This window comes from Zeus faber, assembly GCF_960531495.2.
Source record: "Zeus faber genome assembly, chromosome: 2".
NCBI classification, from domain to species: domain Eukaryota; kingdom Metazoa; phylum Chordata; class Actinopteri; order Zeiformes; family Zeidae; genus Zeus; species Zeus faber.
In genome coordinates this window covers 10,939,806-11,011,894 of record NC_137189.1, presented here as the reverse complement: position 1 = coordinate 11,011,894, position 72,089 = coordinate 10,939,806, and the positions used below count along the sequence as shown (strand labels likewise).

Below are 72,089 nucleotides of genomic sequence, written 5' to 3'. Positions count from 1 at the left end.
ACTCCACTTAGAGACTAACTCTGTCCTAGATGCAATAGCAAACAAATACACTGAATGCACAGCATACAGAGTATCAATGATCTGATCATAGGCCTGCTCCTCCTTTTCTGAAGGACTTGAGTGGGCAATACGTCTTATTTAGGTTGGGAGGAGCTGCTTCCCCTCCACATCCACGCTCCGATCCTTTTTATTTCCATTTACCATCCCTCCTTATGTGTCGTCACCATCACCACCCACCATCCCTCCTTTAACCTCCCTTGACCTCTTCGTCCTTGGCTGCCAACCAGGACGTCGTCCCCGTTCCGATAGGCAGATGACTGCCCAACCGAATGAGAAAACATCACCATATTAATGCACCCTACCTTAAGAACACCCCCATAACACCATGTTTGAAGGAGGTTCCACAAGCTACATGATTTCATGTTATTTTGCTTCTCCATTTTGGATATTCTATGGTAGCAATGCATAGCAACAACTCTGACAGTAAATTATTCCTCTCCAGCTATAATCCGTAAACCAAGTTGGGGACCTAGTTTAATCTTCACACCACTAAATAGGCTTCATGCACTGACTCCCCCCAAGAATAAAATAGACGTACTTCCTCCCCTTGTTATGCATTTCACTTTCACAAATAAATACATTTTTGTCTGTAACGCTCTTTAACTTCATGCACCCTGGTGTTTATTGGTGAGACGAGCAGGATATTAAATTTGCTGCCGAGGTTTGCCAACCTGAAAATGCAATTCTGCCAGCATGACAGTGAAAGTAATCTGTTTCTCCATGCCTGTGTTGTGATCAAAAGGACTGCTCTGCCCCCTTGACAGCGACACGTGGAAATACACACCGAGCGGCACACAGGAAGGTACAACACACATACATGCAAAAAACAAAGAGAAATGCGTCGATAATCCACTCAGAAAGCAAGATACATGTGTGTGAGGTGGCGTGAACATGCAGTGTACCATACCTGCATGTGTTCATGTGTCTCACACACACACGCACACACACACAGAATCACACAAAATACACAGACTTACATTCACACAGAAAATCTTGAATAGATTCCCTCATGAAACTCATGTGGAGAAAATGTGTGTGTGTGTGTGTGTGTGTGTGTGTGTGTGTGTGTGTGTGTGTGTGTGTGTGTGTGTGTGTGTGACGCGTTGTCTCGAACACACACACACACACACACACACACACACACACACACGAACACACACAAACACACACACACACACACAGACACACGCACACACACACACACACATATACACACACGTGAACTCACAAGCACACACACACACATGCACAAACACAAACACACCAATGCACAGAGCATCACAGCAGAAGCCGACGGAACAGTGAAGGATACGAAATCCCTGAGGTATTTCATTCCTGTTATTCAACGCGGCCCCTTTTAACTGTTTCAAATAGGCCGAGGAAACACTCCACCACTGTCAGAACAAAATGTAACTTTGGAATTTTTTTATTTATATTTTGTGTTCGTACGTTTGTTTGTTGTTTGATGTACTTGAGTGGAATGTTTAGATAGATAGATAGATAGATAGATAGATAGATAGATAGATAGATAGATAGAGACAAAAACCAATAGAAAAATAAACCGACAATTAAACAGTACACAGAATGGCAATAAACCTCAAATATGAACAGTAAACATGCTCCACTGTATCAACACATCTCTTTATGTGTTGGTTCTATCGGGACCACTACAGGAAACTCGACTTTTTAAATAGTGGACATGAATATGAATATTATTTATTTTCTTGCACCAAATCTATTCCCATCCTTTATTTAATTTTTATCTTTGAGATGATACGACACTTCCCCTGTTGAATAGTGGGGCTGGGTTTATTCTCACGTCTGCTGAATCAGGCCAGTCCTCACCAGGGAGTCTGTCAGCCCTTTTTTTTCTCCTTCTTCCTCCTGCTCCTCCTTCTCCTCATGCTTTACTTTATCCTTCTGGACCGCTGCCACTCCCTCCCCTCTTGGCAGGGATGCCAAAGCTCCCTGTCAGCCTTTCCAACTTATCAAGAACGATGAAGCCGTTCCCTCGTCACCTCGCTGCCCTTCTATATTGCTGCTTTGTGACAAATTGATAAACGTTTGGGTTGTGCTACAACCCTGGTTTTACGAATGAAGAACAAGAGATTTTACTATGCCTTAATCTGTCTCCAGACAGCTCCACTGGATAAAACTAAAAGCCCTTTTTTAACCAACCAACTCTCAAGTTTGCCCAACTTAGCACCCATCATAAGGCCCGCTCCCCAGTACATATACAGTAATGGGTCACCGCCTGTCACACTTCCTCTGACATATTATTCAGCTCATGAGAGAGCTGGTCAGTGAGGCCACCTTTCTTTTGTTGTTCATTCGTAGAGCCAGGGTTGTAGCACAACCCAAATGTATACCCACCACCCTTACTGACCGCAAGGTCAGAACCAATGTGTCCTATTCAAGCCCCCAAAGGTCCAGACATAGAACCCAGGGTCCAGGTTGTCCATTCCAAGAAACAGCTGACAGATGTGATCTCAAACCACAATCCCAGCATATAAGATCCCATTCATTCTGCATACAGCTGAGCTTGTATCACCAAACCGTAGCCACACTCAACCACATAGCGTAACACCTGGCAGCATTCAAAATAGCCTGCGCCAGTGCTGACGCCGTCATGTTGAGACTGTATCTGAACCTGGAGAACCTGCTGATCTGGTGAAAGTATGTGGGGTAGCCCAGGAAGCAGCACCACAACCCTCGTAACAACACTCATGAGGTAGCCACACCCCTAGTAGAATGTGCTTTAAGACCTTCTGGATGTTCCTACCCCACAGAGGAGTATTTGATTGCTTACACTATCCAGCGAGAGAGACAATCTTCAGACAGGGCTTTCCCAATTGTCTGAGATCCTGGAAAAAATGAAGAAAGATCAATCGTGGCCGATTTGAATCCCACTTTTATGTTCTTGGACTGAAAAGCCGGTTTCGACTTAACCCTCTGATTGTCCGTGGAGAACACTAAGCAGGACTGGCAGACTGACAGTGTGGCCAGATTTCCCACAGGTTTTGCTGAGACAAGTGCCAGAAGCAGTGCTTCAACAACAAAAATTGTACTCCCGCATCCTGGAGAGGTTCGAGAGGTTCTCTTTCAGAGTCAGTGACCGCACACGTAGGACTAACCGTCCAGTGCCTTCCATACATCTGGATGCCAGAATGTGACTGCCCTGCTTGCCATCCACTCTATTATCACATATACCTATATGACAATATATTGACCAGGTACATCTTGAGTGTGGAAGGAAAGAGTTCCCCCGCTACCTGAATCAGGAGGTCCGACAAAGAGGGAACACCCAAGGTGTACCCACGATGAGGGAGCCCAGGTCCGCGAATCTGGTCTGTGTCGTCCACCAAGGGACAACCAGAACCAGTTCCACCCTGTCCTCCCTCACCTTGTCCAGGACCTGCTGTAACAGGGGAGGGGAAGGGAATGCATACAAACAAGCCTGAGGTCAGTGGTGAGCCAGGGCATCATGGCCCAATGGGGGTCATTGTTCCGAATGGAGCACCATAGAGGACAATGCGCCGTGTCTGGTAAAACAAACAGATCTTTTGCCTGCCCTGAATGCCAGATGCTGGTAGGGAACAGAGGTGGGAATGGACCCACAGTAAAATCCTTGACGCCACCTGATGCATGGCTAGGGAGCTGACGATTGACATAAGCAATCGTTGCGGTGTTTTCGGAATGTATCAAGACATGGTGTCCCTTCCCCCGCAGTGTGAGGTGTAACAGGACCAACCGGACTGCCTCCAACTCCAACAAATTGATGTGCCGGGTTTCGTAGGCCCCCCAGCAACCGCTGACCATCTGGCCTTCGCAAACAGTGCCCCAGCCGTACAGGTTGGCATCATTTTTTATCATTGCATTGTCACCCAACCCAGTCGCACCCCTTTCACGAGGTTGCTGGGGGTCAGCCAAAACCCCAGGCCGTCTTGACACTCCCGCGTAATGGTCATTACCCAGTAGAGGTCCCTGGATGGACTCACTCGCTGTTTAATAAATCAGAGCTGCAGGGGTCTCATCCTGAACGGACCCAATGGGACTGCAACTGAGGCAGCTGCTATCAAGCCCAGCAGGACCATAATCTGACGTGCCCTGGCGACCTTGTGCAGGGACAGCGTGCAAGCTGCAGTGACCATAGCCTCATGGCCGTGCACGTTTCCACTGTGATTCCAGATCGAGACCCAAGTACACTCTGCACTGGACTGGAACCAGAGTGCTCTATTTTCCAATTCACCAGAAAACACAGGCTGCGAGATGGTCGAGCAGCGCCCCCGTGTGGAAGTGTGCCAATTCCCTCAACCCCACTATTATCAGGAGGTCATCCAGATATAGAACCTATATTCCCTGGTGCACAGAGGGGCAATAGCTGCCTCAGCACAAATAGTGAATATTTTGGGGGCCAGAGAGAGACCTAACAGTAGAACACAAATGTTGTACGCCCTGTTCTGAAAAGCAAACCTCAGATGCTTCCTGTGCCTTTCCACACTTGGTATGTTAAAGTAAGCATCTTCCAAAACCAGCAACGTTAACCACCATCTCCCTGTCAGATAGATTTAAACAGGTGACAGTGTGTAAACATTCAAAGCGGGAGCTTACTCAATGATTTGTTTAAAATTCTCAGAACCAGAATTTGTCTCAGAGGAGAGCTGTCTTTACTATCATTCTTTTTTGGAAGGAGGAAATATCTGCTGGAAAAAACGTAGTTTCTCTCCCTGTCCACTACTGAGCGAATGACGCCCTTCTCCAGCCAGGACAGAGTTTCCTGTTACAGGATGACTGACACTGAGTCCAAGACTTCTGTCTGTGTGACTCACACGCTGGTGGATGAAGGGCGATCTGCAGCGCATAGCCCTTTCGAATCGCTTCTACACGGATATAAGCTGCGCGTCTCCATACGCTCGTACAAGCAGAGAGGCGTGCTCTGGTTTTTAGTAGCGATGGCACGATCAATAAACATGCTGGGGAAACACACTGGAGGGAGGGAGGGGAAATAAAGACTGTGTGTGTATTTTGTGTACATTTGTCGTACAGCTTTTGCTCACATGGGAATTGGCGCAGCGGAAGTCTTTTTCATGCTAAAACTAGTGGTCGAGCCGACAGTCCAGCAGCACAAATCCTCTCTCCATGGTGGCTCAGGTCCTCCGCACCTTCCTGCCCCTCACTGCCAAAGCCTGCGGCTGATGAGGACAGCAGAGGGGATTCCAGCCCTTCATCCTGTCAGCAGGAGGGTAGTTGGGATCCGCTCTCGGCCCGCGATGTTCTTGGGGGCTGTGTGCATCCCGACTGCTCTTGCAATGAGCCAGGGTTCTGCCGGGGCTTATGGCACGGGAACCGGGTCCGTCGGGGCATGAAGTTACTCAAAGTTCCTTCTGCTGCCACTCAAACTTGTGGGTCATAGTGCCCACAGTGGGCCTAAATTGGCCAATAACCTTCATCGGGGGGTTTAGGAACGTGTTCTTGTCCTACTCAGACATGTGAGACAGGTTCAGCCATAGTTGGCGCTGCGTCACTCCTGATCCACCTGGCACGGATGCAGAGAGAAATCCAGAGAGGCGGGGAGCATGGCCTCAAAACAAGGCCCGAGTAGGGGTGAGCCGATTCCACCTCTTCGCCCTCCCTCAAGATGCTTGTACGACATTCCCCCAGTACGGGGACAACTAGGGAGGGAACCGAAGATGTGGGCTCGATGGCCGATGACTGTAAGGGCAGACTTGAGCATTGCACCCCGCACATGTCTTCAGGTCCGCAGCCGACTATTTTTTTTTCTCTATTATAGAGGGCTTGCTTCCAACAGCGGAGAGTTGAATAAGCAATGAGAAGGTATGACATGCTGTGACCCAGTATATATACAGGGGGCCTTATGATGGGTGCCCTAGTTGCCCAATCACAGCCTGTCAGGGCCGAGGTGAGACTTGGTTGGTTAGAAAAGGGCTTTCAGCTTTATTCAGTGGAGCAGTCTGGAGACATCTTAAGGCATAGTAAGAACTCAAGTTCGAAATGAAGTAAAACCAGATCCTGGAGTAAATTCCCCTCCTCCAGCATTGGCTTCAAAGGAATCCTTTGGGCTGTCATCTCTTTAGCTTCAGAACGGCGTCTCCATCTAGTAAAAATAATAATAAATAATAAAGTATTTTTGAAATTCTCTCTCTCTCTCTCTCTCTCTATCTCTCTCTCCATCGCCACTAGGGCAGGCCCTTTGCCGCATAGTGGAGCTACAGGAGGAGATCCGTGTAGCCCAGAAGCAGCATCAAGATCAGACCGTTTACATGCTGCAGCAGGAGATCCACGGCCTATGGCTCCAGAACCAGGAACTCCACCAGCAGCTGACGGCACTACAGGTGCAGGACAGGGAGCCGCACAGACTGAGCCAGGAGTGTCTGAGCCTCCGGCCCAAACAAAACCAGCGGGTGCTTGTGAATCGTCTTAACCAGGAGACAGTTGGAATGAGAAGCAGCCTTAGTGGGGCATTTATTTTCACATTTGTCTTTTCAGACAAATGTTCAAATAATAACTGTAGGCTGCAGACTGGAGTGGGAGCCCAGCCTCACTGTCAGGAGAGAGATGTAAACACAGCAGCTTTTAAACTTTCTCCTAATCACCTCAATCTCCTGCAGCTGCATCCCCTTCCAGTTTCCAGTGCTGCCTCTCCCCACCTGCAGATGGCACCAAAACCACTCCCCACCTCCACAGTAGCACAACTCAAAGTGCTTTTCATTAATGGAAGGCTATCAAATAGCAACAATAAAAGCAAAGCAAACAAGCAAAATGCATTAGCAAAGTAAAATAATAAAAATAACCTAAAAACAGGGTAAAAACAAGTTTATAAAAGAAAACCTAGAAAATGAGGAGGAGCTTGCGGAGCTAGTTCTGTCAAACAACTCGACAGCACCACGCACTTCCACGCCCTTGTGTGCCAGCCTATTTAAGCTGTGCTCCCTCCACCCCTCCTGCATCCATCTTTTGGGCTCTACTAGTATATCCAGTGGGGGGATTTGCCCTCATCACTCCCATGGTTTCCAGGGGGATATTACACTCCTTTTCAGATTTGGGTCACCAATGCAGATCCAATGACCTTTTTTGTCCAAAAGGTTTTGGACTTACATTTACCAAAACTATTTTTAAATCCTCCCCCATTTCACATTCATCCATCGCGGTACATTCAAAGGGATATTTGTGATTGTGACGGCAGAGCGGCCCATGCACTCAGAATTCGAAGGGGTGGGTTACGGTAGGTTAGAAGTGAGTCTAAAAGCATCATGCACTTGTGAAGGGATTGTGAATTAGGGTGTGTTCAGAAGAAAACTGATATTCATGGATGGAGGAGTGGCGCTACAGAGGGTCACTTTGAGGCCCAAGCTGAAGCGGAATATCTTTCATGTTTTCATCATAAAAATAATAACTAGAAGAGTAACTTGGATGGCAAAGCTGGATAGTTCCCCCCCCGGTTGTCAGAGGATGGCGAGGAAAAGAGCGCGCAAGAGAGAGAGAGAGAGAGAGAGAGAGAGAGAAAGAGAGATAGAGAGAGAGAGAGAGAGAGAGAGAATAAGACAAAGGAAACATGTAAGACTGACAACAAGAAAAAGGGGAGACGATGAGATTGAGAGAAGGTCAGACAGGTGGGAGTGGAGAGATATGAGACATGAGACGGGATGTGAGTGGGAGAGAAAGATGGAGAAAAAGATTGGCCCAAGTGAGGTATGGAGAGATTTAAATATTCACACAGATGAAAAGCATTGAACTTGGACCAAAATTGTACACACAGTGCCAGGCATGGTATGCAATTTGACTGATGCTGCTCAGGTGTCGGTCTTGCGGTTTTACAGCCTAACGGGTCTCGAGATTCACTCCCCACCGTCTTGGACTTGACTCTGGCTTATGTTGGTAAGTTTCAGTCTCGTCCCCCCAAATCCTTGGTTTTAACCTCGGACTTCCCCTTGGGTGCTCTTAACGTAAGCTCTGCAGACAGCAATGTTACACAATGGAATTAAATGCCCATTTACTCTAAAGATACAGGGGTGATTCCATGATGAGGGTGGCATTTAGCTCTTGTAACTCTTAAAGCTTTAACTTTATTCTTATAAATCATTTGAATCAACACTGAATCTAAGAAAACATGCATTTAACCATTCAGAAAAAAATCTGTTTATCCATCTCCAGCAATAATATCCCATTTCTTTAAAAGGTTTCTTTGCTGAAGGTGGCTTAAAATAGTTACAGGGTTTAAGTAACAGGGTTGTTTTTTTCTTTTGCATAGAATTAGCAAATATACAATATGTAGCTACTAGCCTTCATGCTAATAAGGACAATAAGGACTTTCTAATGATTTGCCGAAAATGTATTTTATGAAAATAAATAATTGACTTCCATGCTGTAATTTCTTAATGTAATGTCAGTGGACCACAAATGGAACCACAATCTTGGAATCACCCACAGATATGAAAATAGTTTTTTAAGGCCCAATTCTCTTCTTTTTTTTTATATCTAACCTGCAAAATCCCCTGCTCAAACTAACCTATGTTAAACAGAGTGTTAAATTCAGACTCCTTAATTTCATCTGTTGGTCCTGTAGTCACCTTCCCAGCGAGGGAGGTTTTGCATTTAATCAAAAAGTGTCACATTAACTCAGACAAATTCCAGCAATCTCGTTTTCTAATAAAGCTGTCATATTTGCATCCGGTGACTTACACTCACCATCGTTTTAAATGAATTGCCGTCGCGACCCTTTTGATTTATGAATGCATAATAACACAGGAGCCACATCTGCATGTGTGAGCACGAATGTGTGTGTGCACGTGTGTCTAACCCAGTGCAAAGCTTAAATCGAAAATGTTACCCCTGCTAAAATGAGAGAAAACATTTACTGTGATTACTGAATTTGTTTTGGAGGATCATATTGTTATGAAGCATCACAGGCAGCCTGTATAACGGCCACTCTTCACATTTATCATGTGGATGCATTCATATCAAACCGCCAAGTTACCGCCTAGTTTCATATTGTTCGTTTTTTCATGTCCGGTCCCTCGTGTAAATCAACCAAATGTCAACATCTACTTTCGTCAATTTGTGGTTTTCTTTTTGTTGAAATACAAATTGCTCAAGTTTTGTTACCGATTCTAGACATGTAATTTCCAAAGGATTGTGGGTAAGCGGAAATTGCAAATTGAAGCATTTATTTGTGATGATTGCTTTGATTAAACCGTTAATGTCCAACACTGTGCCACCAGGGGCCAAAATGATGCAGGTTTTATTCCAATCAGAGACTACATGAGCACATCCAGCAATTAGATTCCTCCCCTCGGGGTAAGGGCACTGGCATGAATCTATTTATCAGGTGCAATGTTAGTGGAGTGGTTCAGCAGGTTTTGTTTTTTGGAAGACTGGTGCGATGATTGGCGGCAGTGTAAAGAAAATTAGATTGCGATGTGCGGATTGATGTACATTTGTCATAGGCGCGTACAAAATGATAGGAAAGGCAGATGAATGAACAGATACTAGCGCAGTGCCCGTTCAACGGACGTAGGTGATTCAGACGCAGAGCCCTGAAGCCCCGCCCCACAGCACAGAGCGGAGCGTGTCGCTTCGACTTCGCTTGTTTATTCAAAGTTTATTAATATCACACGTGTCAGTGTCCAAATTGCACCAAATTCTACGCCGCGGGTCCTCGGGTCCCCAGCTATACACCCGCCAAGTGTGAAGTAGATCGGATGAATGGCTGTCGAGATAACCAAAGGAAGATAAAATAAACATAAATAAAATAAATAAACATGATGTTGAGCCATATTGAAGGCTGATCGGAGAAATAAAATGGCTGATCTAAGAATCTCTCTGAAAAAAGGCAACTTCTTGTAGAATTCTACCACTGAAAATGGATTTGTTCAGGACCATTTAATAGATTGGCTTGAGACATACAGTAGAGGAGACGTGTCCTTATTCACGCGAGAAGCATGTTCGTGTCAATCGTTCAAATAAACCCTTCAAATCCTAGTATTACCCTAGTACAGTGGTACCTTGACCTACGACCGCATCTACTTACGACTCATCCAAGATACGAGTAGCGATAGTTGCGAAAATTTGTATCGACTTTCGACCGACTGCTCCAAGATACGACCGTGGAAATCTGCAGTTGGCGCGTTGGCGGCCAGTCAGCAGTCAGTCAGCAGTCAGTCAGCAGTCAGTCAGCAGTCAGTCAGTCAGCAGTCAGTCAGCAGTCAGTCAGCAGTCAGTCAGCAGTCAGTCAGTCAGTCAGCAGTCAGCAGTCAGTCAGCAGTCAGTCAGTCAGCAGCCAGTCAGCAGCCAGTCAGCAGTCAGTCAGCAGTCAGTCAGCGGGCGACCTACATCGTGTGTGCACGTAGTTTGTGGCTTATCGATATTTTTTTTCATATTTACTGTGTTTGTGCTGTGTATTTTGTTTATTTTCACCCTTCATGATTTCATAATTCATATGGGAAAAATTGCTTCGACATACGACTGTTTTAACATACGACCGTTCTTATAGAACGAATGACAGTCGTAAGTCGAGGTGCCACTGTATCACTCGCCCCCCGTCAAATTATTATATAGGAGTGCCACCTAGTGAGCACAATCTGCGGCTGCACAATTGGTGAACATTGCAGGGGTATGAATCGCACGGCGTACAATAAACAAACGTAACCGAGAAGCTATTCATTTGTTGAGTAAAAGATAATAAGAAATAATAAGACATAACAAGATAATAATTCTCGCCCACCGATCGGTCTAGGTCGCGGGTGACGTCACGTAAAGGTTGAAAAGAAAGGCGCAACAGCCACTTTCACTTTCTTTTCGCCGAACTCGGTGGTGAGTGTCCGTGTCCAGATGTACGGTTTACAAAATGTACAACTAGTTATTTGATTCCATGGGGCCTGTTAGACGTTATGCTAGTGGGATGTGTGACGTTGTGAGTGTGTCATGGTGCATTTTCCGTAGAAAACCGCGCAAATGAGCGGACGGTACAGCCCGGTCCGTCCGGCCGGGACGGGGCAGCCGAGCCTACGCAGTCGTTTTTCGGCCTCTGATACCTTGTGTTTTATTCTATCGCCACGTGACTTTTATCATCCGTTATTTGTAATGTTCTCGTCTTTTATTCGACGTAAAGTATGTTATAACTCGTGAAAACACTCCGCAAACAATAAATGGTATTCACATAAATAAAAGAAGTGCGTTAAAGGCGATTTTGGTTATCGTCACATCGCAGTCTAGTTAAATGTTGCCTTGAAGGTCACAGTAAAATAATGCCGTTTTCGGAATGCCACGCCTCGCTGAATATGTTCTAGTGAATAAGTTCGAATATTTCTAGTGCTTTAAATACGTTACGGAAGCACCAATGCTTCACCCCAAATATCGTCCGATCATTGATATTGCGATGTTTGTCATAAAATATCGTGACATACAGTGCGATCTTCAGTTTCACAAAAATATCTGCCCTTCGGCCGTATTAAAGAGGGTGGGGTTACGAAAGCAAACTTCATCGATCCACTTATTTCCGTCTTTCCCCCCCCGCAGGCTAGATTTAACCATGATGCCGCTGCTTGAAGAAATAAGTCGAATCTATCCATCAGCGTCCGCTAAGCTTGAAGGTAAGGAGGCCGGGAAGAGGAGGAAACTCGTGGACCAATTCGAAAGACATTTTGTTTTCGGAGCATTCCGTAAAACACACTTCTACGAGCCTGTGTCGATTTCAATAAATCAGAGTAGCTTTCGTTGTGACGGTTGTTTTTACAGTGTCTTCTTGACTATTCACTTTCTGGCATTTTAACAAGGATCTTGTCTTATTTTTAGTGGAACCGCCTTATTCTGCACGTTTAAGAGGGGTTGCGGGCCTTCTCTCATTGTTATTATTTCCGCACTGTACCGTTTTGACAGAGGCAGGATTTCACACTGACAGTCAGATCCGCTCTTTGACCAGAGCAGATCTAAATGAACTGATTCCTGGTGTCAAAAACCTCAAACAGAGAAAGGCCATTGATGAGATAATACACAGGCAGGTTAGTTCACAGTGTGATGTCAGTGTATGACAGTGTATGTCTGATCTGTGATGGAGGCAAGTGATGAATATTTACTCTTTGCATACCGACAGTGGTATTTTTCTTTGTATTATTATTAATGTTTTTGCATAATCCTTGTGTATTCTAGAAGCCAATTGGTATTCTGCTGAGGGATCTGATGTATTTCCTCCCTGAGGAATCTGTAAGAGGTATAAAATCTTAAAATCTGTTCCGTCACTTTTGTCACTGCGTTTTCCTCTGTGTGGTCTTGGAACACTGTTTTACTATGGTACCATGGTACTATGGTACATTTGTATTGCTATTCAAATTCTTACAATTTGTCCCTGTGTTTCTAGCCGCGCTAACTAACAACGGGGTCTTAATTGATTACCTGCTCACTTTGAAGAACTTGATGACCCAAAATGAGAAAATCCTTGAATTCTTCTCCAGCCATATTTCCCTGCTGGAGGGCTACATTGAAGACAATAAGGTTCAGAAAGGTATTGTCATTAATTGCACTATTTGAATTAGATTTTAAAAAATTAATTTTTAAATACGTGCTGGGATCAGCTGCAACGGCCAATGGCCATAAATCAAGAGCAAATACCCCAGTATAGTTCTTGGAGTTCATTTTTAGTCGTTGTTATCGGATTGAATATTTTACAGGGTTTGGGCTGCAAATAGGAGATGGGACATTATTTGGAATGTAAAGGATGGTGGAGGTTTTAATTTGAATTGCTCTTCAACACAAAAAAACACCATATTGAAAGTCTAGTTCATGAGTTACACAGTCAGCAGGTTTCCGGGATAAGAACTATTTCTTGTTTGTATGTTCTTCTTTTTCATGTTCAGGTTTAATATCAAAGGGTACCTCGTGATATCAAACTCTTTCAACCCATACATTTTCAATATGATCTTGTTACATTTAAAACACTTATCAAATAATTGATATTCATAAATGTTATGGTCCATGGTTTTGTTCAGCTGCCCAATCACCTGGATGTGCAGCTGGTGGGCCCGACAACACCCGAAAGGATGGCAACACCGTTGAAACACAAGGTGAATATCATTTGTTACGATGGCTAAAAGACTATATGTGCCTATTTTACGTTCCATGGTTTTATTCGGCTGCCCAATCACTTGAAAGTGCTAGAACCACGGGACCAAGGGCGGGCGGAAGCAGCTGGTGGGCCCGTCAACACCAAAAATGATGGCAACACTGTTGAAACACAAGGTAAATACAGTATGTTTCTATTTGATCTCATAGTGCTCAAAGCGCACTACCTGTTTTTTAACTTGCATTGAAAATAATCTTTTCTTCAAAGGAAAATGTCATTGTACAACTTTAAAATACAGTACAGTATGGCTATATACATACATACAGACATGCATACATACATACATACATACATACATACATACATACATACACACGCACAACAGCATTTCAATAGGATCTTGATAAATTTGCGGCACATGGCTAAAAGACTATATGTGCCTATTTAATGTTCCATGGTTTTGTTCAGCTGCCCAATCACTTGAAAGTGCAGCTGGTGGGGCCGACAACACCCAAGATGATGGCAACACCGTTGAAACACAAGGTAAATACAGTATGTTTCTATTTGATCTCATAGTGCTCAAAGCGCACTACCTGTTTTTTAACTTGCATTGAAAATAATCTTTTCTTCAAAGGAAAATGTCATTGTACAACTTTAAAATACAGTACAGTATGGCTATATACATACATACAGACATGCATACATACATACATACATACATACATACATACATACATACACACGCACAACAGCATTTCAATAGGATCTTGATAAATTTGCGGCACATGGCTAAAAGACTATATGTGCCTATTTAATGTTCCATGGTTTTGTTCAGCTGCCCAATCACTTGAAAGTGCAGCTGGTGGGGCCGACAACACCCAAGATGATGGCAACACCGTTGAAACACAAGGTAAATACAGTATGTTTCTATTTGATCTCATAGTGCTCAAAGCGCACTACCTGTTATTTACTTGCATTGAAAAGAATGTTTTCTTCAAAGGAAAATGTCATTGTACAAGTTAAAAATACAGTACAGTATGGCTATATATATATATATATATATATATATATATATATATATATATATATATATATATACCGTAGGAGCCACGTGCCGGTGTGTGTGTGTGTGTGTGTGTGTATGTATGTGTATATATATATATATATATATATATATATACACACACACACACAGAGTAGGAGCCACTTGGAGAGGACAGCTGGAGCATGACAAAGCGCAGGCAGATCAGTGATTGGGGCGTGGCTGACCCATGCAAGAACCGTGACAGGTTGGACCAGACTGCATTTATGGAAAAGCAGTTGCAATGCTATATCTCTCCACAGGGGGGGAGTAGTGGTTCAATACATTGCTGTTTGTGTATATACACTGCGTTCCAAATTATTATGCAAATTGGATTTAAGTGTCATAAACATTTAATTTTTTGTTTTTCAATTGAACTCATGGATGGTATTGTGTCTCAGGGCTCTTTGGATCACTGAAATCAATCTCAGACCCCTGTGATAATTAGTTTGCCAGGTGAGCCCAATTCAAGGAAAACTACTTAAGAAGGACGTTCCACATTATTAAGCAGGCCACAGGTTTCAAGCAATATGGGAAAGAAAAAGGATCTCTGTGCTGCCGAAAAGCGTCAAATAGTGCAATGCCTTGGACAAGGTATGGAAACATTAGATATTTCACGAAAACTTAAGCGTGATCATCGTGCTGTGAAGAGATTTGTGGCTGATTCAGAGCACCGACAGGTTCGTACAGATAAAGGCATAATGACGAAGGCTTCTGCCAGACAAATTCATGGGATTAAGAGAGCAGCTGCTAAAATGCCTTTATGAAGCAGCAAACAGGTATTTGAAGCTTCTGGTGCCTCTGGAGTCCCGTGAACCTCAAGGTGTAGGATCCTCCAGAGACTTGCAGTTGTGCATAAACCTACTATTGGGCCACCCTTAACCAATGCTCACAAGCAGAAAGGGTTGCAGTGGGCCCAGAAATACATGAAGACTCATTTTCAAACAGTCTTGTTTACTGATGAGTGCCGTGCAACCCTGGATGGTTCAGATGGATGGAGTAGTGGATGGTTGGTGGATGGCCACCATGTCCCAACAAGGCTGCCATGTCAGCAAGGAGGTTGCAGAGTCATGGGGAGAGAGCTGGTAGGTGTGAAAATGACCTATAGAGTTTCTGACTGACCACTTTCTTCCGTGGTACAACAAGAAGAACCGTGCCTCCCGTAGTAAAATCATCTTCATGCCTGACAATGCACCATCTCATGCTGCAAAGAATACCTCTGTGTCATTGGCTGCTATGGGCATAAAAGGAGAGAAAGTCATGGTGTGGCCCCCATCCTCCCCTGACCTCAACCCTATTGAGAACCTTTGGTGCATCCTCAAGCAAAAGATCTATGAGGGTGGGAGGCAGTTTGCATCAAAACATCAGCTCTGGGAGCCATTTTGACTTCCTGCAAAGAGATTCAAGCAAAAATTCACAAGTTCAATGGATGCAAGAACTGTGAAGGTGTTATCAAAGAAGGGTCCTATGTTAACATGTAACTTGGCCTGTTAAGATGTTGTGGATTAAAATAGCTTTTGATTTCAGTAAATACGACCTCCTAATGATGCAAATTCAACAAATGACTATTTTCAGTTCTTTACAACCGATACAATGTTTTGAAACTCTGTTGTGCATAATAATTTGGAACAGTGCATTTAGAGTTTTTTATTTTTGAAAAAAAATTCGAATTATAGCCTAACGGCTGATGACTTGACAAATGACTATACTGTCATTTGCATCGACTATTTAGGAAAATCAGAGAAAAATATAATTTGGAAGTGTGTGTGTGTGTGTGTGTGTGTGTGTGTGTGTGTGTGTGTGTGTGTGTGTGTGAGATATATATATATATATATATATATATATATATATATATATATATATATATATATATATATATATATATATATATATATATATATATATGACACACAGGCACACACACACACTAGCATTTCAATAGAATCTTGATAAATTTGCGGGCCGACAACACCCAAAAGGATGGCAACACCGTTGAAACACTAGGTGAATATAGTTTGTTACTATGGCTAAAAGACTATATGTGCCTATTTTATGTTCCATGGTTTTGTTCAGCTGCCCAATCACTTGAAAGTGCAGCTGGTGGGGCCGACAACACCCAAAATGATGGCAACACTGTTGAAACACAAGGTAAATACAGTATGTTTCTATTTGATCTCATAGTGCTCAAAGCGCACTACCTGTTTTTTAACTTGCATTGAAAAGAATGTTTTTGTACAAGTTAAAAATACAGTACGGCTATATATATATATATATATATATATATATATATATATATATATTGATCCAAACTGATAAAAAAAAAATGATATTCACTTTTTCTTTTTTTTTTTTTGGATTATTTTGATAAATTGTACATTTCTTCATTTGTTTTGTGCTTTGGTTTGAGATGTGTTGATCTCATTGATCCAGCCTGAAGTGTGATTACTAATTTTGCTGCTTTTGTTTTTAGGAGATGAGAGCTTTGTCATTTACGAAGCAGAGAACTTTGGTACATTTCAAATTTCAATATATATATAAATACGATGTGGTGTGATTTAAAAATTCCATTACAAATGACCAGATGAGGAATTAGGGTGATGTGATAGTGTTTTAGAAGTCCTTTTAAATATTCTCAATGGCTTAATCCCCCAGCGTCCTTGAAAGTCGGCAGTGACTCGGAACAGAGCAGAGCAAAGTTCTCCTCTGCTTCCTCACAGAAGAAAAGTAAGATGGTGGGACATGGTGTGGGGACTGAGCTAGCTCCTGATCTAAACAAATCCCAGTCTAATTCTGATTCTAATGATATGAAAAGACTCCAGATTGGAAAACAGTTTGAATGACCATCATACCAAGCCCACTCCTCTTCTGAATATACATATATATGTTGTTTTTTTTGCATGCCGACAGTAAGCTTCCAGACTGTATTGAGCAGTAAAACCTTTGACTCTGATACCGTCCTGCTTGACCGCGTGAGGAAACTGGGCGTGATCAAGCTTGTGGAGACGTCCGGCGACGACGTCCAGCTCATGTTTGTATTCTGCCCCATCAGCTCACGGGTTATGTCGGATGTGGACGCCGCGCTGAATAAGATTCCAGGTGATGTTAGATTTCTTCTTTACGTCAGTCGTCATTTAATTTTTTCATTCTCTTATTAATTAATAAAAAATTTAAAAAAAAGTATATACTTATTTATTAATTATAATTAGCATGAATACATTTTTTTTCCCCCTTGCTCAGTTCCCTCTTCTATCTTCTCTCTTTCAGCCTCGTCCAGTTCTAAACCCATCATTTTGATTTTGATGCACCACACACAGAACCCCAGCCACCGGGTCTACTGCAAATTATTGCGTGAAACAAGGCCCTGGAACATTGTGTTGCAAACCAATGTTCTCTTCCATGAAACCTTGATTAATGGATTACAAAAATGTTCAATGAACGACGATGCAGTCACTGAAATTAACAATGCCTTAGTCCAGATTGGCATGGGCAGTGATCGTTAGCTGTTTAACGGAACGTAGTTGATCTGTGGTCCGCATAGTTCGGCTCGCATGTGAACTGCAAAAGTTAACCATCATGGTGAAATACAATTTTGCTGCCGCTGTTACTATTTAGTTATTCCATAAATCTTGATGCAGAGTGGCGTGAAGGCAGATGCCTGCTGTCTGTTTCTTTGAAGTGCAGTGATTGCTGTGTTGTTGCTACTTTACAGCGTATCGTGAAGCAAATGTCGCCGCTATGCATCTGCTCGTCTGCCATATTAGAGCTGTCAAGATCCGCTAGTAAACATCAGATGAACAATAACGCACACTTATCTACAAAATTGTTTGTAACGGGCTTAATTCTAAAACGATTTTCATGAAATTCATTTTGTTATATATATATATATACACAGTATATTGCAATATTACAATATTTTCTTATTTACTCGGACACAAGTGACTGGCTGATCGATAAAGGAGCTGGGTTCTCTATAAAGTAAACCAATTTATGGTCCCAGAACAACCTGGACTGAACATACCTTGGCAAAAAGAACAAGTGCATACACACAATATGTAAATGTATGTACACAATCTTGACAATTTGTCCTTCTCTTTAAAAAGTACATGAATAAAAAACAAGAGTTCTAATTTCAAATTGGTTTATGCCTCGTATCTTTTTTCTTTTTTTTTACATGGAAATGTATTGCAGTAAAAGTATACTTTTTTGGGGCTAAATGTAGCTACAATAAGTAAAAGAAAATTTCGACAGAAATATAATAACTCAAGTAAAGAACAGATCTATATTCTCAAAAAATACTTACGTACAGTTACAAAGTATTTGTACTTTGTAACTTTACACTACTAGTTTCTCCAGGAGGGATTGTAGTACAGGGAGTAGAACAGATGTTAGACAGGTGAAGCTGCATGGTCTTGGTGACAGTAGTATTCATAGGGGTACAAATGAAACTGCCCGTGACAATGGCAGGGCTGGCTGTTCTTCGAGTGGTTATAATACTCGTAGTGGATCGAAAAAAAACTCATACTTGTGGAGTGGTAAGTGTGGCGGACAAAGGGGCATGGTCAAGCACCGGCTGCGAACCACAGCACGGTTCCCTTTTCCCGCGGCCACCAAGCTGCCTCGAATTCCAGAGAGAGAGAGAGAGAGAGAGAGATTGAACTAAACAATAAATCTCAAGCCATGTTGGCGCACCACGGCCAAAAAGACTCCATCTCCCTCCCTGACCCCATATCTGTGGGAAGAAACTCCCACGGTAAGTAAACGTAAAATGAATCAATTTTTACTCATAAGTACGTTTAACGAACACAGGTAAAAAATTGTGTCCAATTTAGAATGAAAACCTGGAAAATCTGTTTTCATTCTTTTTGTGTCAACAATCAGGAACATTTTCCACATTCATGAACAAAATTGGAGGTGATGGACTTCAAAATCATCAATTACTGCTACCATTTGCTGTGGTCTAAGTTAATGTATCTTATAGGAACTATTTCCAAGGTAAAACACACAATAAAATGTAACCATATAAACCCATTAAAACCTGTGATGCTGTTAAGAGCATTACTTCTGTATAGTTTAGTGCTTGTCTGTGTATGCAAATGTAATGACAACCTAGAAATAAATGTAATTAGTCGTTAAATCCGCTATTTTTTTTTGCTTCTTGAATTTAAAACCTTCTGCAGCATTCCTATAGTTAGGAACAGTCATGATTTTACATAGTTACAAATAAATAGTGTAATCCAGGACATGAAAGAATAAACACTGTTCTATCGCTTTGATGAAAGTGTCTACTAAATGACAGTGTAAAGTAACAGTATTTGCTATCACCATCATTACAAAAACCTTTCTAAACTATTGTTTACTGACAAATGAATTAATTAACACAAACTGTCCAACCTGAGCTGTCCCTCTAATGTACTCGTTCTTAATCCTGTCCATCCTTGTCACTCCCAATGAAAATCTCAACATCCTCAACTCTGCCACCTCCAGCTCAGCCACCTGCCTTTTTCTTGGTGTCACCACCTTTAAACCATACAACATAGCTGGTCTCACTACCGTCCTGTAGACCTTCCCCTTCACTCTTGCTGGAACACTTCTGTCACAGATCACCCCGGACACTCTTCTCCACCCACTCCACCCTGCCTGTACTCTCTTCACCTCTCTCGTGCACTCTCCGCTGCTGTGGATTGGTTGACCTCATCTGCCTTCTCCACCTCCACTCCTTGCATTCTCAGCTTTTTGCCGCCCTCCCTCCCATTCAGGCACATGTATTCTGTCTTACTCCTGCTGACTTTCATTCCTCTTCTCTATAATGCATGCCTCCACTTCTCCAGGCTCTCCTCCACCTGCTCCCTACTCTCGCTACAGATCACAATGTCATCCGCAAACATCATAATCCAAGAAGACTCCCGCCTGATATCATCTGTTAACCTGTCCATCACCATTGCAAACAAGAAAGGGCTCAGAGCTGATCCTTGATGCAATCCCACCTCCACGTTGAATGCCTTCATCACGGCTTCTGCACACCTTACTACTGTCTGACTGCCCTCATACATATCCTGTACAACTCTTAGGTACTTCTCTGCCACCCCCGACTTCCTCATGCAATACCACACTTCCTCTCTCGGCACCCTATCATATGCTTTCTCTAAATCCAAAAAGACGCAGTGCAACTGCCTCTGGCCTTCCCTGTACTTTTCCATCAGCATTCTTAAAGCAAACATTGCATCTGTAGTACTCTTTCCTGGCATGAAACCATACTGCTGCTCGCTGATCCCCACCTCTCCTCTTAACCTAGCCTCCACTACCCTTTCCCATAGCTTCATGCTGTGGCTGATCAACTTTATTCCCCAGTAGTTACCACAGCTCTGTACGTCTCCCTTATTCTTGAAGATGGGTACCAGTACATTTCTTCTTCCTCTCCCTTTCCAGGAGGGTGTTAAACAGCCTTTTTAGGAATGCCACTGCCATCTCACCTAAACATTTCCATGCTTCCCCAGGTATGTCACCTGGGCCAACTGCCTTTCCACTCTTCATCATCTTTAATGCTGTTCTCACCTCATCCTTGCTAATTTGCTGCACTTCTTGACCCACCATGCCCACATCATCCACTCTTCTCTCCCTCTAATTCATTCATCAACTCCTCAAAGTGCTCCTTTCACCTTCTCAACATACTCTCTTCACTAGTCAGCACATTCCCATTATTATCCTTTGTCACCCTAACCTGCTGTACATCCTTCCCAGCTTGGTCCCTTTGTCTTGCCAATCGGTACAAGTCCTTTTCTCCTTCCTTACTGTCCAACCTCTTATACGACTTGTCATATGATTTTTCCTTTGCCTTTGCGACTTCTCCATTTACCTTGTGCCGCATCATCTTGTACTCCTGTCTACTTTCTTCATCTCTCTGACTATCCCATGTCTTCTTCGCCAACCTCTTCTGCTCTATGCTCTCCTGTACTTCCTCATTCCACCACCAAGAGTCCTTTTCTTCCTTCCTCTTCCCGCATGATACACCGAGTACCTTCTTGGCCGTCTCCCTCACCACTTCTGCATTTGTTTCCCAGTCATCTGGTAACCGTTCATTCCTACCTATTGCCTGCCTTACCTCGTCCCTAAATTGCATGCAACATTACTTTTTCAACTTCCACCATTTTAGCTTTGGCTCTTCTTTCACTCTCTTCCTCTTTTTGGACTCTAGAGTCATCCTACAGACCACCATCTGATGCTGCCCAGCAACACACTCCCCTACCATCCCTTTGCAGTCACTAATTTCTTTCAGATTGCACCTCCTGCATGAGATATAATCCAGCTGTGTGCACCTACCTCCACGCTTGTATGTCACACTGTGTTCTTCCCTGTTCTTGAAATACGTATTCACAACAGCCAATTCCATCCTTTTGACGAAATCCACCACCATCTGTCCTTCCACATTCCTCTCCTTGACACCATACCTACCCATCACCTCCTCATCATCTATGTCTCTGATCCCTTCGCCAACATGCCCATTGAGATCTGCTCCACCGACCACTCTCTCTCCTTTGGGGACGCTCTCCACCACTACATCCAACGCATTAAAGAATTCTTCTTTCTCTTCCATCTCACACCCAACTTGGGGAGCATATGCACTGACCACATTCATTATCACCCCATCAATTTCCAGCTTCATGCTCATTACTCTGTCCGACACTCTCGTCACCTCCAAAACACTCTTGACATATTCTTCCTTCAAGACTATCCCGACCCCATTTCTCCTGCCATCCACTCCATGGTAGAGCAGTTTGTATCCGGCTCCGATACTCCTGGCCTTACTCCCCTTCCGCCTGGTCTGTTGTACACAGAGTACATCTACCTTCCTTCTCTCCATCATGTCAGCCAGCTCTCTCTCTTCACCCTTCATAGTGTCAACGTTCAAAGTTCCTACTCTCAACTCCACTCTCCTACCCTTCTTCCTCTCCTGCTGTCTCCGGACACGCCTTCCCCCTCTTCTTCTTCTTCGGCCGACAGTAGCACAATTTCCATTGGCACCCTGTTGGCTAACGGCACCAGTGGCGGTCGTTGTTAACCCGGGCCTCGACCGATCCGGTATGGAAATCAGATTTGTTGTCCGCATGTTTGACTTGGCATGGTTTTTACGCCGGATGCCCTTCCTGACGCAGCCCTCTCTGTTCATCCGGGCTTGGGACCGGCACTGATGATACACTGGCTTGTGCACCCCCAGTGGCTCTTCTTCTTCCTCGGCTGACAGTTGCACGGTTTCCACTGGCACCCTGTTGGCAGACGGCACCAGTGGCGGCTGTTGTTAACCTGGGCTCGACCCATCTGGTATGGAAATCTGATTTGTCAAACAATCTGACAGTAAAGTAAATTATATTATTATTATTATTATTATTATTATTATTATTATTTATTTATTTATTTATTTAACGAATAAATACACTGGAAATAAATGTCCTTTTACAAAGAAAAAGAGTTTTTAGAAAGTAATAATCATAGAATAGATTCGATTTGTTTACACACAAAAGGAGATCTGGGAGTGTTAGGTTCACACCATCGTTCCTTGTGTTGTAGAGTTCCACATCCTTGCACACAGTATATTCGTATTATCATTTCATAGTAATAGTATTGTAGTAGTATTATGTTATGTGTCCTTATACAGCCGATCTATGTTCAGAACGCTGCATTCGAACGCACTTGGAAATTGCTTTTTCTGCCACGGTCGCGAGGCGGGAGCCGAGACTGCATGGTTGAAATCGAAGTTAAGACCTTTTTCACTTAATAACAATTTAAAAAAATAAACAACCTACAGAAAAGGGAAGCATTTCGGCAAACTCTGCCCCGAAATTCCGACTCGGACGTCCGAATTAAATGGCCATTGCTTGCTACTCCACACAAAATAAAGGAGCTCTGGGTTTTCCGAGTGCGGATTTGGCGGGAATGCAGCACATCGGCTCTGGACCGGATGTTTACATTACACCGCGGGAGCTACCGGAAGTGCAGTCGGCGCACGCTCAGCGCGGAGGAGCGTGGTAGGGAAAGCGGCTGTCGCGGGCTCCGATCACCCCCCGTGACAGCGACGCGGTTCGAGTCCCAACAAACACACGTTTCTGTTCAGCGTCGCCTCCGGTTCGGTCGCGCCGGCGAACGCTGCAGCGGGGCCGGAGCTAGTTCGCCGGCCCGCCACGACGTGTCCCCGGGGACGTTTGTTCAACGTTCGGGTCGCCACCGAATAACCGTGAACTGTGAAAGTGCTTCTGTTTTGTTTGGGTTTTTTTACGCTCCGTTTGCGTCGACTTCTTCGGCGTTAAAACTGCAACAGCGGTGGGTCATGTTCCTTGGCCGCGTCCCGACTCGGACGTTTTTCACAAAAGTGGGTTTAGTGCGCCGAGCGGTGGCCGTCAAAACGAGGACAATCCCCAGAGTGCATGACCCGTGTGTCGTCCGCAGCCTAAGTCCAGTGGATGTGCCCGTATGCCGGATCAAAGCCAAGGTAACGTTTATTTTTATTGTTTCTATTTATTCATAATTATCTTATACAGCGGTACCTCGATTTACGACCAATCCAAGATACGAGTAGCGATAGTCGCGAAAATGTGTATCGACTTGCGACCGACTGCTCCAAGATACGACCGTGGAAATTTGCAGTTGGCGCGTCGGCGGCCAGTCAGCAGTCAGCAGTCAGTCAGTCAGCAGTCAGTCAGCAGTCAGTCAGCAGTCAGTCAGCAGCCAGTCAGCAGTCAGTCAGCAGTCAGTCAGCAGTCAGTCAGCAGTCAGTCAGTCAGCAGTCAGTCAGTCAGCAGTCAGTCAGCAGTCAGTCAGTCAGCGGGGCGACCTACATCGTGTGTGCACGTAGTTCGTCGCTCATCCATATTTTTTTCATATCTACTGTGTTTGTGCTGTGTATTTTGTTTATTTTCACCCTTCGTGATTTCATAATTTACATGGGAAAAAATGCTTCCACATACGACTGTTTAAACATACGACCGTTCTTATAGAACGAATTGCAGTCGTAAGTCGAGGTGCCACTGTATATATCATATGACCAGTGGTGGGGAGAGACTTTACACTTGTACACCACTACACACTTTTTTTCAGGATCTGTCTTTATTTTCGTAAGCCCCCGTGAAACCACCTGTACTACGTTTTGGAAGGGAAATGAACATGTGAGAAGGGAGTAGCGCTCTACGCGGAGGGGACTGTATAACCAATTCAGACGTCTGTCCGCGGACCTTGGTCGCTCCCGCGGACTACCGGTTACTGCCACTAGGGGGCGCTGAAGATAGTGGTCCGAACCAGTGAGTGGGTAATGCTTTTTGGTCGGTCCTTGTGGTCCGGACCAGTTGCTCAGCGTCAAATGCTTTTTAGGCAAACTCCGGAGGGCATAGTACGGTAATAGTAAATTAAACAGAAAGAATAATAGAAATGAGAACAGGAATAAGATAAAAAAAAAAAAAAACAATATGAGAACTTTAAAAGTAAAAATTAATAAATACAAATCTATATACAGCATACAGCATATGTATTTACAGTATGTACATAATTATGTACATTGTGCAATGTTGTGCAATATCAATACAATTATATATATATATATATATATATTGTGGTGAGCTTGCGCCATGAAACAAATTAATTCGGTCAAGACAGAGAGTTCTTTTATAAGCCACAGACTGCGTCCCATACACCACATGACTAGGAGGGACCGCTTCCATTTATTTTAACAGACAACAGTAACACATAGAACCCCTCAGGCCATAACCGGCTCCATCAGTCAACGTCACGGGCCTGTCCTAGTCATCAACAACAGTTAACGCCAACAATTGGAAACACATAATAAAACACAATGGAGATACATAACATCTCCGGACCCATAATCCTTTGCATCAACATAACCAAAAGGCCTGGGCCCACCCCCTTAGGTCCCTACATAGCCCCCACCTGAGCGGTCAGTTACCCTCGACGACCCCATCACCTCATACAAAGTCTGCGAAATGTGTACGGTGTGCTGGTCAGGAAGTGGGGTGCTGTGCTCGCCCTCAACCCTAGCAGAAGGAGGGACAATGTTACCCCACTGGGAATGGTAGCCCTTCACCTCAGGACCGGATGCCGACACCTCTGCCCACACTGGGAGCTGTCCTTCCTCCAGCCAACCCCGCACTTGCACCAACACGGTGTCCACTCCCTGATGTTGCTGCAGCTACTGGTTTGACACCGGCAGCCAGCCCTCATCACTCCTGGTCTGGATGGTCACGGCATCACACTGTTCCGCGCCTCCTGACGCCAACAGTAACGGCACTCCATCGCCGCAGGGGGGCGCCGGGAGGGGGTGTTGGCAATACCATGCTGACGTTCCAGATGGTACTGCAGAGGCAGGGCTGAATGGCCCTCAGGGTTAAGAAAGTTCAGGAGCCAGGTGAGAGAGGCATGGTCGGTGCGTAGGAGGAACCGATTGCTGTGCAGGTAAGGTTGGAAGTGCCACAATGCCTGGACTACTGCCAGCCGCACCCGCTGGGTGACGCAAAGGTTCCTTTCGGCCCAGCTCAGTGCCCGGATGTAGTAGGCCGTTGCCTGCTCCTCACCCCCTTTTCCTTAGGACAAGACAGCTCCCGCCCTCACGTTACTGGCATCAGTGTCCACAATGAAGGGCTTCTGGGCATCAGGATAGGCCAGCACAGGGGCCTCGATCAGGGCGCTCCAGAGTCGGGTGAACGCCGCATTGCAGGTGTCATCCCAGCAGAAGGGCCCTTGTTGTTCAGGCGGGCTGGCAAAGTCCCTCATGAACTGGCGGTCGTAGGAGGCCAGGCCTAGGAAGTTTCGCAGCTTGCTGACAGTAGTCGTCGTTGGCCAATCCCGCAACCGCTATTGCCAGATTGGTGGCTACCCCCTGCGCGTCGACAACATGCCCCGGGATGGCTCTTTTTTAAGCCTCAACCCCCTGTCGAATAACAGCGAAAACCTCCCGCAGGTTAGCCCAGGCCCTCTCGAAACTGTTGGCATGTACCAGTAGGTCGTCTAGGTATACCACATAGCGATCGCAGGGAATGGCTGCCAGCGCCGTTTCCATCAACCTCTCGAACGTGGCTGGCGCATTAGAGTCCAAATGGCATGACGTAGAACTGCCACAGCCCTTGCCCGATGCTGAACGCTGTCTTTGGCTGGGCCTTCGCCGCCACCTCCACCAGATGGAACCTGCAATGTAATCCAGGGCATCGTCGATGCAGGGTAGGGGTTCTTGGTAGTTACAGCATTCAGACGCCTATAGTCCATGCAGAACCTCTAGTTGTCATCCTTCTTTCTCACCAGAACACCTGACGCTGCCCACGGGCTATGTGAAGGCTCGATCACTCCCGCAGCAGCCATCTCCCGGATCTTCCTCCACTACCAGACGCTTGGCCAGGACTGCAGGCGTATGGGTGGGGAGGAGCCAGTGTCAATGGCATGCTGGACCAACCCCATCTGCATGCAGTCCTAATCCTTGGCAGCGTAGAGGTCGACATTGTCATTGAGGAGCTCCTTTAGCTTCCGACGCTGTTGGTGATTGTGCCTCACGTCTACGTTTCCACAGCTCCTGGACTACCATCTAGGTCTCAGTAGATGGACGCGAAGTAGGGAGTGTACGGGACCCCCCGGCTGTTGGCGGCGACATAGAGGGCCCCTTGGTTGCTGGCGGTGCTGTGGAGGGCCCATTGGTGGCTGGCAGAGGTATAGAGGACCCTCTGGTGGCTGGTGCAGCTCGGGCAGCAGCTGTCCACTGGTGGTCTCGCCGAGCCCTTCTCGGGCCTGGGTGAAGCGCTACGGTCTCCGAGCCGATGGTGAGAGCAGCCCGGGCGCCAGGACGGGCACCAGGACAGGTCAGCAGGTCCAAACCGATGATGCATCCTGGATGTGGGCTAACCAGAACTCATGCACCATTTCCTGGTCTCCAATGTGAGTCCACACTGGTTTTGTGCCCTTCATATTGGCTTTTTCCTTCTTCACCGTCATCATCTGGACAGAAGTAGGGGTCCAAGCTGAAGAGGGTACCCCCTTGGTGCCCTGCAGGATTCCTGGAAGGACGAGGGTGATGTTGGACCCAGTGTCCACAAGGGCTTGGCAAATCTGGCCATCAAGTTCACAGTCCACGTAGAGGCCCCCGTTGTGGCCAAGGCGGCCCACCAGGGTACATCCACCTTGGAGGGGAGTCAGGTGGTGGTCGTCGTCGGGACTGGGGGTGGCACCCAGCAAACAAGCTCTCTGTCGTCGTCCTCCAGGTCGTTGCCGTCGCAGTCTGCTGCTCTGATGTGTGGTCGGGACGAGGGTGCTCTTGGTGGGGTGGCTCGGCCGCCAAAAATCGCCTCAGCCCACTCTGCCTCCTGTAGTGCCTCATCTAGCGAGCGGGGTGCAGTGAGGCGCACTTGCTGGCGTAAACACTCCGGTGATGGCGCCCGCAGGAATGCGTGCCAGGCGAGGTCCTCCTGGTCTGCTGAGCTGAACTGTGATTACTATGTTGAGCGTGGAACCGCACATCTGCTGTAATGGTACCTAGGCTCTCTCCTTCCTGCCGATAGCGGCTGGCCAGCTGCTGCTTGCTTTTGTCCGCAAACAGGTACTGCCCGAAACGTCTCTCCACCGCTATAATGAGGGCTTGGGAGTTGCACTGCTCTTTTGGTGTGAGGTCTAGCAGAACCTGCAGTGCCTGTCCCTCCAGGGCCAGGTGGACGGTGGCCTCTTCGTCTCCTATCGGCTGTACCATTCTGCAAGCCGTAGCTGGGCAAGACAGGGCTCCAACAGCGCCTCCCCCACTGTACCTTGGCAGCTTAGCAGGGGTTCAAGGTGCAGCCATGGTCGACGGAACCCAAGGCGTAGGTGTAGCTGGTAGATTTTCATAGGCAGCTGACAGCGTTTCTAGTTTCCCCCCTGGCCACCAGGTGGCGACCGATCTCTGGTTGGTTTAAAACTTGCGCCAGAAACTCCCTTTTTCTCAGTTGCGATGCACTGGCGCCATTGGTTTGGGCGGGGCAACCTGTCAGTTCGTCCATCTTCCGTATAGCCTCTGCCGTTTCGCGGAGCTCTTGATTAATTTGGTACGTATCCCACATCTGACACCAGATGTGGCGAGCCTGCGCCGTGAAGCAAATTAATTTGGTCAAGACAGAGCATTCTTTTATAAGCCACTGCCTGCGTCCCATACACCGTACGACCAGCAGGGGCAGCTTCCATTTATTTTCACAGACAACAATAACACACAGAACCCCTGAGGTCATAACCAGTTAAGTCAGTCAACATCAGGTCCTGTCCTTGTCAACAACAACAGTCAACGCAGTTTGGGTCAACCCCCAACACAAACAACACAGCCTAGCACCAACAGAATATCCCCAACAGAATGTAAAATATAAAACACAATGGAGACACATAACATCTCTGGACCCACAATCCTTTGCATCAACATAACCAAAAGGCCTGGGCCCACCCCCTATATAGATCTCTTGCTCTACACAAACAATCACATAATCAAAATTTGGTAGTCTGCGGCGCAATCTGGCAGCTGAAGACATCTGGTAACAAGGGCCATGGATGGACCACACGACACACCACTGAGCAACTTGTCTGGACCACGGACCGACCACAAAGACAACTCAGTAATTGGTCCGGACCACTAGCTTCAGCGCTCCCTAGTGGTAGTAACCAGTGGTCCGCTGTAGCGTCCATGGTCTGTGGACAGACCACTGAATTCAGTGAAATGACTACAAGCCCTGCTGGTTTTGTGGCGTATATCGGCTATATCAGGGCACTGGATTTGTATAGTTATTTACTTTTTATACTTAGAGCCCATTTCCAATAAAGTACTTTTATACTTTTACTTAAGTAGAAATGCCTCTGTGGTACTTTAACTGGATACATTTTGTCAGTAATTGTATTTTTACTGAAGTGAAAAGTCTGAGTATTCCATCCACCACTGTCAAGGATGCCTACGCTATTCTTCCTTTAACAGTGGATGGAGTGTGAAATCCAGTGTGTCAGTATTTCCTGTGACATGGAGAAGACGATTCATCTCTCAGATGATGACTGTGTTGGAAGTGTTAAAGAGAGTGAAATAGAAGATGGGCTGCTAATCATGACCACAGGCGTGGTGGATGCACCAAGCAACGAACCAAACCATGGTTCAGTTGAGACACTTCCAGGTGAGTGGCTTAGATACTGTGGCTCTGCAGTTTAAGTCTTGAAATGTCTAAAATTCAGTTTTACAAATAATTGCCATTGAAAGTCAGTAAGTACTTTTAAATTTGAATTTATGAGGACTTCTTTTGAACATAAACATTTTGTCCGATTCTAACGCTAGACTTACCCAACTCATGTAATACCTACCTACCTGTGATACTTACCTGTAGAGAGAAATCAAAGAATTAGAATTTAATGGTTAGATTTATAACAGTATATCATGTTACCTTACTGTCAGACCTAAAGGAAACTGTTATAGCAACAGTTCATTGAATAATTTAGTTAACATACACTGTTTTTAAGTAATACTTACCTCTGCCCTGTACCAAATATATATAACATTAGTACCTTTACACGTACATAGAATACTTTATTGAATAAGAGGTGATTTGTCTGAAAAAAGTCTTAAATTGGTGTCTTTAAATTCTATTAAATTGAACTCTGACACGCTGCTATGTTATATTTTATTTTTATATTGAATATGCCTCGATCTGTAGATAAAGTATCATGTCACCATTTAATGTAAAAAACCTTTGAGATTGCTTGTAATCTGATAAATAAAAAAAATATTACCACTAATCTGTTAGGTGTGCATTAAAGAAAATAAATCACAAAAGTGTGTCCAGGTTAAGAGAAAGTTTCAAGTTTACTTTTTAAATTAATGTGGTTGTATTATTATTGGCTGAATGTCCCAATAAAATCTGTCTCTGACAGGGGTAATAGAATCAGTCGTATATCTTGACTACATGCCATATTGGGTATTTATACTTAAGAAGCCACGGTTGTGCTTTGTTTTTAAAATGATTTGTGACACACCGACCAATGTTCTCAGAGGATAGTCACACGTTTTGAGTTTTCACAATATATTAACTTGGGTTAGTTGGTACTGTATGAAGTCAAATGTTGGTTATGATTTGTTCAGCTGCAGCACTGAAGCATAATGTTTTTCAGCGAAATGCAATTGGGTTGTGATTAGGGGAATTAGCATATTTATGATTTTTTTGTTTTGTCTCTGGACTTTAAACCCATCAATGTACTATATTTAGTGAGCACTGTTCGCACAAGCCCACAACTGAAAGTATATATACTATTATGTTGAGGGTGTGTTATTCTGGGGAACAGTTTGTTTTTCTCAAACAAGTTTTGGAAACCGTTTCTGCATCTATTTGTTTTATGCCCAATTTCTGTTCATTTACCTCTGTTATGTTACCTGCATTTGTGGGAGTGTGATGAGTTCTCTGGGTGTTCCGGCGCTATGTGTCTGTTTGCAGCTCAAAATGAAGGAAGACCATCTCAGACGAAGACAACGAGGAAGATGAGGCAAGAGAGGAGAAAGCTGATGAAGAAAAAGCTACCTTCGGCCGAAAACACAACAAACGTGATGTCAGAGCTTCCGTTTGCCTTGGCAAGCTCTTCTGCGTGGAAGGAATTGGGATGTATGTTAATGACTTTTCTCTTTAGACCCTCAGGGTTAAGTTTTCCTGCTGATTCGCTTGTAAGAGGGTTAGCTTGCTCGCACTCTCTTCGTGACAGTACTGGGTTATTAGTCTTAAATCCCCTGTTTAACAACTGTACCCAGTAAAATCCAGAGTCAGGGTTGTGGTAGTGCCAAACAGTAGTAGCTAGTGTACACCGATATGCAAGTGGAATTGATATAACTAATACATAAGTCAAGCCCCCCAGATATTCGCGATTAACGCATCGCAGAATATCTCCGTTCAATGAATTTGAACAAATTGGACAAAATTCAAAAGGGCAAGGTCACCCTTAAAGTGGATTCTATTTGAGGGTATGTTTTCTAATTGACACCTGTCACTGCCCATTGTCTCCAGTTTCTAACCCAGAGTCCCCCCAGAGGAAGAGGAAGAGGGGGGATAACGAAGGGCTAGTGGACAGCGAGGAGGATGCAGAGAAGAAGAAAAAGCCAAAAGAGAAGCAACGGCCCAACTACTTTGTCTCCATTCCCATCACTAATGCAGAGGTCAGGATCTATTGATTATTTTCCTTTTGACGCAGTACACTTGGACGTCCTTCACAGCCTTTACACTTCACCTTGCCAAACAGTATAATCTTCGGGTTCGTTTGGGGATGCTTTGTCTGTTTGCGTCATTGAATGCTGCAATAAATCCTTTGAGCCGACTAAAACCTTTCAACACTTGCATTCTTTTCGGGAGGTAGAATACTTGTGTGCGTGCAGTAGCTGTGGTGATTGAAAGCAAATTTTTCCAATTCCAGATCAGCTCAGCTGTGGTTGAGGTCCAAGAGGCGGTGCTTCAGCAGGAGCCTCGCTTGGCTAAAGCCATGATCCCCGCCCCAACTCTGCACATCACACTTTTAGTCACTCACCTCGCCAGTCAAGAGCAAGTAGACCTGTGAGTGGATGCACATGCCAACATATACACACATGGCAAACTATTTGCTCTACAGCGAATATATATACGCCCTCAAATAGGTACAGTATAACGGTTGTAGTATAAATCTAGTCATTGGAAAACATTAAGAATAAACCAGGATACAGTGAAAACACATATACAGGTACATCTCATAAAATTAGAATATCATGAAAAAGTAAAATATTTTTTGTCACTTATTTCAGAAAGTGAAACCCATATATTATATATATTAATTACACATAGAGTGAAATATTTCAAGCCTTTATTTCTTGAAATTTTAATGGTTGTGGCTATAGATAATGAAAACCCAAAATTCAGTGTCTCTAGAAAATTAGAATATTAGAGATCAATAAAAAAAGGATATTTTAAACAGAAATGTCAGGCTTCTGAAAAGTATGTTCATTTCCATGCACTCAATACATGGTTGGGCCTCCTTTTGCATGAATTACTGCATCAATGCAGCGTGGCATGGAGGCGATCAGCCTGTGGCACTGCTCAGGTGTAATGGAAGCCCAGGTTGCTTTGATAGCAGCCTTCAGGTCATCTGCATTGTTGGGTCTGGTGTCTCTCATCTTCCGGTTGACAATACCCCATAGGTTCTCTATGGGGTTCAGATCAGGTGAGTTTGCTGGCCAATCAAGCACAGTAACACCATGGTCATTGAACCAGCTTTTGGTACCTTTGGCAGTGTGGGCAGGTGCCAAGTTCTGCTGGAAAATGAAATCAGCATCTCCATAAAGCTTGTCAGCAGAAGGAAGCGTGAAGTGCTCTAAAATTTCTTGGTAGGTGGCTGTGTTGACTGTGGACTTCAGAAAACACAGTGGACCAACACCAGCAGATGACACGGCAGCCAAAATCATCACCGACTGTGGAAACTTCACACTGGACTTCAAGCAATGTGGATTCTGTGCCTCTCCACTTTTCCTCCAGACTCTGGGACCTTGATTTTTCAAATGACATGAGGGCTTGGAAGTTGCACTGCTCTTTTGGTGCAGTCGAGCAGAACCTGCTAGTGGTCCAAAGTCCTCTTTTCATCTGAAAAGAGGACTTTGGACCACTGAGCAACAGTCCAGTTCTTTTTCTCCACAGCCCAGGTAAGACGCTTCTGACGTTGTCTCTGGTTCAGGAGTGGCTTGACACGGGGAATGCGACATTTGTAGCCCATGTCTAGGATTCGTCTGTGCGTAGTGGCTCTTGATGCTTGTGAACCTCCCCAAAATTCTTGAATGGATTTTGCTTGACAATTCTCTCAAGGCTGCGGTTATCCCTTTTGTTGGTGCACTTTTTCCTTCCACTCAACTTTCTATGAATATGCTTGGATACAGCACTCTGTGAACAACCATATTCCTTAGCAATGACCTTTTGTGGCTTACCCTCCTTGTGGAGCGTGTCAGTGACTGTCTTCTGGACATCTGTCAAGTCAGCAGTCTTCCCCATGATTGTGTAGCCTACTGACCCAGACTGAGAGACCATTTCAAGGCTCAGGAAACCTTTGCAGGTGTTTTGAGTCCATTAGCTGATTCGTGTGTGACACCATGACTTTCCAATATTGTACTCTTTCACAATATTCTAATTTTCTGAGAGACTGAATTTTGGGTTTTCATTATCTATAGCCACAATCATCAACATTTCAAGAAATAAAGGCTTAGATATTTCACTCTACGTCTAATGAATCTATATAATATATGGGTTTCGCTGTCTGAAATGCATTTTAAATACATACAATTCCCTCAAAAATGCAATTTTCTCATTTAATTATAAAAGCTATCTTTCATGTTGTGTCCTGTATTACATAAGCCACTGGAGGGCCATTATCTTTGTACACACTGATTTGGGCGAGGGGTCGGTCTCCTGGCAGGCGCCCCAGAAGCGGAGGGAGGTTTGGTGTCTTGATCAAGGATACGTACATCCATGTCTGGGATCGTGCCAAGGACCTTTCAGCCTGAGGATAAGACCGCCAGGCTATTTTTTCCTGACTTAGGGTGTTGAGTAAAACAAAAACTCCTCCCTTCCAGTGTACTATCTTCAGTTAAGCTTCTCCTGAAATAAACCATACAATGATTAGTTGTATCCCGCTCAGTAAGCTCACCATCATTATTCTTTCCTCATTCTATTGTCCACTCTGGAATAAGACCTTCTCCCTTTTACATGGTTTATCGGGTATTTACTGGCTCCATACAACCTAGAATAATATCAATAACTCATTAATGGCATGTTGTTATCTCTTCCTCTCAGTGCTTCCAGGAAAGACGCTAGGTCTCCAAAAAGGAGCACGATCTTGAGAATCCTTTGAGGCATTGTTTATATTGATCGTATATTAAAAATTACTTTCGTTATATATTTATTATTATGTTGATATGATATATTTCGTTTCTTCATTAACATTCATAAAGGATGTCAAATTTGTCCTTTCTTTCCTCCTAATTAGTATTTATAAAAGTATTTTAGTGAAATTGAGGGAAAGTAGTTTCCAATCTGGCAAGTTCAGTCGTCAACTTGGACAAGTTTATGTAGAAAATGTTAAGTCAATTAAATTTTTTCCAATGCAAGATCAATGATTCTGTGATTTTATTTTTTCGAGTAACTAAAATATTGCACTGTTGGAGCAACAAAGCACATAGTGTGATGATGATGATGATCCATAGGCTGCATCAAAGACTAGATTATGCCATTAGTCATCACTGGATTCTCTCTCATAGAGGGAGAGGGAGGGAGGGAGGCAAAGAGAGAGAATTAAGCTGTGTGTGTGTGTGTGTGTGTGTGTGTGTGTGTGTGTGTGTGTGTGTGTGTGTGTGTGTGTGTGTGTGTGTGTGTGTGTGTGTGTGTGTGTGTGTGTGCCTGCCTGTGTGCCTGTTTATTGATATCCATGCATATTTCCTTTTAGTGCAGCGGCTGCGCTGACCAGGGCTGAGCCCTCATTGGCCAAGCTCCTTGGTGGGCAGGGCCTGACGCTGTCCTTCTCCGGGATCAGTCACTTTAGGAAGGAGGTCGTGTTTGTCGGGCTCACCCCAGGACGACATCAAGAAACACTGGAGAGTCTGGCAGGTCAGTGGTGCAGCTTGTCACTTCTTTCCTTCTTGCCTTTTTTCCTTTGCATCTTGGTTTAAAATTGCATTTTAGGCATGTGTGTGAGTGTGTGCGTCCGTGCATGTCTAGATCAGAGATTAATACAGTATCCTTCCAAAGTTCTTATACGGAGCTAGCCTACAAATGGGTTAACCTAAGTACAGTGCATCAACCTTTCAGGTGACATCACTTATTTCATATACTTGACAAGTATATCACAAATACACACACACACACACACACACACACACACACACACACACACACACACACACACACACACACACGGAGGTGAGGTTGCAGGGTCACCAGCAGAGCAGCACTGCTGCTTGAACCCTGCTCTTCCTGAGGACTTGGTATCTATCAAAATTCTCCAATACGGGTACAGATACCTCGACTTCAGAACTGTGTTCTCAAAAGCCATCTTTTTTTAAATAATTATTGGAAATACTAAGTTAATAGTCTTATGCTTCTTCAAACCAAAATAAGATTTCAGCCTAGCTTTAAAAATAAAAGGAAATTTCATGATGAATTGTTATGCTGTTATCATGCAATTGTCAAGTTGTATTTCTGGGTCATTGAGGCTGAGGCTACTCAGTTATTCAAATTTGGCACTGAATGTCACAGAATTATTTATTTATTTTCCACATTGAAATTGTAGAAATTTTCAATACTCATTAGTATCGTTGCACCTCAGTTGATACAATAAAGGTATTGCGTCTTGATCCCCATCCTTAATCATAAATGTCAAGTTAAAGATCGTTATCTGTATAAATACAAGACTGTTACATTACTGATAAAACAAAACCCCAAATCAACCCCCTTTCTACAGGCAACTGCCAAAGATTAGGTTTTACAGAAATGTACAGAATCATCACATTGTCCACAAAATGTGCTACGCTGTTGACTAAAAACATTACAAATGGTCAAGAGTTGGGTTGAAATATCTTAGACACAAGTTGACAAATGGAAAACAAAAACAATTATTTAATTGTGTTTTCAGTTTTTATTTTCATAATCAGAATAGGTAGATAGTCGGGTCGTACGTGTCAATGCAAATTTCTCAGCTGAGCTCATGTATGCGTTTGTTTACGTGTTTGCATGTATCTGTGTCAAATGATGTTAAGCCGTCATTTCTAAGAGGATTTCCCTCGGGTTGCAATCCAAAAATCATATGTGGAACAGGAAGTGGGCCCCCTTTGACTTACAATATTGCCCTACATTACTGTTGTAAACCACTTATGAACCATATTCGTTAATAATTCATAACACACGATCCTCACATAAATAACCTAATTTGCTTATTAGTACTGTATTGTTGGGATGAAAAAATAGTTCTTAGTCTACCGTCTTATTCAAATGAAATGAATGTTGCTTGAGGACATAAAGTCCATAGTTGTACATCTTTGAATGGATTTCTATTTCATCTGAACGTCCTAGTTTATCTCTGACCTGCATCTGAGTGTTAGCTGCACGATCCCATTTCCCGTCAGTGAAGGTCCCCATCCCACCGTCATAGTTTCTATTCCAACTATTCACATTCGGTAACACCAGTTTTACCTGGTTCTAACGATGTCTTTAAAGGTAGAAATTGTAGAAATAAAATAAAAAATCTTAACCAATACACATTTATGTGAGGTTTCGATTGGATTTTGGATTTGTTTATGAGCTACAGTATACTAAGAGCAATGCAGGGAAAATAAAAATGATTTGGTTAAAACCAATTAAATTAAAAAAAAAATTTTGATTGGGGAAAAACAGGATTGGTTGGAAGAGAGGGGGAAGAAGAGGATTTTAAAATTCCAAGCCTTTCAATGAATTTTGCAGACAGACATTTTCTCAAATTGCGTGGATTGATTACATTGCAATGTCAACAATTGTGCGTATTTGGGCGGGACATTTTTTTGTATGAACTGGCAACCCTGACCGCAACTGGGTCGGATTAGGGTTCGCCTTACCATAAAACCAATCCAAAATTATCATTCAAAATTATTATTGCCATACTGCACAGCCCCAGGTTACTATTAGTAATTAAGTGTGTACTTCCAACACTAACGGTAATACAGTTTCAATGTCTTAAAGGTGCAGTGTGTAGTATATAGTGGCATCTAGTGGAGAGAGTGCAGATTGCAACAAACTGAACCCCACCCCCCCCTTTCCAACGACGTAGGAGAAGCTACGGTGGCCTTCAGGGGCCAGAAGCTGTTTCCCAAAGATGTCCCATCATATGTCAAGTGATGAGGTCAAGATGTATTTAGTTATTTCGTCTATGAAACTGTAGCTCGTAGCTTACGAGTAAGATAGCGATTACGGGCGTTTATTGTTCCGCATTGTGGTAGCGTTTTATTGCTCACGTTAGCTTGCCGCTTTGCATGGTAATACAAGCAGACAGTGTAGTGAAGTAATGCTAAAAAGCTATTTAATTCTAAGCGTTTGGTCTGATAGTGAGATAGCGTTTCCAGGATACACATTTTATTGTCCGTTCTCTGTGTCAAAGAGCGGCTAGACCACCCGGTAAGGTTACGGAGGTTAGAAGAAGAGCCACTGTTTGGTTTGTCCATTCTGTTCTACTTAGGAAACATGATGGTGCAAAGAGGACCTGCTCGCTATGTAGATATCGTTCTAAGGTAACAAAAACACAACAATTCTTATTTCATGGGATTATACACAAATGAAATCATATTTATGAATATTATATTCCATTTCTGCCAAGTCCGGAACGCTAGACGCCACTTAATTCTGCACACAGTTAAATAAGATAAGATATCAGTTTGTTGATACCCGGTGGGAAAAGCAGGGAAATTCCACGAAAATGGATCCGGCGGGCAGACAGACAGACAGACAGACAGACAGACAGACTAGCAGGCAGACGAAAGGAAAGGCAGTGCGACTCTTGTCCTCTCCCGTTCTCTCCTCTGCTCAGTGACCCCTGCCTTGCATCCATCTCTCCTGCTCCCCCTCTCTCTGTATTGATTATATTCTACCCTTTCTCTCTTTTCCTCTCTCCTCAAGTTGCTTTTCCAAAAATAGCCGTTTTATTTTTCGTCTCATCATAGCAGCTCTGTGTTTGTGTGCTTGCATGTGTTTTTTGTTTTTTCGTGCTCGTATCTTTGCATGTGTTTTCAGTGTCCTTGTGCAACTTTGTTTAGATGTACAGTGGGGCAAAAAAGTATTTAGTCAGCCACCAATTGTGCAAGTTCTCCCACTTAAAAAGATGAGAGAGGCCTGTAATTTTCATCATAGGTACACTTCGACTATGAGAGACAGAATGGGGGGAAAGAATCCAGGAAATCACATTGTAGGATTTTTAATGAATTAATTGGAAATTCCTCAGTAAAATAAGTATTTGGTCACCTACAAACAAGCAAGATTTCTGGCTTTCACAGACCTGTAACTTTTTCTTTAAGAGGCTCCTCTGTCCTCCACTCTGTTTGAACTCGTTATCAGTATAAAAGACACCTGTCCACAACCTCAAACAGTCACACTCCAAACTCCACTATGGCCAAGACCAAAGAGCTGTCAAAGGACACCAGAAACAAAATTGTAGACCTGCACCAGGCTGGGAAGACTGAATCTGCAATAGGTAAGCAGCTTGTTGTGAAGAAATCAACTGTGGGAGCAATTATTAGAAAATGGAAGACATACAAGACCACTGATAATCTCCCTCCATCTGGGGCTCCACGCAAGATCTCACCCTGTGGGGTCAGAATGATCCCAAGAACGGTGAGCAAACATCCCAGAACCACACGGGGGGACCTAGTGAATGACCTGCAGAGAGCTGGGACCAAAGTAACAAAGGCTACCATCAGTAACACACTACGCCGCCAGGGACTCAAATCCTGCAGTGCCAGACGTGTCCCCCTGCTTAAGCCAGTACATGTCCAGGCCCGTCTGAAGTTTGCTAGAGAGCATTTGGATGATCCAGAAGAGGATTGGGAGAATGTCATATGGTCCGATGCAACCAAAATAGAACTTTTTGGTCAAAACTCAACTCAAGTGTTTGGAGGAAAAAGGAAGCTGAGTTGCATCCAAAGAACACCATACCTACTGTGAAGCATGGGGGTGGAAACATCATGCTTTGGGGCTGTTTTTCTGCAAAGGGACCAGGACGACTGATCCGTGTAAAGGAAAGAATGAATGGGGCCATGTATCGTGAGATTTTGAGTGAAAACCTCCTTCCATCAGCAAGGGCATTGAAGATGAAACGTGCCTGGGTCTTTCAGCATGACAATGATCCCAAACACACCGCCCGGGCAACGAAGGAGTGGCTTCGTAAGAAGCATTTCAAGGTCCTGGAGTGGCCTAGCCAGTCTCCAGATCTCAACCCCATAGAAAATCTTTGGAGGGAGTTGAAAGTCTGAGTTACCCAGCGACAGCCCCAAAACATCACTGCTCTAGAGGAGATCTGCATGGAGGAATGGGCCAAAATACCAGCAACAGTGTGTGAAAACCTTGTGAAGACTTACAGAAAACGTTTGACCTCTGTCATTGCAAACAAAGGGTATATAACAAAGTATTGAGATTAACTTTTGTTATTGACCAAATACTTATTTTACACCATATTTTGCAAATAAATTCTTTAAAAATCAGACAATGTGATTTTCTGGATTTTTTTTCTCATTTTGTCTCTCATAGTTGAGGTATACCTATGATGAAAATAACAGGCCTCTCTCATCTTTTTAAGTGGGAGAACTTGCACAATTGGCGGCTGACTAAATACTTTTTTGCCCCACTGTATATTACAAACCCTATGGGAGAGTGATGTATTTCAGAAAAGAATGAATTCTGAAATGGTAAGAGAACGTGAGCCGGTTAGGCAGTGGTGTACCTCAGTGGCAAAAACAATATTCTATTAAAACAAGCTTTACAAAATGTATAGCAGTACATTATCTCCATAATTCCCTTTCGAAGCAAGAGGCTAAAAATCAAAACACATTAAATAGTTAGTTGTGTATTCAAAATAATTAGAATTTTTCATTCTTTATAACAAATTCAAATGTACTACGTTCTCATTCTGTTATGAATGATTTATGTATAATTCTTACCATTATTTGAACAATTATCTTCTCCCTTCGTATCTTGAATCACACAACGATTACGTTAACAATGAAGTGTCTCTGATTTACCACTCTTTGCTCCATCATTTTGGCCGGTGAGTCTTTGGTTGCTAAGGCAACAGTCATCAGCGCTAATCAGGTCTGTAGGATGAAACAGTCTACGTTCTATCAAAGGCCAGAAAAAAGAATACTCTACAAAGACAGCACAATGGCTTTTCAGTGGGGTCGGGAAAACGCCACATCTGACCACTCATATGGAACGTAGTATGTTGTCGAGTTTGTAAAGCACACTTAAAAACGACAAATGTCGCCAAAGTGCTGTGAATCAGAAAATAAGTACACAAAATAAAAAGACAAAGCACAATAAGAGACTGAACTTTCCAGGAGATAGAGGAGGCACATGACGAACATGAAACACCGCAGACCATAGGGCATCTTCCAAGGCCAAGGGAATGGGGAGAGTCTTAAGATGGGATTTAACGGTATTGGTATTCTGGATACAACAGGGTTGACTGTTTCTCTGCCCCAGGATAAAAAAAATAAAGGGGGGGCGGAAAATGCACCTAAACTGGTGAGGCAGGCGGAAGCATTTTAGCCTAAGGATCTAAGGCGGAGGAGGTCAAAAAATGTCATTCACAATATATGAGCAGATGCATCACAATATCAATTCTGTTTAAAATACCCGATGATTTTATCTGCAGTGTGTGGATCTGACTCATAATGTCTGAACGTCTTTGCCCTTCGTGTGTCTTATTCCAGAGCTTCTGCGGAGGTGTTTTGAGGACGAGGGAATCCTGCAGGGTGATGGCCGTGGGTTTGAGCCCCACCTCACTATTATGAAGCTTTCCAGAGCCCCAAAGTTACGCTCTCAGGTACACCGTGCGGTTGCAAACACAGAAACGGAAGTAGACACTCCCCAGTTCTCGCAGAAAGAGAAATAAGATGGAGAGGGGAGGGGTACAGGAAGGAAGGTTGGAGCTTTCTCCAATCAGCCAGCCTTAAACTTGATCAAACAATAGCATATGTCTCCTGGACAGCCATTAGGGAGGGAGGGAGGGAGGGAGAGAGGGAGGGTTGTGTGTGTGTGTGTGTGTGTGTGTGTGTGTGTGTGTGTGTGTGTGTGTGTGTGTGTGTGTGTGTGTGTGTGTGTGTGTGTGTGTGTGTGTGTGTGTGTGTGTGTGTGTGTGTGTGTGTGTGTAATTATTGTTTTGCTTTTTGTTTTCCTTCATGTAATTTTGTTTCTTTCTTCTTTGTCTACTGTCTCGTGTCACAAAGGGTATAAAACGTGTGGATCCTGCACTTTACTCCAACTACACTGACAGGTAGGTTTGGACTTTTATTTAAAAAAACTGGAAATGTTGTTTTGTTTTTTTGGGGGTTTTTTTTGCAACCTTTACCTAGGCAACCTGCGATACAAATAGATATCAATATTTTTTATCTACATGTTCATTAAATGGCTCACTCACTCAAATACTTGTGTAATAATATACTTTACATGCAATTACACTGTGCAAACTGCAACAACCAGGTAAATACATGGAATTATTTATGATTATAATTAATACCAATAATTTTACTGTGCATAGGATCACATTGTAGACTTGGGCAAATTTGACAATTCAATCGTCAACCTGCGATCGATGGAGTCGATTGCTGAAGGACATTAACGAAAGACAATTTTTATTTTATTTTTTTCTGCCAACCGAGTTGGTCCAGCTTTATGCTCATTAAATTTAAAAAAGGTCAGAAAAAAACAGACGGATTGTTCTGGAAGAGGCTCCCTCCAGACTGAGCAGTTGTCCCGGGCTCTCAGCAGCACACGCACACTGCACCTTGTTCCCGGGGAGGGAACAAGTGGCTTAATCAGGTGTTTTGTTTTGATTTATTCCATTCTTGGCGACTGTTATGTGAAATCTCACAACAAAGGACAAAGTGCTAAAAGATAAAAAGAGATTTAAAAAAAAAAAAAGGACCAAATCGTGTAATTATCCTGAGGAAAGGAGCCGTCCCACACCAGCAGGCAAACTGGCGGCCCCAGCTCCAACTCTCTCCCGACTGGCAGCATCACGACCCAGGGGGTCCGGCAGAGGACCGGGGGAGAAGCAGCCGCAGCAGCCATCACGGGTAACTGCCTGCAGCTAGCTCCTCTACCCAGCAGCCGCCGCCGGGACCATCGAGCAGCCCAGCAGCAAGGCCACCCCTCCAAGCAGCCACCGCAACAGCCATGCCCGGCCACGCCTCCACCAGCAAATACAGCACCTCGAGGTCCCACGCTCCGGGAGGGAAGTGGAGAGTCTGCATCGTCGCCCTGGGGGAACGAAGCCGGTGACCCGTGCTATTCCGGGGAAGCGAGTCTCCTGGAAGGGGATCAGTTATTTTATTTTATTTTTTTACATTTTTTGGTTTAAGGTATGGGAACCCTGTTTTAGAGACCAGTGTTTTATTTATTTTAGATATAGTAACCCTGGGTCAGAGTCTGTATTTTTAGGTATAGGAACCCTGTGTCAGTCTGTATTTTAGGCGTTTTTTTCTTTTTTGTTCTCTGCTTTGTGTGGGTAGGGTAAGCGGGCTTTGGCCAGGTATTTTCCCTGGCCTCAGTTTGGTGTTGGGTGTATGTGGTGTGGGGATGGTGTGATTTGACCAGCCACACCTGACCTGGGTAATTGGGGACCCAGGGTCAAAGTGGCTGCATTCCTGCTGCTCGTTGGTTCCCCACACACTCAGAAGAGGAGTCCTGTCATGACACATGTCCATCTGCTCATCGGCTTATTCCAACTAGCCCACTCTCTACAATAAACTGGTATCCACAACCCCGTCTTCTGTGTCTCTGTGCCGGAGGTCCCTGAACACGCAACTTGGGTGGCGCATGGTAGGCGAAACTGCCACAGATAATTATTAAGGTCCAGAGAATGGGTCAAGCTTTGTGTCATATTTCTGTGGAGCCGACATAAGAAAAAAAGCTTTTTTTTTTTTTTTTCTCCCATTGTAGAGGGATTTCTCCCAAGGGCGTAGGTCTCAGTAGATCCTTGCCGCATTACATTACGTTCTATGCGCGTTCTATTTCATTATTTCTTATTTTTTTGTCTTTTTGTGTAAATTTAGCAAATTTGGATTTTTACTTTTTACTGTATTTTATTATTTTTATTTATTAGTTTTGTTCTCAGACTATTAAGCTTTTTTTTTTTTTAACTGCTAATCGTCTGTAGATACGCACCAATAATCACCATGACAAATTCCTAGTACGAGTAAATGCACCTGGCAAAATTCATTAATTCATATTCTGAATTCCTAGCTGGATGGTAGCGGAGCACATTGCATGGTGCTTTGCTACCTGTCGTCATGATGGTTCACTGATGGCACAGTATGCCACCTTTCAGACTTTATTTCTCTTGATGTAGAGTGAAGGTCTCCAGCCTTGCTTGCAATAACGTGATAACGTGCAATAATGTGGTACGGTGGTACGGTGCATTGCCTCAGCTCACTCTCTTCATCTGTTGGACGCTGTCTTTCAGGGATCTCTTGAGATTCATAACAGATTGTAAACCCTTCACACACACCATTGCATTCTGTATTCTTTAGTCAACTGGTCATCATTATCCATGCGCAGAACTTTGTACTGGTATATCTTCATTTAGAAATCCATGCTTGGGCTGCTGCCCACCTATTTATCCACTTGCATGTCACAAACAGTGCTGCTATAGCCTGCTGCATCCCTTCAGTGCGTATGGGATTTGTAAAAAGGCCTTTTACTACTCTGCCCCCTCAACCTTGAACACGCTACAGCAGGAACTGAAGCATGATTCCCAGAGGGCGTTTTTTACTACTTTTAAGAAATATGGAGAAAGCGCCTGTTGGGGTTTGCACTTGTACATATTATTTAAAATCCTTTTAAATAATATGCACTGAACACTTTTATGATTTGTGTTCTATTTTGTCTCTGTATTGAAGGGTCCTGTCTGTTGTAACCTTGTTGTATTGCTGCTGTTGTCTTGACCAGATCTCTTGAGAATGAGACCCCGCGTCTCAATGACCTGTCCAAATAAAGGTTAAATAAAATAAAAAAATAAATAACTCACTCACTAATAGATTTAAGTTGTTCCACATTGCGATGCCTATGCTTTTAAATACATTGAGTTCTCCCTAAATATCAGTCTCTTTCTTGTTCCCACTGTCATACTCAGGTTTTTTGGAGACCAGAGGGTTGACAGAGTTGATCTATGTTCCATGTTGAAGAAAAAGCAACAAAATGGATACTACTACACAGAGAGTTCACTACAGCTCGGTTAGTTCACACAACACACACACACACAGTTATGCTTGTGTAACATGCTCCCCATTTGTCTATGTATGTGTAGCCATATAAGTTTGTGGGTTCATTCGCTTACAAGTGTAATTGTGTCGTAGTGTTAAACCCTGCACTGGCCCCGGTGCTGAATACTGATAGAAATACAATTGCCTGCGCCTGCATGTACGGAGGTGAGCCACCAGAGAGAGCTGTAAGCTTTGGCTGCAAACAGCACCAATCTTGCAGCGCTAATTGTGTAGGTTTCTATGCTACCACTGTGTCACACATATTTATATACAACATATTCTGTATTCTTGTGTTTAAGATATTCTTGAGAAACCATGATGTTATGAAATCCATAATGTCTTTATTCAAATGTAATGACTTATAACCCAGAACTTGTGCTCAAATCCCATTGGCTCAGAACTGGGGGCTTGGCTGCTCTTTCACAATTAAAGTTACACACGCTGAAACAGCCCATTTTGGAACAGGATGGTACAGAGGCATGTTAGAATAGCTTGAATGCATAATCTAAGTGGTATTAACAAAAGAAAAAAATCAAAAACGCAAATATTTTGGAGACCTCAGATACCTATATAAATGTGTGTAAAAAGGAGCATGGTGGTCCTTTAACTATATGACGATATTACAATAACCAAAATCCCAGGCAATATCTAGCTTAATCTCACAATATCAACATTAGAACGATATGTCGGTCATAATGCTTCGGTGGAGTCACTTTTGACGTTTGGCCTTAGAAGAATAGGTTTGCACACATCAATGGATGCATGTTACACATACACATGAGAATTCCACATGCACCGCTGTGAAATACACTAATTAGAGTTTGTGTGTGTGAGGCGGGGGTGGAGGGCAGGGCTCTCAGTATGTGTCAAACTAAGCTGTCACAATGTTGTTGTAGCTCACTGGCTTGTCAGTGTGTGTGTGTGCGCAAGAGAGCGAAAAGAGAACAAGAGCTAAGTGTGGGAGTGAGACAAAGCGAGAAGCGGGAAAGAAGTGTGTGCCATTGTTGAAAGGAATGACATCTAGTCAAGTGTTCTTTACAACCCTTTAAATTTCGAGTGAAAAATTTTACTTAACTCATTTTGTGCTGCATTTTCAGTCCTGTGCTATCCGTTTTTTTACAATGCACCTACTTGTTGAGTAAGTAGTGAGGTTGATGTACATTCCCCAGAGCCTAGTTGTGTACAGTGGATAATACACAAAGAGGATTTATCCCTAGAGTCCGTGGGTGATTTTACACAATCTGTTATCGTAGAACTATTGGGCATAGGGATGCTGAAAGACGGTGTATTCTTCAGTCATTTCTTCCAAAAAAACAGATTTTCCTCTTTGTCTGCAGAGTAATCTTGTGAGTTCACAATAAGGAGGTCAGTACATGAGAATGAAAATAGTTTAGAAGTGTCAATGGAACGGGGTAGAAATGAAGCGCCTTGCTCTTGTATAATGGGTTTATTTGCCCCCAAATTAGCTTATCTTATTATAGTGGAAATCCTTCAGGTCCATTGTGCTGAGGGAATAACGCGTCAAGTCCCAGAATTAAGCCGCGTTTCCACCCATAGTACCTGGAACCTTTAGTCCCAGGATCCTTTTTTTCGGGAACTAAAAGGTTCCTTCAGCCGATTGACTGTGTTTCCACTGTGGTCTAAAGACCCACGAAGATCATGCAAATGAGTCCGCTGACACACAGCGAGGGCTGTTTTTACAGGTCATTTTTGCGTGCGGCTATACCAAAAACTGCTCAACGCCAGTCCAGTCGGTGGCAGTAATGCAGACGACTATACACCAACAAGAAGAATAAAATGGATAAAGAAGGACAACCAAAGGGACAGTAGAATATCAATTTGACTGTCTTTCTTTATCCATTTTATTCTTCTGTCCTTGTATTTACGGTAAAAATAATTCACTCTCACAAGCACAATTCAAAACAAAAAACAGCCTATACATGCAGTCGGTTTGCGGGTACAGATTTTTAAAAATGTGTCTGAAATAAAATGCTGCGTATAGTCGACCAATCAAAAATGGTCAGTGCTGCAAGCCCCGCCCCCAAAGTTCCTGGACTTTTGAAAAGTACTACCCCCCGAGCAGGGAGGTTTTGGTTCCTGGGACTTTGTCGCTTTGTCGTTTCTCTGCGGTGAAAACGCGGTTTTCTATTAGAGCCTGGAACTTCAATCTGATCTGATCTTTTCTGATCTTGATCTCATTTTTGCCGGGAAAGGTGGACCCCGCCTCTGTATGGTTTAGCACTTTAAGGCAATTGTTGAAAATGCAACCTACAATTTTTTAATTGTTCTGTTTAAATTTAAATATTAAATCTTTGAAATCATTCAAAACGGTTTTTATAGATGATGTATGGAATTCTTTTTGTCAAGTTATTTTCTGTTACCTACGTCCGTACTGTTTTTATCAATATGCTTTTATTTTTCCACTTCTATACTTTTAACCATATACCTATCCTTCCATACCCTCCTTCCTGTCATAGTTATGGCAGTAAATGAGCAAGAAAAAGAGAGGGATGTAACCAGGAGGGTGCTGGGCATGTTCAAAGCAGGTGCCGGAGGCGTGCGCGCGCTTGTGATGAGACAGCGCGTGTGCGAGAAGTGTCCACCGGTGAGTGGTCTTATTGGTTCTAGTATATAAGGTCGGTATTATGTCGTGGCGCCTCCAAGTAGCGGAGAGGGTCCCGAAGCCACCCCTGAGTCCGGCAGCCGCATAGACACCCCACGGCTGCAGGAAAGCCCCGAGCACCCCGCCCTGCACCCCCGGCCCCCAGAGAAGTACTCCCTCTCCATGTTATTGACCTAGTTATTTGGCCACCAGGTCATAGCTGGTTTAAGATGAGAAAATTAGATCCTCAGAGGAATGGACGCACACACAGCATCACGCAATTTCACTTTAGATCAATAAAGGCCAGACTGATAATCCGAGGGTTGGCAGGGTGCAAGAATTTGTTTTTACAAACACTCTTAGACATGTTCCTATAGCCATGGGGTGGGCAAACTTTTTGGCTCGAGGGGCACATTTAGTTTTTAAAACTGACCACCGTGCCACACCATTAGTAGATGAGTCGAAAAGTTAGCAAGCATAAAGTGTCAAATATATGCAAAATCTATTTCCTCTTATCCCATTTTTTAATTAATAAATTCATTTTTAAATAAAAAATGCAACAACTTACTATTGATGGATTTCATGAGAACAGCGTTGCTGGTCACCCTTTTTTGCCAGCGCATCAAATTCTGGTGCCATTTTCGTTGTGGAAATTCGTAGGACAGCGCTCAGGTGTTCAGTAAGTAAGTAAGCTGGGCTCTGGCATGTTTCGTTTATGTTCATCACACTGAACGTTTGTTCACACACACACACACACACACACACAGGTAGAGCCAAATAACACCAGCATCTTCTGTGCCAAATGTCTGATGTTCGAAAACTTTGTCTCATTCAGTGAAGCATAAAACGGATCCAGTTTGATGGAGCTGAACTTCTCCTTTAGGACAGAGTGGGACTGGAGATCAATCAGCGCCAACTTTAATTCCTTCGGTTTTGCCTCATAATCGAATGATAGGGGACATGACACCAGCTGAAGTGACTTCTCAAACTTTTCAAACTCAGAGAATTGACTGCAGAATTCTCCATGCAGGTTGTCCAGTGATTTACTGTATTTGCTCACATGTTGGGGGGCTTCTTTCGGCGGCGCTAGCGTGGGGAAATTTTCGAATGATTTGTTTCTCATTTGTTTAGAGAACAAATTCAATTTTACCTTGAAGGCTTTCATGTTTAAATACATGTCGTATACACACTGATCTTTCTCTTGTAGCTTCACGTTCAGCTCATTCACGTGTGCCAGTATGTCCACAGCGAACGCCAAATCACAAAGCCAGTGTGCTTCTTTCAGCATCGGTTTTCCCCATTAACTCCAAAAATGAGCCAATCATAATTCAGTGAAAATATATTTTGCAATCCAATTCTTTGTTGAAAACCCGACACTCAATGTCAATTTTTCTCTTATTTTGTCCCCTCATTTTGTTATGGGTGATATCACATATGCATCAAGATTCAAGATTTTTTGATGTAAGTGACGAATAAAAAATCTTGAATCTTGATGCAAATGTGACGATCACGTAACGTGAAGAAGAGTGACTTGACATCAGAGAAGGCCCGGCAATGCGCCATCTGGTGGTACCATTAAGTATTTCAGAAAAATAACAGTGAAATTAATACTACAAATTTAAATATTTTAGAGGATTGTTGTTAATGTAAATGCCTCGCGGGCCGGATTTAACAACGCCACGGGCCGGATATGGCCCGTGGGACGTAGTATTGGGGGTGAAAGCTTTTACGACCCGCCTCTTTTATCTGATTGGCTAAGCAACCATAATGTGACATTGATGAGCGCCGCTGCTCTTTGGTTCTCAACCAAAAGTTAAAAGGCGTCCAACAACAATGTTTAGGGAAGGCGCCGATCAGAGAGCGTATATTTCAATCGGCAAACTTGGGCATGGCACCAAGATGAGGCACCAAAATCTGTGTTGCGATTTGTTGCGGTAGATACTGGTTGTATAGGAACCGTAGTGCTACTCGGCGTGGGGAGGGGTGGGGGGTGGAGAACTGGGATCACATGTGAAACAGAAATTGCTTTTTAGCACTCGAGGCGCTTCAAAACCCCCATTTACACCTTGCATTGATGTATTTTCTTACTCTGCCCTCAATTTTATATTGCAATACTATGTTGTCGTGCGTCAAAATAATCGCGTCAATGACTGGTGGTATTATTGATTGGGGGTGTGTTGTGAAATACAGGATCAATCCCCAGTGTCCCTTTGTGACGTGCCAGTGGAAAATAATCCCAACACAGAGATGACTTTGTTGTGAAGAAAATGGCGTTTGTACATTTCTTTTGTTCTACACTCATTGTTCCTCAGTCAGTCCAAATGGTTTTTACAATCAACTTAACATCCTTAAATGTGTAATAACCGTATCCTGCGTGCATAACCATCCTGTCAGGTGCACTAAGAGGCCCATGAGCTTTTCAACATGCATTTGACAATAGACATTAAACAATAGGCATGTATACCTTTATGTTTTGCAGCCACCGTTACCTAGTAACTAACTGACAAGTAACTAAAAATTAGAAGCTTGTTGAGTGTCCTGGAAGGTTTGTATGACCGAAGTTTGAAGAAACGAGGTTCCACTCTGCTCCAGTCATTGATTTTTTTTTTATCCTTTATTATCAACCAAGTGGACTGTAACTCACTTGTGCTTCAACATGCTTATTTTCCACACACAGTGGTCAGTGGTTTATCCACTGCTGATGTCTGTTAATATCTGTTAGTCCTGTAATCCACAACATAATTACAACAATCCTTCTTGTCCACGAGAGGCAGAAATGGAGGATGAGGTGGGAGAGAAAGAACGGGGGGGGGGGTGAGATCGAAGATCTATCGACTGTCCAACGTTTAATCCTGCCAGAGTCCTTGGTCTCTGGGACTAGGTAGATACTTTCAAGCGCTGACATGTTTGGGTCCGGGTGATGGGCTGCGTCACATGGCACAGAGCCCCTCTGTCACTGATCTTCCATTTTACTCCTCTTCTTTCTCTGTTTGAAATATTATTTATTCATGTAGAAAGCAGAATTAACAATATTTGAAAAGGTTGATGTTTCTGGGCGGTGCTGTCCACTTTTATTGAGACAGTGACTACTGCAGAGCAGCGCTCAGAACTAGGTCACTGAATAACAAGCACTTAGCACCCCCCCCTCTTTTCCCATGAATGGGAAGCTGCTGCTGCAGTGGTGTTGCATTTGTGTGTGTATGCTTAGGTGATGAGTCTCACATGACTTTGTTGTGTTGGGTCTCACCGAGACAAAAACTGCTTTTACAGGCTAAAATGTATTTTCTCTAAATTCACCACACTATATTGCTTCCTTCATTTGGATTAAAAAAAAATACTATGTTTTTGCAAAATAAGACCCGAAGACGGGCAAACACACACACACACACACACACTCTCTCTCTCACACACACACACACACACACACACACACACACACACACACACACACACGCAAGCTTGCACACAAACAAATTGCCAACAATGGCTAGATTTTCTGTGACATTTAGCGTTGTTTTGCAAAGCGGAGGCACTTTTCTTCAGGAAGATGCTGGGTAGCTTTTGCCCTGCCCCTTTGGCATTTACAGTATCTATGTAAGCACCCAGCTCATATACAGTAGATTCATATTCAAGCCGCAAGACACATGCACAGCATGATACATGCACAAAACCATTTGCGCACAGGCACATGATGACCTCTTTGTGCTTTACTGACTCAAAGGCTTTGCTTCTCTGAAGACCGTGCTGTTTTAATATTGATATAAATATTTAGGATGGTGGCTCCTCGGGTTACTCAACCAAAATTGTTGACGACAGCTGGTTTTCAAATCTTTTGTAGAATCCCAACCATGTAGAAATATTGAACTTTCCATTTTCCAGTGGCAAATTTTTTTTTTTTTTCATTGTCAGAATTCATTATCTGATTGAAAATTATATGAAACACCTTATCCATCTCCTTGAAATTAACTACGCAAGAACAAAAATGAACATCGGACGCACATCGGAAAGGTGATAGAGAAAGAGGAAAGACTTGAGAGGGAAATGGAGATATAGAAAGATTCAAGAGGATCAAGGAGCAAACAGAACAGATGATATTAAACAGACACAATTAAGAATAGCAAAGGAGGAGGAGAGTGTCAAAGAAAAGAAGAGCAGCAGGAATAAACTGCAGAGAGCTGGAGGAAGAGGCAGATATCCAGACAGAAGATGGGGGGGGGCAATCTAGGGCACAAGGGAAGGTGACATTAAGCAGATGCCTGAGCGAAGGATGGTTAGAGCGGGAGAGAAAAAAAAACAAGAAAGGATCAGCCAAAGGGGAATGAGGCAGATTGATAAAAGAAGGTGCGAGCAAGGAGGTGGCAGAGAGTAGGAGAAGCAAAGAAAAGGTGGTGGAGAAGAGAGATGGGGCCACTCAGGAGGAACTATCCCGGAGGCGTTCGGTGACAGAAGAGACGAGAATGAACAGTGACCAACAGAAATGTTTCCTATTCCCCTCCCTGCCAATCTCTCTTTCGTCACCACCCTTCCCCTTTCTTCATCTTTCTCCGTCCCAAAGCCAAGTGGTGCTTTCACAGTGATTTTCAGGGTGATTGTTTCTGCCCATGTTGCCCTTTCTCACTTTTACTTTTCAGTCATCTGTTGTCATTTAAGTGTTAATGCTGTTAATTGCATGTTCTGTCCTCGGTGTATAGAGGTTTTACATACTTATTGCCGAGAGAATAAGCTTATTTTTTTTATCCAGAATGACACCATAAAATAAGAGGACGTCCTTTTATTACTGTCAGGGAATTTAGCGCTTTGCAAGAAGAAAGAAGACTTTAGAGCAGAACAAGTGGAAACAATCTGATGTTCTATGTGCTGTATTTTACTAATCAGGGTAAATGCCCATTATAGTTTGTTGCTTTGCATAGTTAAAGGGAAAGGAAAAACTCAGATGATCATCCAGAGCCGACTATAAAAATGTCAGGACTTCCGCAAAGCTTTGATTGGTCGAGACCCCAGACTTGAGATGGCAGTCAACTTAAGTGGTTACCGAGTTGACAGGGAGCATTGTTTCAGATGGAGTTAATATTTGACCACTTCCTGAACTCAGCCACCTCCTTCAGCATGGTCAGAACAATGGTGCTGCAAGCCAGAGCTGAATCTTAGGGCTGAGGTGTAGAGGTAGAACCGGAGGCACTGTGGTGCCTTCTTATTTTGTCACCCCGTGTTGCTGTGCACTATGGGTGACGTACTCCAGTGGAGGGACCCTAAAACTGCCCTGCCGTTGGGATAAGCTATAATCCCCAAACACTGTGCCGTTGTCAATCTGCATCGCTCAGCATTCCCAGGCGGGAGATTCTGGGTGCCGAAGAGCAGGTATTCGATGGTGACATGCACTGGTGTAGAAACTGGAACAAGTTCCGTGAGTCTCTGAAGGTCTTTAGTGATCTGCAGGAACAGGTCCTTGAAATTCCCTCACCAGATGAGATGTCGGCAGCGCTGGTCTGCGTTCACTGACCACATTGCCCTTGCTGCCTTGTAAAGCACTGAGACAAAATGCTAATGAGCTTTCCTCTGCTGGCCTAGTCTTATTTAATTAGGTCCTTAACTACCCCTTCTGGTCATTGTTGGTTTTGAGCATCCTGAGGCGAGTGCTATCAGAGTATGCTGCCTCTCCATGGCAGAACCTCCCTTCTCCCCTCGGTGGCAGGGGTGAGCAGCCTTGTAGAAGGGGGAGGGGCCTGGGTTTCATCAGCTGCATTGTCTCTGGTTGAGGAGGGCATGGGGGGATGGGATTGGAGCGACCATTTGTGGAGAATTGGCTCATTGAGAATGATTTAGTATAGCAGTAGATCAATGTTGAAATCACTTAGAATATGGATTTATTTTGGGTTGTACGGAGGAAATGGAGGAGAAAGATGGGGCAATGGGAGGTATTATTTAGCATGAAGAGGAATATAGCTGAGATGTGTATGTGTTTGCTATTCTTTCGACTAGACTAGGTCAGTGATTCCCAAACTGGGGACGCCAGACCATAGTTCGTCGCCAGATATTGCAGGACCTTGGGCAATTTGAGGCGTATGTGTCTTAATTGTCACATATTGGTTGAAAAATCCATATGAGTAGTATTCAAATATGTATGTATTATAATTATTGCTCTCTGTCTAGAACCAATTCAGACACAAACGACCAACGACCGCTAATAAATACATGTTGGGTTTCAGATTTAATCAGGTAAAGTTTTAGGGGGTCGTCTCTGAATAGGTTTAGAAGCCCTGGACTAGATGAATTTAGCAGACTTATGTACACTTGTTGCGACTAAGGTGACACACTAATGACATCCCTCCATCCCATCCCTCCATCCATGAGGTACCCTCAATGCATTTCCGATGGTCTTGGCGTTGCGAAATTGGGCCCAAGTCTTCCAGGATTTTTTGTTTCCAAAATATTGATGCATTTTAGTCGATAATTTGTCATGAAAATGGCAAAGAAAGCGGGTATGTCATACACATACAACATTCACCAACTGTGCATGTGTGTGAGATCACGTGTGTAGGCATATTTTACTGCAGACGTGTGCAACGTCTGCATCTGTGGGTCCATGGAGTTAATTATTCATAAACCATGTATTGATATTGCAGGGAAGGAGATTGAAGTTGTTGTTATCTGCAACGCACAGGCCCCCCCTTCACACTATGTTTGCCCGCACACATGTTTCACCTGCTGTGCTCACTGCTGCGGCGCGCTAACCTTCATTCGCACAAAGTCAACACTGTCACTGCACTTTCCCTTCACTCCATTGTTCTCCATTTCAAATCAATTTCATTGGCACGGGGAGAACATGTTGATATTCTGATGCTTTTGATTGACAATGGGTATCTATAGAATTTATGCAAAAACACTATGAGGAGAAAAAAAGACCAGGCGTCTATAGGAATTAGACATTATACTTTTTTTTTCTCCCCTAATAGTTTTTCCCCTAATAATATAGAATAAAATCACTTGACGTCTCATCTTATCATATTGTTCATATTATGGTGTTTTGCTCCTAATTGAGCAGCTATGACTTATAAATAAAAGCTTGTCAATCAAAATGCATCCCGACTGCAAGTAGCGCGCTCATCACAGGTGTGTGTGTGTGCGTGCGTGCGTGCGTGCGTGCGGTGAATGAATAGATCTTAATGTGTAAAACTGTAGATTTAAACTTTCCGATGCCACAGCAGAAGTGCAATAATGCAAGACCTTTGTTTGTCAAACTCTGTTTATGTTGTGTTGTGTAGTGTGTATATATATATATTTTTTTGTTTTCAGATTTTTACATTTACTCTTATTAGAATTATTTTGCTATTTTATGGCTGAGCTACAGTGTTACTTTTCTGTTCAATTTGTCTTCAGATATCTGCTTATTCCCCAGAAAAAGAAATACATGCAGTAGGCCGGCTAAAGAAAAGTATTTTTGGCTTTTGGGCTGTTTGGTTCAGTGTGCATTGTGGAAGAAAAATGAGTTTTAAAATGCAAGTCAATGAGAATCTTTTATTTGGTCACAGTCCCTTGGGAATAGTCATTCGATTGAAGGCGTCATTTCACTGTAAACAAGTATATGTTTGAACAAATGTAAAACAAATGTTACCTTCTGTAGTCTAGATGACACTGAGGGTAGGCTAATCAGGCTGAGGCTAAATTGACCGAAAAGCCATTCAGCAAATTGGGAAAGTATATAGCGTTGTACATTTGAATTGCCTGTAATGTGCAGCCTGGTGTTTGTGGCATGCCTCCCTTGTTCAGTAAACAAGGAGGATAAATATAACTAACCCTGGGAAATACAGGCTAAAGCTATTTCACTTTTTGTGCAAATTGGACGCCAGCACTGGTAATAGTATTGATATGATTAATCCATTGAGCTTGATGGGAAGACTACTGTGTACTGTACTTCATGGATCTTAATGATTACGTTGGGAAAATCAGATTAAAGTAAACTTTTTACAACAATTGGATCATGGTAATCCCATTTCATGTGACCTTGCACACTGCGGTGTAGTCTGCTTAAGTATGCAAAATGTTAAAACTGCAAGGATGATCGAGAGAAGGGGTGGAGGTGAGAGGAAAAAAGAGGGAGGGTAATGGAAAAGGTGAGGGGAGAAAAGAGGGTAGAGAAAAACCAGATGTAATTTCCTTCAGCACAGATACAGCTTTGTTTTGTTATATTTGTGAGAGGGGCATTAATTATTTGTGTGTGTATATGTGTATGTGTGTGCCTGCGCCAAACCAGTCACTGTAAGCACTTGTTCCAACCTCAGATTCCAGTTCCTCAACTGTTGTCTTGCAAGATTTTAAAAGTGTAATCTGAAGTGGATTATTTCCCTGGTTTTCCATCCTTTTATGGAAACCGCCGTGAGTTTCAGACACACACACACACACACACACACACACACACACACACACACACACACACACACACACACACACACACACAACCGAAGCAATGGTTTGCTGCTGGCTACTATACAGCAATTATTCAAGCTCCAAGCACACACACACTCTGTTGGAATACACACTCACCCCCCCCCCCCCTTCACCCTCATACACATAAGACCTGCTTTCTCCTGTACACGCGCGCACGCGCACACACCCCTCGTGTGTCACTGCAAAGTAGTGCGAGAGCAGAGTCACCCGCTCATTTGTTCCATCGCTCTGTCTCTCAAGGCTGCATGCGAGGGAAAGCGACGGATTCTACGCCTTAATCCGCTGCCTGTCCTCTTACACGGAGCGAGAGAAAGGGAGAACGAGGGCCGAGCATGTGACACGGGAGGGGGAGAGGGAGGGGGAGAGAGACAGTGGAGAAGCAGCGACGGGGAACTGCTGTGCTATCTATCTTACTGTCTGCGGGAGAAGGGCAGGAACAGCGGCGAGAGGGGCAAAAGAGAGGGGAAGAAAGGGAGGAAGGGAGAGGAGAGGAGGCGCCATGGGCCAGTTGTGCTGTTTTCCCTTTTCTCAAGCGGAGGAGAAAATCAGTAAGTGTCTGACGGTCCCTTCTTCTTTGTGTGGTGGCGTGGGCTAATTGAATCAGATTGGATGAATGATGTCCTGTTTTTAATTTAATCACTGGTGTGTCATTGTGATTTTGTTCCGTTTGTGTGAGAGATGTGTTATGCACCGTCTTATTCCATGTCATTATGATGAAAACTGCTTATGAGCTTTGGGAAAAGCGGTGAACATATAAAATGTTTTATTAATATTATTACTATTGTTATAGATGTGTGCACTCTATCTTATCCTGCTATTGTTCCAGTAGTTGTTCAGAGGAGTCTACTCCATCCTTGTGCAGGGCTCTCTGAGCTATGTAAGCGAACTGGATGCAGTGTTTTCGCCTTACTTTTTACAGCCTAGCATTTTGGCAGGCTTGGTCCCCGTGGAGGGGAGGAAAAGCTACATTAATTAAATTGACATCGAGTACCATAAGTGAGTATCTCATGCCTCTCTATGATTTTGTTAGGGGCCACTTATTCTGGCTACAGATCAGTAGTCCCTCATAGTAAAACAAAATTTAATAAAGAAAACAGGGGTTAAAAAAAAGGGCACCATTGCTGACATGAGTTTTGATTTATTGGAGTGGATGAAGTAATTGTCAAAACAGTTCTCACACACGTGTCTAAGGCTGTAGTTGAAAATGATATAGCCACGTCAACCGTGACATAATAGTTCATTTGTGTTTATCATTGACTTAAAGATTGCACTATCTTGATTATTCAGGACCAAATCAAAACGCTGATTCGATGCTTGCATGCCGGTGTGCACATTGGCCAGGTTTGTCATGCGGTCATAAAGGTAATCTTTATTATACCTGGAACAGCCTTTCTGGGAAGTGTGTGTGTGTGTGTGTGTGTGTGTCGCCGTATTCACACAAGAATTCTGCTTTTACTGTATCTCTCCCCAGTTTTTATAGATTTAGCTCTGTCTCTCTGTGTCCTGCCCTCTCTCTTTCTGTCTCCGTCTGTTGTTTGCAGCTGCAAAGCGCTATGAACAGTTGGACCACAGTGGCCTACTTCTGACTGGGGAGGAGAGGCAGAGCGAGAGGGAGGAAGAAGTGGTGGGAGTGGGAAGAAGGATGGAATGGAGGCTCGGCTCGAAAGTACTCGGGCAGAATAAGATTTACGTGGAGATAAGAAAAAAAAATACATGATAACAATGGTGATAATTGAGAGGAAAGGGGGATTCAATGTAGGGATGTGTATTTAGAATGGGTTTTTTTGGACAGATAGCTGACCCTCATTAATCGATCATTAACCGTTATCGGACAAGATTAAAATGTAATACTTAGAATGGACGAATGTCTGTGACTAGGGGTGTGGCATATTGTAACGTTCTTGATAATACTGGTATCCTTTTCAATATGATAAATAAAAAATCATATCGTGATAATGGCAATATTCCGAGTTGTTGACGACGTTAGGGATGGGCATGAGTATTCGATTTGGACGTCAGTATTCGTTCAACGTATAGAGCAATGTCATTTTTACATATTTACTAGAGGGTGCACAAAAATAGGTTGGGGGAAAACACATCACATTACTTTCAATTGTATATAATGCAGTCACACACTGTTAATTCATTTTAAACACCGTATGTATATGATAGTAGACCTGTAAATATAGCATTTTAATTTTTTTACTTTGTTACTTTTGTAAACAGCTTAGCTTTCAAAAGTAACAAACCCAGCACTATCGGGTTGTGGAAAGGACCCGGGAGCTGCGTAAGCTGTCATCTGGCATGCCTGAAATAATAGGCGCATGTGGCTGCATGTGTAGCCCCCATGAGTTGTATTTAAGAAATAGATTGTATAGCCTATTTTTCTTATACCAAAACAACAACCCTTCTTTAAATCCCTCTTTTTCTTATAATATATGTTTTTGAACTTTTTAACTGACCATATTAATCGGTCGAAATTTTTATTGTCGATTAATGGTTAAACGGTTGATTATTAACATCCCTTATTCAAAGGCTTTGTGAAAAGGGAGAGAGAGAGAGAGAGAGATTGTGGGTCAGATGCTGTACCCCTGTGATGTGGTGATAGTTACCCTCGTGAGCATAGCTGTGTGTGTGTGTGTGTGTGTGTGTGTGTGTGTGTGTGTGTGTGTGTGTGTGTGTGTGTGTGTGTGTGTGTGTGTGTGTGTGTGTGTGTGTGTGTGTGTGTGTGTGTGTGTTTTCAGCCATAGCTGATGAGACAAGGCGACACACAGTGTTGTTAGCACTCACTGCAGGTGAGAAACAAGCAGACCCACACTAACTACTCAGGAGACACACACAATAGACCTGCACGTGCACGTAGGAAAAACACGTATCGATACGTATGCAATTGTAGGATTTATTATTTATCCTATTTCAGGGTTTGTTTTTCCTCATCGCCTTCACACTCTCACCCGTGGTGCTTCACTGCTTAACCTTTAGTGACAGCCGCTGCCTCAACAAGATGTTCTGTTCTGGAAAAACAGTCCTTTTCCTTGTTGCCCTTGATAGCTGCGTGCACAGGTTGTTGCTCCTGTTAATGCTGCTTTAGTAGCGCGCTGCCTCGTGGTTACTCCACGAGGCTCTTCAACAAGACGCGCTCTGCTCCATGCTCCCCATCCCTGTTCTGAAGCAGGAGTCTTGCAGGTGTCGGCACAAGCGGCCAGCGTTGGCTCCTCCGTACGGATGCGAACTGAGGGCACTTTGTCAATGCTCAGCCTCTCTTTCGAATCCTAATTAGCAGATGACTAAGGCGCCGTTTTTCTTCTTCACAGTTATTGTTTCTCTTGCGTTTCAAAGCCAGTTTTCTGTCTGGTGACTGTGACGCAGCAACATCAACGTGCGTTGCCCAAAGGCTGGCTGCTAAAACAAACTGTGACCTACGATAACAGGGCGGGAAACTCATAGAAGTGGCTTAATGTCACAATATGCTTGTTTATATGTAACTTCAGTTACGGTAGTTCGGTTTGGGGTGGTTTTAGATGGGGTCTGAATAGGGCCGGGCAATATGTAACTATTTATTGCAATGAAATAAACATATCACAATAACAAAGAAATTTTACTTCTGTTGGAAAAAGCCATTCTAAAATGTAATTGTTATAAAGAATTGGCAGTTGACTTTGATTTCTAAATTGATATTAGTTATGGTTGCTGCTGTGGTTGTTGAATTTTAACTTAAGAGAGAGAGATGTAACGCTCACTATTTAAAACGGAATTAGGGATATCAAGTATGCCATTTCTGATATCAGCAATTGAAAGTTTAACTAAGTTACATTTAATTGCTAATACCAAAATATGCCATTTTAACTCTTTACTTCAAATGATGAGGTCAAGGTGCATTTTCATGAGTTAAAAATCAATGAGAACACAACGCAGAGTGAACTGCCAGCTACAACTTACAGAGACAACGACATTTCCGATACACACTTCTTCCTCCATGTTTGTTATTTGTGATAGTGCTGTTCTGAAGTTTGTGCCAAGCTAATGTCAGCGGCTAAATCTATTTCTGCTTCCTTAAAATTAGCCAGCTCCCCTTGGCACCCGTTTTGGAATTTTCAATCGAAAAATGACTCTTCACCTCTACATGTCTGATATCAAATTTATACCCAGGTCTCTTGTGAGGAGACGTAGTATTGTTTCTCCAAACCTCCTCACTGGCACATTCAGTGTTCACATTTTGATATATTTTGTTGTGTCTCAGCGTAGCATTCTATCATTTCTGACCTGTTCATAAATTGCGATTTGAATGCCTCAAAAACTTTGCCGGCAGCTTTTGCTTGTCTGTCAGGATCCACTCTTGTCCAGAATAACAGAGATGGATCGGCAGACGGTGTTTTTGTTTTGTTGACATCTGGTAACACATGAAGGAAAACGCTGAGCCACAGACCCCCACGTACAGTTAACGCACCTAAACGGTCGTTGAGGGGCAGCGGTGCCGCTCAGGTGGTAAAGCGGGACGTCTGCTGCTCGGATCCCCACCACCTCCTTGCAGCGCGTTGAAGTGTCCTTGAGCAAGCACCCTCCACCCCTAACTGCTCCCGGCGGGCAGGGTGGCGCCTTGCATGACTGCCTCCGCTGTCTGTGTATGAATGTGTGTGCGAATGGGCGAAGATGAGGAACATGATAAGTTGTAACCCTGCTCCATGTCCCCCAGACTAGAAAGGGCACTGCATCAAATTTAGTCTATTTACAATCTAAATACATCATATAAATACAGTATATGCATATATTAACCGGCATGTGTACATGAACAACCATTTTTTTTGTGTTGTTTTTGCATGGCAGCTAGTTTTTGTACAGTTTCTAGTTCACAGCTGATGTAAAAGAAGGAACGGATCATTTATCTTGTATGCAAAGCTGTACGAGAAAAATGCAGCTGCATGGAAGATGCTCCAGAACATAGAGGAAAGAGGAGGTGGGGTCAGAGAGGGGGAAAAAAGGAGAACGAGACGGATGAGTAATGGCCATGCGTGTCTACTGAAGCATGCAGTGCAGTGGTCACATGTGAGAGGGGAGCAAGAGGAGGCGAGGAGGCACACAGCGCACAGGGAAATATGCTGCACCTCCATCTCTCCGTTTGTCTGCTTTTCCCATTTCCACATTGTCCTACAGCGTGTTCATTAGCAGCGCTTGTCGCTGAAGGCGCATGTGCGTGTTGTGCGCGTGCGCACGCGCATGTTGGAGTATGAACAAAAACCAGCGACAGCTCGGTGAAGTAGGTCACCATGACGACGTAGCCATCCCAGAATACTGAGTGACTGACGGATTTGGCCCCTAAAACAAGAAATGCTGAGGATACAATCACAGCTGGGGCTAAATCACCACACAGTTCACATCACAATTAGCTAGAACAACAACAAAAACTATGGAGAAAGAACATTAGGGTTTTCTCCTACAGTAAATGTAATTCATTTTGAAATGCGTTAAAATAAACAACCTTGATGCCCTTTATTTTAGTCCCAAGCAATATAACTCTGGGGTGCCTGTGTTACTCAGAGCCATCATCTCAATATTTTGCATCAACATGAAAGCTCGCTCAGCCACTGTTTTCCAGTCGCAATTTCTAGCCACAATCCTCCCCAACAAAGAATTTCTGGTTATGGGTTAGCCTACATGGAATGTTTAGCTCACGCGGTGAAGAAGGGTGAGTGATATTATAAATACTGCTGGCTAAAGCCCAGCCTATTATAGAGAAACGTCCATTGTCTGTTGTTTGTACTACTAAACCACTGCTCGTCCAACAAGGCTGAAATGGAGCCAACGGCTCCAAGTCACATGGCGCGTCACACTGCCGTTAGAGTTCAAACAAGCTAGTTAGTTTGAGGTAACACACAGCATTGATGTGCTGCACTGCACTGTGGAATGAAGCGGGTGGGTGTGTGGGAGCAGGCAAATCAGAACGGAACCATTTCCAGCCACCCTGATAAATAAACAATTTTAGACGAGTTGTAAAACAATATGGAGTGCGGTGTCCCTGGTGTGCAGTCAGTGGCTCAGCGCTTTGTCCAAGGATCCGTTTCAATAAAACGACACAATAGGTGCGATGAGTATCCATACCGCAGATCTCAACCTCCAGTTGTCTTCGAGTTATGTTCCCGGACAACCGTTTGCTTATTGACTGTCCTTCAAGGGCTCAAAGTCGTTCTTTGTGGGTTTGCAGTGTCCATTGACCGCCAGCGGTGTAACGGAACGTAGATGATCCGCGATCGGTGCGGTTCGGCTCGCATGTGAACTGCGGATCAACTGCATAAATTGAACCATCATAGTGGAAAAGTGTTTGACAGCCCCTGTTTCTTTTTAAAGTGCTAATTCCCCAAATCTTGATGCAGAGTTGCAGTCAAAAAAGAGGATAGACAAGGCAGTTGTATTTTACGTTGAAGCGCAGTCATTGGTTTACGGTACGTCGCGTTACGTTGCTGCTACTTTACGACATGGGGTGAATAAGCTGCTGTATGTCGCCGCAATGCGTCTGCTCGTCCGCCATATTGGAGCGGATATATATTTTTTCACCTGTGCTGTCAGAATGCTGGGCATACAACACAGAGTATTTACATGCTATTGCATCTTGGACAGAGTTAGTCTGCAACTGGAGTTCAGCTTCTCAACCTGCAATGCAACTCTTTATTAATTCCTAAATCGTCAAGAACTGCTGCAATAACTCTGCTGCAAATAACAAGAGGACAGTTTTTTTGTTGTACAGAACCACCACCAATCCCCCTCTTTGGAGAACTATTTTACCGTATTTGGATCTATAAACAACTAGGGGGAGAATCACAGCGTTTGAGACAAATAAACATTGAACCAAACAAGAACATGTACATTGAAAAACATGTCTTCTTTGCGCTGGGCGTGGGTCGGCGTGAGGCCCCCGCTGGCTCGCCTGTGGGGCAGGGGGTTAGGGCGCGGTGTCGGTCCGTTGGCGCTTGGCCTGTTTCCAGGCCTGTGGTCCATGCCTGGCATCCGTGGCCCCCCTGCTCTGCATCCGTTGGTGAGTCTTATTCCTGCACGCGGGGGTGGGTTGTATGTGTGTGCCTCAGGGGTGCAGGGTCTCCTCGCGCTCTCCGGGACTGGGTTATGCTCCTCAGTGCCGGGCGTGGGTGTTGCTCCGCAGGCTTCAGGCTTCTCTAGGGACCGGGGGGGGGACTTCTGTTGCTGCAGGGCGGTGTGCTCGGGGCTCTCCTGCGGTCATGGAGTGTCTCTACGGCTAGGGCCTTAGCGGTGGCTTCGGGGCCTTTTCCCCCGCTTGGAAGCGCTACAATATAATACCGACCTCATACACCAGAACCAATTGGGATAAGACACACACACACACACACACACACACACACACACACACACACACACACACACACACACACACACACACACACACACACACACACACACACACACACATACAGACTCATCACAGGCTAGTGAGAGATGCAGGCATCTCTACAAAATCAATTCTAACTTGCTTGATTCTCAACCGATTTTCATGAAGTTTAGTTTGTTATGAATGAAATTGAACATGACACAGGTTTCTTATTGGAATTAAATTCAGTTACTGTGGGCGAATCTAATCATATATTTTTCATTCACTACCATGTTTAAAGGAAGACGGTGTGATCCTGTAATTCCTGCCTAATATTGCAGTTTAATTTAACAATTGAGTATTGAATATTTAAATATTTTTACAATTTTTTTTTAGACATTTGACATCTTTTCATATAAGACCATGAGAAAAATGACCTTTTCTTTTAGTGTTTTACAGAATAAATGGAAAGCAAAGTTATATTTGTCTCACTTTTTTTATTTATTTTTTCACACTGGATGTAATGTAACAGGCATGCATACACTTAATAGTTTGGTTGAGGGTTGTGTGCGTTTGTATGCGTGTGTGTGCATGTGTGTGCGTGCGGTTTGTTTCCATGGTAATATTTAGTAACGTATTCAAGGATATGGGCGGGTGGGATATGGCGAGGCAAATAAACAGCTTATCAGCAACACACCTTAACCAGATATGAACAATTCAGAGCGTGAAAGATTGTAAATAAGTTCAGCTCTGCCACAGTCAGGGTCCTGCATCTAAGAGTCTCTGGTATTTCCTCAGGAAGCCTCTCCGCCATTAAGGCTCTACGGAAAATCCAAGCCCCCTCTTTGTCCTTGCATACACCCTGTCGCTCTGCTCTGCTCTCTCTCTCTCTCTCACTCTGTGTGTCAAACATGCACACACATACATACACAAAAAGTCCTCTTAAAAATCTCTCCATTCTCCCTTTTTGTCCTCAGATATGCACCCCCCAACTCTTTCTTCTTTGTCATTCAGCTCAGTCTTCTTGTCGCCCCTTTCCTAACCTCCATTAGAGAGCCCTCATATTGTACGTCTACAATGCCTCTCGGTCAGACCTTCGATCTCTTCATCCTCCTCCCTGCACCTCTTTTCTTATGGGTTAAATTCCTCCAAATGTTACCAATGTTGACAAGATGAACATGCAGCGTTAGATTTTGTTTTATTTAAGTCGGACTAGTTTTTTTTTAAGTTGGATTACTCCGGATGGAATGGAAAAGGAGTAAAGCTTTTTTGAATGGATGATTCTTAATTCTATCTATTGAGGAATCTACACCCTAATATGCCACATGCACATTACTAAATGAAATACAGGACTATTTTAACTAGCAACTTTAACAATTAAGCATTGCTTCTTTCAATAAATTGATGAGCAAAGTAATTTCGGCATCTCTAGGGTAGCAAATGGAAGGCTTAAGTTTATCTTGTTCATGACTCATTGCCAAATTTGCCATTTAAGTTATTTGGTGTGTTTTTTCATTTTCCATTGCAAGGACAAAATATTCAAATCACTGACTTGCTGGCAGATCGGAATGTCCACCCTGGTTAAAGTTATAATAATAATAATAATAATAATAATAATAATGATAATAACCTTTATTTGTATAGAACCTTTCATACACAACATGGAACTCAAACTGTTTTGCATTAAAAAAAGCCATTGAATTGAGACAATAAAAGCAAAGCAAATTGCATTTAGGATGTAGAATAATAAAATAATTTAAAGAATGAAATAAATTATAAACAGGGTAAGAATAAGCAGTCCTCAGCTAATTATTGTCTTATTTCAATGGAGTCTTGGATTTAACTGTCGTGACACCCAAAATGCACAAAATAAAAGTAACCCATGGGCTAACTTTTCTGATCTGCATTGTCTTTCTTCCTAATTACTGTTTTTATCTCATCTACTTCCTAAAATCACGTAGACACACATAAACAAAAACAAACAAAAAAATACCCAGCCCACAAATAAGGCTGGGTATTGGTACTCAATACCTTTTAAGGTATAGACCGAAACAACCCAATACCAAGTAGTATCAAAACTCCTCCAGTCAAATGACTATTTGTATGGTTTTGCTCGCAGCCACAAGCATTTTTTGATTTGATGCGAGATGTGACTGGCTCACTACCGCAGCAGCGGCAGTCTGTCAACAGTCAGGTGTCCTTATGAACAGTGAAAGGTTTTCCTCGCTGTAATCATTCCTCCTTTACTGGCTATTTGTTTAAAATGACCCTGCCCAAATACTACATACTATATTTTTGTAAAAAATACATTTGTATGGGGAGGAATGGCATTTTATGCAACTGAATGCCTCCATTCACATGATGGGGTTAGTAGGGAGGAAAAAAGGTATCGAATGAAGTACTCTATTGGTATCTGTATCACTTTAAGGGTACTGGTGTTGGTACTGGTATTGTCATTTTTTTACACAATATCCAGATCATACACAACAATCCTCAACCATGGACACCAGTCGTCACAATAAAGACTTCCAAAGGAAGAAATAAACATTCGACATGGGTTTTCTTACACTGTTGCCGATAAATCACATCGTGTTTTTTCCTATATCCAATTTCTTACCTCTCTTACCGCTAAATGTTTTGTACTGTTCTTGTAAGCCTGGTCTTGCATGCTCTATTTTTCCTAGACAGAGGGGTTCGTTAATGAGCTGGAATGGCAACGTGCGGAAAAAGTTTGAATGGTTTTTACATGCAGCGATACTGAACATAACAGGCGTGACCGGAGTACAACGCAACCGAGGGGAATGGAAAGTGAAATAGGCCATTGCAGACCAGATAACTGTTATGTTGACATAGTGCATGCTGACAGCTCACTGACATGGTTCACTCTCGTGCCAGATGCGGCGTTCACCTGCCACCGACCCTGCCAGCGCATCCTGAATCACAGCCGCTACTCTTAGGTCACCATCTCTGTAACATTCTAGGGAGGTGAGTTTGTGGTTAACAAGACAAGACAGTAAGACAAGTCATCGATATCTAAAGTTCACACATTATAAATAACACCACTTGCATTTCATATAGAGATAAAGCAATGAATTGTGAACACTGAGCAGTAAATATTGTTTCAGGTTACACTGTGCAACAGAAAACCAATGTTTTTCCGCTTACATTCAAGACATACCGATTCAAGACATGGACCTCAAATTACTGTTAGAATTTTAGAAGACAGAACGGCAGCCAGTCAGAATGACTCGAGAACTGCGATCGAACAGAGTAAGGACATTTGAGAAAGTTGGAATTGTCACGGAAACCGGAAAGAGGGATCGAGATTGTCGCAAAGAAAGAGAGATGGAACTGAGGCTAAGAGAGGGGGGGGGGGGCATACATGAAGAAAACCCGACATGAGACCGACAAACTGACTTCTTGACACAGGTCTCTATAACCAGGACCAACATGGATTTCTCTACTGCCCCAGAGACCAGTGCTGTTCAGGAAACTGGTTTTAAAACCACATGGCTAAAGGGGCTAAAGGATCTAACCTAGGCCTCTGTAATAGAACTCATTGCAAAGTTAGGGAGAGAAGGAGACAGAGAAGACAGAAGAGGCTGAACAAAGTCAATTAATAATAAATGGCAGACAGAGGAGGAACGAGAGGATTGGAGAGAAGGAGGAAAATTGAAGGAAACTTAAGATGGGGTGAAAGGGGCAAAGGGAATATATTGGAATGGGAAAAAATAACAGGCTAGAACAAGCGCGCGAGAGAGATGGGTTCAGCGAAAAAGACATGAATGAAGACATGGACTTGAAAAGAGTTCGGGGGGCGGAGGACGGAGTGATTACAACCTCAGGTTGTTAAAAGTTGGAATGCCTGGTTCCTACTCTGTCGCCATGACAACCTTGAAAATGGAGAGAGATAGAGATAAGGACGGAGAGGTAATAAAGGGTAGCTTGGCAGAAGCCGGGATAGGGAGTGATGTCGATTGAGAGGGAGGGAAGGGAAATGAGAGAAAGATGGAGGTTGAAGTATAGAGGAGGATCTGAGCCAAGGGAAAGGTTAACATGGACATGGGGGTGTGTGTGTGTGTGTGTGTGTGTGTGTGTGTGTGTGTGTGTGTGTGTGTGTGTGTGTGTGTGTGTGTGTGTGTGTGTGTGTGTGTGTGTGTGTGTGTGTGTGTGTGTGTGTGTGTGTGTGTGTGTGTGTGTGTCTGTGTGTGTGTGTGTGTGTGAGACAGCCATCTGTTAGCCTTGATGCCATGTAATCAATCCATCAGGCTTATGTGAGTGTAAATGAGAGGGAGGGGGAAAAGACAACTTTACTGCCTCCACAAAGGCCGTGATGTTTACCAAGTGGGTCGACACAAACGCCGAAAGCCGGACACGGTTCCCTCTTTTCTGTCCCGACATCACAACGAAACGGAGAAAGATGGATAAACACACGTAGACGCGCACACGGTAGATCCCATTTCAAGACACTTTGGTTGGCGACGGTGCAGTCCTCTGAACCCCGGCTCGTTCTGGGGCAAAAAGATCAAATTCAAAGCGATCTCTCCTGTCAGGCTTGGGCGGGGTCGCCGCGAAACGGGGGGAACAAACCTAGCGGCTGGCGCTTGCTGATGTCGCTTTGTCAATTTCACCGCTTCATGCTCTTGTTCTTGTTTTGTGTTACAGATCTGGTTCAGAGTCCACTCCACCCCAAACGCACAAGTATGTCTCTTACGGAAAGTCTTACCACAAACAAATTTTCTGAATACCAATCGAAAATCTCTTCCAATTGAACCCAATCCTTGAACGGTCTAATCTTGTTATACAACGACATGATGTATTATTCACCTGCGATCATTAACTATCATTTTCATGATGACTGGATTTATGTCCTCCTGAACAGACACACCAATCACAGGCTTTGGATTTTAATTTCAAATTACCCGTTGTCAAATTTCCGCACCCTATTCAGGCAAATCTGCTGCTCTCTGAATCTATACACTACAAAGTAATAGCCACGGTGTATGATGACAACGATTATAGTGATAATAATTCTGTTAGAAATGTGATGCAGCGTGTATATGATTGTTTGGGACGGCCGGCCATCTGGAGCAGCCGCAGCTGTCATTCTTTTTTTCGGTGTCGTAGAAAACTGCCTCCATTGTCATTTGCAGTAACTAGGGTTGGGAATACGGCATTCGTCTGGCATAACCTAATTGGCTGATATTGGCCTTCTTGGATGTATAGTATTGAAATATATGGCATAGTATATCATTCTTAACTTAAAGTATTTATTGAGAAGTAGATGAATCCTAGTAAGTAGTTTACCTCGTTCACCGGTATTGGGCCTCAAAAGTAGTTTACAGTCCTTTTTTCCATCGCACAAAGCATTTCAGGAAACAAGAACTTTGTTTGCTGATACTTAGGAACTTTTTACCAACCTAAAAAGTAGCTTGTATTTGACTAATCAACGCCCCATTGGTTCCTGTTCCCCCAGGAGGGGGCGCTAGTGAGGAATTCATTCTGAACTGAGTTCCCTCTGTAGAAAAAGCTCCTGAGTACCGGGAACAAATTTCCTGGTCCCTGGTGTTGGAAAAAAATCCCCAAAAAGCAGTTTGATTCATGTGAGGGCTGTGTCTAAATCCTCATCCAGATTACGCCAAACGTGAAAAACTTTGGTCGATCCTTTCTGCATTTTTATCTGCCTGGCTTGGTTCTCCTTCGAATAAAATCCCCTCTCACACTCCTAATGCAAGACGGATGCCGTGCATTATGTTCAGCCGAAATAAATAAAAGCAGATCCGCAGGAGTGCAACGGCAATTACAACGACAGCAATGAAATGGAAAAGTATGCAGCAAGGATGCACAAACAGAACAGAACCAGAATAGTCATTGATATCACTCACAACACGGTGAGCTTGACTCATGCCTCCCTTCCTCTTGTGCTCTGTTTTCTATACCCCCGCCCGTGCAGTCACAGAGAGCGAACGCCGTGGAAATTTGCCATCATTTATTGAGGTGTTTATGTCTTAAAACAACAGTATTAAAAGTGAGACAGTTCCAAATCCAAACAACTTAAGGTTCTCAGTGCGCATGTTGGATGACGGGGATTAGTGTTTATAATGCTCAAGGTGTGTGTGTGTGTGTGTGTGTGTGTGTGTGTGTGTGTGTGTGTGTGTGTGTGCGTGTGCGCGTGCGCGCACCTCTGTTTATGAGGCCCGTCTCTGGTCTACGGCACTTAAGTCTCCATACACTGGGGAGAAAAACACTTTCTGCAGACTTTCGCATGAGTCGCGGTCAGGACTTTTGATTAAATGTGAAATTCATAATTTCCGATCATCTCTCACTGATCTGACTGTCACATCCAGTCGCTCCCCGTCTGATCTCATCTGTTGTTGCAGGGTTGGTTTTAAAGCCACTGAGAGAAAAGCTCCATCGTGAGCTAATTATAACCTGTTTTCATATTTTATTCAGCGCCTATTGGAAAAACAAACGATAACCCATGTTAAATGACCTGCCAAACCTCCTCAGGAATACAATCGATCTATCATTGTGCTCATAATACGGCTTATGTTGTCAGTGGGAAATGCTATTAACCTTCTAAAAAAAGAAGAAAATCAATGTCATATGCGGTCGTAGGCTTCCAATTTCAGCTGTTGAGTGTACCCCAAGCCTTTGTCTGTGATGCTAGCAAACCACTGTGGACAAACAAGCGTTTCCAGCTCCTTTCTCTCTTATCACAAGGAGCTGCCTTGACTCCTCGGTGGCTTTTGTGTTGAAAAGAGGTGGAGCGTTGTGAGTTCCGGACTACAGCTTTCGATATATAGCTCGGCAACGTCAGCGGCATCGTGCCTCACGTAGGTTTTCGGTAAATAGTGGAACTATTCCTATAATGACTCCTCTGTGTATTAAATGTTGTTTTAGCTAACAATAAATACAGTTTCCTCCTTTTACATTTCTGTTGTTTATGTTTGATGAAACACCCGAGATTGGATTAGAGGCTTTGTGTGTATTTTTGTATTTCTAGGTGGGTGTTTAGCGATGCGATGGTACGAGGGTATTTTTTATTTTATTTTATTTTTATTTAAACCAGCGTGACGTGTAGGTGGAGGTGGGTTTTCATGTTCTCCGTCCTCTCCCCCAGGTGGGCATTGCCGCTACGAGCCAGATGAGGCGGAGCTCCTGAGGGTCAGCAAGCGATTGGTGGAGGATGCCGTCAATCGCGCCTTGCAGCAGTACAAACAGGAAACGCTCCAGAATGGGGGCGGGCCTACCGCCGCAGTGACACAGCCCCCGGACAACTCTAAGGAAAACACGTATAAAGCGAACACTACGGCCAACACCACCACAGACACTAGAAAGTGATGATGTCAAACTGGCTAGAAGAGACTGAAGTACTAGTTAGCCAGACCCGGCTAGCAAGGAGCAGAGCCACGCAAGTGCTGGTCATAAAGTCAGACCAACAGTCATTCTGTCTGGGAACCTCTGACGGCTTGGATAACAGCCAGCCAACTACCATACCAACCATGCAGCGTAGTTTGCTGACAACCCCAGCTGGCAGACGAGCTTTGCCAAATTAACCCGTCAAATATGTTGGCCAACTATCGCCTGCAGCCGAACTAACTAGAAATGCCAGCTAGCAAATCATGCCTTTTGGCCACCCAGCCGGCTAAGCTAGCCAACTTGAAAGCCTCGCTGTCCAACCATGTTTCCCAAACCTTGTAGGCTTCCTGACCTAACCCTCTTGATTGGTGAGTTGAGCAGCAAACTCACGGTCTTTTAAAATCTAGTATTTTGGCGTTGTGAAGCCATGCCACCAATGAGCACAACTAGCTACGAAGTCCAGGCTAGGAGGACTCATTCAGTTCTCGGTCTCTTTGGACTATGTTAGAGGTACAACACAGTACATTTATGTGCCATATCTATAGGCATACATTGTTTGGAGTTTTCCATTCTTTTTACAGAACAACCCAAAACTGCCCTTTTCTACCAATTTGGATCGGTTTGTTGTTTTATTTTGTATGAAATCTAGTAAACTTCCTAATGAAACTTCGAATACGAGTTATCTAAAAAAAACAAAACCTTTATGAATTTCAGAGTCGTTTTTTGTGTAGTAATCCAAAGGATGGTTTCAAATGACCCCAAAGAAGACTGGCTCTCAGTCTTTACTGTGAAAGATGATTTATTTTGGGGGAAAAAACAAAACTTCTGCTGGTTGAACCGGTTGAGTCTAAGTAATGATTGGACACTCTTTATAGTACACAAGGTATTCTAATTTTATCCTTATATGCTGGATTTGCGTTATCGGGTTTTGTAGTTTAATATACTTTCAACTGAAGTTGGGTTAAGAAATTTTCTTTCGAATGTTATATATATATATTTTACCCCCCTTTACAGTGCAAATTCTGTTATTTAAATTGAAGATCAATGAACCTCTTGATCTATCGGCTGGCCTCGGCCCAGTTTCTGTCGTTACCGTTTGCCTCCAGTGGGGGCAGTACCGAGACAATCGCCTTCCACCAACCTATGATGTTAAACGCTAAATCACTCCTGTGCATATATTCTAGTGACACTCCTGCCTGGAAACCAACTGCGTGGTCTTTGCATTTAAATAATGCATTACTCAGTTTCACTAAAGTTCACTCCTAACACTAAAACACACACACACACACACACACACACACACACACACACACACACTGTCCAGTTCACCATCACTGCATTAGGAGCCGTTTGTTAAAAGGACCTGTAAAACCTCCATTACTATCCCAGGTCTTTTCTTACAACAATGTAAATCATACAGCATTTGTTTAACAAGTGGCTACTGTTTAACAAGTAGGTTCTTTTTTTTTTTTTTTTTGTTTTTTATAAAGCAGCTGATTCTGTAAAATGATAAGAGGACCCACACCAAAATGCCTACATACTGCAGCCACTCTTGTTCCGTGTGCTTCCTCGCAAAGTCCAAGTCCAGTTTTCTTCTATTTTTGTCCATTATCCGTCAAGCGTGAAGGAGCGCCCTGGTCGACCTTAGAGACTGCTCAGGTCAGACATTTCGCTTCCTACTTCCTTCGATGGGGTGGGTGCATTATTATTTCTTGAAATATTTGCAGCCTTGACAGAGTCGCCAGGGGTTGTAACTCCATGAAGAATTATTTCAACTTTAGATTTATGTATTGTAGCCCGGCTGTTGTTTTAAGTGGGAGCTGTATTCATCAGTATTGAGCCAAGCAAATGGATCTAATGAGCCCTCTGAGCCTTGGTTTAGTCACTAGTACTGTATCTGTTAGAGCACTCGCAGCCAAGATAACACAAATTATGATGAATTACAAAGAGGCCCGAAATGAAGCAGAGTGTGATGTATCAGAAAGTCACTGCTGCTCCCTGGAAGCTTCCCTGCGTCCTATTTCAGCATCTTCCATCCATAAATATAACGGCTTTCTCCCCCCCCCTTATGACTATGGCTCAAAATCCTTGAAATTAAATGAAATGGCATTGATT

The 72,089-nt window shown here is 43.5% G+C and overlaps 2 protein-coding genes across 15 annotated transcripts; both read left to right on the top strand.

Annotated features, from left to right (window-relative positions):
- The first annotated feature begins 10,663 nt into the window (after positions 1 to 10,663).
- On the top strand, positions 10,664 to 18,338 carry LOC307245355 (uncharacterized protein). Of its 14 annotated transcripts, none has more exons than XM_080020892.1 (15): positions 10,664 to 10,690; positions 10,814 to 10,890; positions 11,596 to 11,669; positions 11,956 to 12,077; positions 12,226 to 12,286; positions 12,434 to 12,577; positions 13,062 to 13,136; positions 13,225 to 13,311; positions 13,604 to 13,678; positions 13,971 to 14,045; positions 16,290 to 16,364; positions 16,687 to 16,725; positions 16,869 to 16,940; positions 17,124 to 17,312; positions 17,481 to 18,338. In XM_080020892.1, exons 3-15 carry the CDS (start codon positions 11,609 to 11,611, stop codon positions 17,714 to 17,716), a joined length of 1,311 nt encoding a protein of 436 aa, XP_079877018.1. In that variant the 5' UTR covers positions 10,664 to 10,690; positions 10,814 to 10,890; positions 11,596 to 11,608; the 3' UTR covers positions 17,717 to 18,338. The 14 variants fall into 14 exon arrangements, with proteins under 14 accessions (XP_079877018.1, XP_079877019.1, XP_079877020.1 ...); XM_080020893.1 differs by having other exon boundaries at positions 10,665 to 10,675; XM_080020894.1 differs by having other exon boundaries at positions 10,690 to 10,721; positions 13,231 to 13,311.
- A 4,975-nt stretch (positions 18,339 to 23,313) lies between these two features.
- On the top strand, positions 23,314 to 70,280 carry akap7 (A-kinase anchoring protein 7). The gene is made up of 10 exons (XM_080024560.1): positions 23,314 to 23,697; positions 29,179 to 29,368; positions 30,677 to 30,841; positions 31,238 to 31,386; positions 31,641 to 31,777; positions 34,683 to 34,843; positions 40,681 to 40,793; positions 41,197 to 41,243; positions 44,103 to 44,203; positions 69,736 to 70,280. Exons 1-10 carry the CDS (start codon positions 23,536 to 23,538, stop codon positions 69,954 to 69,956), a joined length of 1,446 nt encoding a protein of 481 aa, XP_079880686.1. The 5' UTR covers positions 23,314 to 23,535; the 3' UTR covers positions 69,957 to 70,280.
- The last annotated feature ends 1,809 nt before the right edge of the window (positions 70,281 to 72,089 follow it).

Excerpts from the sequence above, each read along its gene's own strand:
- LOC307245355 (XM_080020892.1), top strand. The coding sequence starts at position 11,609 with ATGATGCCGCTGCTTGAAGAAATAAGTCGAATCTATCCATCAGCGTCC. Across the intron at positions 13,312-13,603 it reads CAACACTGTTGAAACACAAG|CTGCCCAATCACTTGAAAGT; the intron begins GTAAATACAGTA and ends GGTTTTGTTCAG. Across the intron at positions 14,046-16,289 it reads CAACACCGTTGAAACACAAG|CTGCCCAATCACTTGAAAGT; the intron begins GTAAATACAGTA and ends GGTTTTGTTCAG.
- akap7 (XM_080024560.1), top strand. The coding sequence starts at position 23,536 with ATGTTCCTTGGCCGCGTCCCGACTCGGACGTTTTTCACAAAAGTGGGT. Across the intron at positions 31,387-31,640 it reads TTCCCATCACTAATGCAGAG|ATCAGCTCAGCTGTGGTTGA; the intron begins GTCAGGATCTAT and ends TTCCAATTCCAG. Across the intron at positions 41,244-44,102 it reads TACTCCAACTACACTGACAG|GTTTTTTGGAGACCAGAGGG; the intron begins GTAGGTTTGGAC and ends TGTCATACTCAG.